Consider the following 72,089-nt stretch of genomic DNA (forward strand, 5'->3'; position numbering starts at 1 on the left):
GAAGTTAATGACTCTATGAGAAATCAAGAAATTATAAAACACAACCAAAAGAATAAAAAAAAGAAGACAATGTGAATATCTCATTGGAAAAAACCACTGACCTGGAAAATAGATCCAGGAGACATAATTTAAAAATTATTGTACTACCTGAAAGCCATGATCAAAAAAGGAACCTAGACGTCATCTTTTAAGAAATTATCTAGGAAAACTGCCCTGATATTCAAGAACCAGAGAGCAAAATAGAAATTGAAAGAATGTACTCATCACCTCCTGAAAGAGATCCCAAAAGGAAAACTCCTAGGAGTATTGTAGCCAAATTCCAGAGTTCCTAGGTCAAGGAAAAAATATTGCAAGCAGCCAGAAAGAAACTATTCAAGTTTTGTGGAAACACAATCAGGATAACACAAGATTTAGAAGCTTCTACATTAAGGGATCAAAGGGCTTGGGATATGATATTCCAGAGGTCAAAGGAACTAAGATTAAAACCAAGGATCATGTACCCAGCAAAACTGAGTATAATACTTCAGGGGAAGATGGATATTCAATGAAATAGGAGACTTTCAATCATTCTTGATGAAAAGACCTGAGCCGAATAGAAAATTTGATTTTCAGACAGAAGACTCAAGAGAAGCATGAAAAGATAAACAGAAAAGAAACATCATAAGGGACTTATTAAAGTCAAACTGTTTACATTCCTACATGGAAAGATGATATTTGTAGCTCATGAGACCTTTCTCAGTAGTAGGGTAGTTGGAGGGAATTTCACTCTCTTTCTCTCTCTCTCTCTCTCTCTGTCTCTCTCTCTCTCTCTCTCTCTCTCTCCCCTCCCATACATACATATATACATATATGCATATATATATATATATATATATATATATATATATATACACACACACACATACACACAAAGAGGGCACAGGGTAAGTTGAATATGAAGGGATGATATCTAAAAAATAAAATTAATGGGTGAGGGAGAGGAATGTACTGGAAGAAGGACAAAGAGAGAGAAAGAATGTGGTAAATTATGTCACATAAGGAGGCATGAAAAAGCTTTTACAGTGGAATGGAAGAGGGAGGTAGGTGAGAGGGAATGAGTGAACTTCACTCTCATCGGATTTGGCTTAAGGAGGGAATGACCTACATACTCAATTGGATATGGAAATCTATCTTATCCTACAGGAAAGTAAGGGGGAAGGGTATAAGAGAAGGGGGATGATTGAAGGGAGGGCAAGTGGGGAGAGGGGGTAATCAGAAGCTAGTACTTTTGAGGAAGGACAAGGTCAAAGGTGAGAATAGAATAAATGGAGGGCAGAACATGATAGAGGGAAATATACTTAGTCTTTCAGAACATGACTGTTATGGAAGTGTTTTGCATGACTATACTTGTGTAACCTATATTGAATTGTTTGCTTTCTCAATGAGGGTGGGTGGGGAGGGAAAAAGGGAAAGAATATGGAACTCAAAGTTTTAAAAAACAAACATTAAAAATTGTTTTTACATGACTGACATTGGGATATAGAAATCTATCTTGTCTTACAGGATAATATCAGGGAAAATGGATAAGAGAGGGTGTGTGATAGAAGAGATGCCAAATCATGGGAAGGGGTAATAAGAATGCACACTGTCTTAGGGTGGGGGAGGGGAGAGATGATAGGAAAATTTAGAACTCAAAATGTTGTGGAAGTGAATGTTGAAAACCAAAAATAAATTAGTTAAATTAAAAAAGCAATAGAGAAGTTTGGAAAGGGGCAATTTTGGGAGAATATCTTTTTGATGTATTGAGTTTGAGATGCCTAAGGCATATCCAGAAGCAGAATTACTATAGAAATTAAGAATGAGCTTATTTGAAGTCATACAACTCATTAATATCAAAGTTAGAAATAGGACCCAAGTCCCCAGACTCCCAGACTACTTCTCTCTCCACTACTATTCCACCTTCTATAATAAACATCCTGCAACTATTCTTGTTATAATAAACAAGTCACCAAACTTCATGAGACCTCAGTTTCCCCATCTACAAAAATGGGGATAATATTTGTTATACCGCCTGCCTCTTTACATGGTGAAGAAAATGCTTCATATAGTCTTTACAATGCCACATAAATGTGAATTACTATTATTATTGTTACCTAACTTCCACCAATGTGAAGAAAGCATTTTCTAACTTCTAAAGCTGGATGACTGATGATGATGATGATGATGAAGATGACAACGATGATGATGATGAGATATTTCAAAAATATCCCATCTTTGACCTGAGAGAAACCTAACTAGTCCAACCATATGCTATGATTGAGATGATAGTATGTCAATGAAATAAAGTTAAATGAAATAAAGTTCAGGGAATTCACATACTTAATCACAAACACAGAATTAACATCAATGTAGCTACACTGTATTACTGTAAAAGTGGTTGAATATTAGCTTTTGGTTTCATTGTTTCTGTAATTATCTCTCCATGGTTTCATTCATCCTTATTTGATTTAGGAGATAATAAAAATTAAAACTTTATAGCTATAGACATGGTGGGGGGGGGCATGTTCTCCTCCACTCACCTTTTATGTATTATTTGGACTTTTAATAACCTATTCAACATCTGAAAAGAGATTTAGTGAAGTTCATTTATTTATCTACAGAATAAATTACTGCTTTTTTAAAAAGACCCAAACGAAAGATCAATGCCCTTTTGTTTAAATTAGCTCTAGGTAGATACAATTGTGTTGTTCAACTGCACTAGTGGACTGTACTGTTCAAAGGGTTTTTCTTGGCAAAAATACTGAAGTACTTTGTCATTTCCTACTCCAAGATTGACAGGATAACTTTTATGTAAATTCCCCAGAGCCATCTAGAACTTAAAAATGAAAGCACCTAGTCCTAAGATATTTTTGTGTTTCATTTATAAGTCTAAAATTTCTCATTCTGGTGTAAGGAACAGATAAACTAACTATCTCCTAGTCATTCCCTTCAGGTTAGAGTAAATAGACCTCAGTTAGACAACTCAGTTTTGTTTTCAATTGCCCCATCTCAGTTCAGTAGCCCAAATCTTCCTTCCATCTGTTACCAAGCTCATTAAACTTGCATGTCAGATACACTTCCTTTGGCTTTAATTGATGACTGGCATTAGGTAACTGCCCCTATGGAACAAGAACAAATAGCTCACAAATGTCCTTCAATGCTGAAGATAAATAGATCTAGAAAGGTTATTCCAATTTGGTTTATTCAAAGAAAATTGTTCTAAGAAAGTTAAATTGAAAGTGAAAATCTGAGTTTTATCTGGGAGTTTTAAATGAAAACTAATTAGCGTCTCTGTGTGTAAGTACATAGTTGATAAAGCTCCTGAGAGTCAGAAAGATCTGGGATCAAATATCACCACAGACACTTAATAGATGTGTGACCCTACCAAGTCATTTAACCCATCTGAGGTTTAGTTTCCTCATCTGAAAAATGGGAATGATAACAACACCTACCTCACAGGATTTTTGTCAGCATTGGTGGGATGACGTAAATGACATCATTTACATATGATAGTGTAATATAATGAAAGCTACCATTCCTGATTTTGACGTGGTATCGGGGGAGAAGAGACTGTGCATACATAGCAAAGTCTGTTTTCAACGGTTCTTAGGCTCCTGATGATGCTAGCATCAGCTGAAGACTAATTGAAGAAACATTTACCTAATGATAGTAAGCCTCAAAATGCCCCTACCTCAATATTAGTTCCTAGAATGGAAGAAATAACTTGTTTTCAGCTGACTTCTAGCAGATAATGGACAACATTGCTAAGTAGTACAGCAATTGTGCAAAGAAAACTTCAACATAGGTTTTAGGTCTAAGCTAAAATCTTCTTAAAATGACTCATTTACTATGAACTCTGCTCAGCAAAGACCAGAGGAAAAATATAATGCAAGACTTTCTACCCACTGTACCGCTGGGCAAAGAATGATTCCAATTAAGCCATCATTCCAATTATTGGAGGCTCTCAGGAATGTATTATGCAGTTAAATGCCCACTTTTCCTTCTGAAATGATTTTAAAAGCTGGCTACAAAAAGCATGAGGTCGTCCTTACAAATGTCTGTGTGCTCAGGAAAATGTGAGGCATGTAGTAGCAATAATAGATCAGGGAAGCTGCATGGAGGGAACAAAAGGTATCCCAGCAGGAAGCATGTGCTTGGAAACAGCAATTTCCTGCTTACAGTCAGCAGCTGAGGCATTAAAATGGTACTTCCATAGCTTGGTGTGCAGCTAATCCCTTATTTGGCCATTGAAATGCATTGCACAGAAGAGGCAATTCCCCCAGTCACACTGATACATTTCTCCCATGTTCAGTCAGTTAAGGGCCGCTATCCCTGTGTAAATAGTTGGGATGATACCAATTACTCATTAATTTAAGGCTTCTGATAACTATGGTTTCTCATTTCCTCTGAATGAAGCTATTGTTTGTCAACTCTGAGAGTACAAGAGGAGCTAGGACCAATGGGGAAGAAAAGGTTCAGACTACAGACAGGCGCAGGAAATAGGTGGCAATAGAAGAGGAAATAGTTGGATGTAGAGTTGGGGAAAGCTCAGCTGGAATAGTAATTAATACAGAAAACAAATCAAAATCAAAATCAAAATAGAACTGCCCCAGAATACACTAAAATAAAGAGCAAAGTTTTGTTGCTCCATTTTGCAGAGGGACCATCATGTGGATAGATCCCTTTGTTACCCAGTAGGAAGTATAAAACTTGCACAGGGCTGATAGCTGCCAAAAAAAGGCTACAGAATCACAGCACTTATTTAGACTGGTAAGAGATGTGACAGTTAACGGAATCCAATCCTTTCATTTTTCTAGATGAGGAAGTAGGGGCCAGGTGGATTTAAGAGAATTGTCCAAGATCACATGTGCATATTCCAGTCTCTGTAGTGATGGAACACCTATTCAGCCTGTTCCAATTTTAGTCAGCTTTAATATAAGGGGAAATTTTCTTTACATTCATCTATAATTTGTCTCCCTGCAACTTCCATCCATTTTCTCATTTCTGCCCTCTGGAACCAAGCAAGATGAAGCATAATCCCTCTTCTTATATGACAGGCTATATAGCACTGGAAGAAATCTATCAGGCTTCTTCTGAATCTTCTCTTCTCCAGGTTAAACATTTCCAGGTCATTCAACAAACGCTCCTATGACATGGTCAAACATCCCTTCAACAGCCTGACTGTGTTTTTCTTTCTGGAGGTGAATGAAAAGACAAAACAATTAAGAAATGAAAATTTTAAAAAGATTAAGAGCTTACCATGTGCCAAACTATATGATAGGTGCTGGAAATATAAATACAAAAGCAAGAGACAGTACATGCTTATATTTTAATAGGGTGGCGATGGCCCCGGAAAGATATTTTGCTCTGTGGAGTCAAACCAGTGGTAAATGGAATATAATACAAGACTAGTCAATGAGGAACCAGTCCTGAGATCATGTCAAATAGATTCTGCCTGCTGTGAACTCATGTGAGTGATTTGGTAAAACTACTTACGGAAGTGCTTGATATTGTCTAATGGAGTAGCCCTGATCCTTGCTTGCACATATGCATTTATATTCTGTTGACTATTTCCTATCCATTTCTGTGCACAACTGTGTGTGTATGTGTATTTTACTTATTGAACCAATGACAGCGAGGTTCAAGCATTGTCTGTTACCCACCAATTTTCTCCATTGTAAAAGGTCTTCCTTGTATCTTTTACTTGAGAATGAAAAATCATTCCTAATTTGAATTACTAGAGGGAATAGCCCCATATAGAGTTCTCAATACTAAGAAAATCATAGGTCTAAAGAACAAAAAATATTACACTTGGGTTGAAAAAAACTACCTCACAGATATGAAACAAGAAAGGCATGACTAAATCACAATATTTTGAAAAATTCGGTGGTTTTTAGTTAACTGCCAGCTCAATATGAATCCTCAGTGTAGCATGGAAGCCACTAGAGGTTCTTTTTTCTAGTGTATGAGAGAAGTATGGTTCTCAAGACCAGCAGTGCTTTGCTGACCACTATAAATGAAGTATGCTTCTGAAGTCCAAAAATACTAATAAGTCCAGGAGGGAAATGGAAGTCAACACAAAAATCCTTCTCCCAATGAAAGATGGCACTTTCTCTGCAAGTTAGAATCTCAGAGAATTGCCTAGAAGCCTCAGAATGGAAATGACTTGCCCAGCATCACACAGTATTTGTCAGAGGTGAGATTTAAAACACAGGTATCCATGGCTAATGCTATCTAATCTCTGAGGCATGCTATCTAATATTCCATGATGTCTCTCTAATTATAATGATGACAACAAAAATGCTCATTGAATTGAATTGTAAACTAGACTGTAACATAATTTTAGTTAACTAAAAATATTTGAATATTTCCACAAACCATCCAATGAGTTATTTCTCTTTTAATGGTAGACTATAAAAGACAAATGCTTCAAGTTTTATAGAAATAAACCTCATATTTAGTGGTTGAATTTTGGGTGACGGTGGAGACACTTTGAGATCAAAGACATAAGCTGTGATGCTCTTATTATACAATGTAGGTGGCATAGCATAAAGAATATTGAAGTAGAAGTCAGAAGATCATTGGTCATAGTATCATAGAATTAGTGCTTGGAGGATACTCAGAGATCCTGTTGTTCAGTCCTCTAATTTTGCAGATGAAGAGACTTAGGTCCAGAAAAGAGTGATTATTCATCTAAGACTACATAGGAAACAGTGGCAGAAGGATTTTAACTGAGGTCTTCTGACACCTGTGCCATTCCTACATGACACTGAAAATATTGATAAAATCTAATCTTAGAAATGCAACTAATTCATCTTTAGCAATATAGTTAACCCCCCTGAGCCTCAATCTCCTTATTTATAAAATGAAAAATTGTCAGTCAGTCAATATTGGTTTGTTGGGCACCTACTCTGTTTTAGGCACTGTGCTCAGTAAGTACTGGTGATAAAAAGAAAGCTAAAAGGCAGTCCCTGCCCTGCAGGAACTCGCAATCTACTGAAGTAGAGGAAATGAAAACAGTTATGTACAAACAAGATATGCATACAGTATAAACCGGATATAAGCAATAGAGGGGATAATCAGCAATGGGAAGGCACCAACATTAAAGGGGATTAGGAAAGAAATCTCAGTGATAATGGGATTTTAGCTGGAACTTGAAGAAAGCCAGGGAAGGCAGAAGCAGGGGTGAGGGAGAGTATTCTGGAAACAAGGAACAGTGAATGAAAATACCTAGAGTTAAGAGTTGGAATGTCTTGTGAAAAGAACAGCAAAGAGGTTAAATGATCTTCAAACTTCCACTAGTTCTAAAAATTATACACTTTGTACACATCATTTTAGCCCTGCCTAATCCTAAATCTTCTTGAATGCTACTGGGGTTTTGCAAAGAATTCTTTTGATTTGGTAAGTGTAACTAATCAAAACCATATGGATGTCAGGAATCTGGCTCTCAGAATGATTGAGATGCTGTGTCACAGTACCAAATGATGCAGGAGGATGCTCTCCCCTAATTATAGACTGTCAGCCCTAATGGATGCTCAGCTCAGTGTTTCCAAGGTTCCAGGTGGTGTGCTGAAAACATAAAATGGGAGCAGGTCATTTGGGATACTTGGCTATGCCTGCACTCACTAAGTATGTAACTAGGCCATCCAAGGGAGGAGAATTCTAGTCTTGAATCAAAGACTGTATGTTCACAAGAGGAAAATTGAGTCATTAATTGGCTAATCTCATTAACATCAGGAGCTAAAGTAGATAATTCAGTTTCTAAGCAAGTTTTTGTTTGGTTTTGGTTACATTAATGATATGAGCTGGATGGTAGATGTAATTATCTAGAAATAACTTCAATTCATGTTGTGTAGACTGTCTCAACTTTGATTGCTTATTGAGGCTTCTGCTTTTAGTACTTACTTTTCTTACTTGTTACACTTGTCCCTTAGGACTGGACTCAACAAAATTGAGGAAGCAACAAAATTTACTTTTTTCAGTGTTTTTCCTCTAGTGAAGTAGGGAAGATGACTTTGAGACCAGATATAACTCCTAGCAGGCAAATAGGTGGCTCTGTGGTTAGAGTTCTGGCTCTGGAATCAGGAAGATCTGAGTTCAAAATCAACTTCTGTTTGTCTTAATCCACTAGAGAAGGAAATGGCAAACCGTTGTAGTATCCTTGCTAAGAAAACCACATGGACAGTGTGGTCCATGGGGTCACAAAGAGTTGGAAATGACCAAATGACTCAACAACAACTTCTGACTCCTAACCTAGCACTGGCTCTCGACAAGGTCAAATCTCTCTATATGTACCCCTAATCCAATTCCATCTCATCTTCTCTGGCACACTACCCTTATTATGATCCTTACGCTATCTAATCTTAAATCTTAAATCATCCCCTATTCCTTCCCTGCTACTTATAATGATGGTTATCTTTCCATTCTTAAAAAAATATGCTCACTGCATTTTACCAACTCCACTACATACCATCTTATATCTCCTTTCAAAGCCTTAGCTAAACTTCTAAAAAAAAATGGCATTTGTACTCAGTGCCCCCATTTATTCCTATCTTATACTTTTTGAATTCAATTTAGCTTATCTCATAATTCAACTGAAACTACTGTCTCCAAGCTTACCAGTGATCCCTTGGTCTTTATGTTCATGAACTCTATGCCATTTGACATTGTTGAGCAGTTTCTTCTCTTAGATAACTCTCTCCACTTTGGGCTTGTCTGAAAATTTTCTCTATTAGTTTTCTTTCTACATGTCTGGTTAGATCCTTATCTGTGTTCTGTGCTCTGTCTTGATCTATGTCACATCTATTAACCAAAAGCATCCACCAAAAGCATATCAATAAGTCAATCAATATTTATTAAGTGCCTCCTCTGTGCTAGGCATTACACTAAGCTCTAGGGATACAAAAAGAGGCAAAAGATACTCCTTGCTTTCAGTGAGCTTAAAGGGGCTTTCAAGGAGACAACATGCAAGCAAATATATATGAAGCAAGCTATGTGCAAGATAAAAAATAATTAAAGGAGAGTAAACACTGGTATTAAGAAGAGTTAAGGAAGTCTTCTTGTAGAAGGTGGGATTTTAATTGGAGTTTAAAAAAAGACAGAGAGGTTAGTATTTGAAATGGAAGAGGGAGATGTTCTAGTCTTAGGAGAAAGCTAGAGAAAATTTCTGGAGCTGAGACATGAAGTGTCTTGTTCATGGAACAGTCAGGTGGCCAGTATCACTGGATTGAAGAGTATATATTGGAGAGTAAGGCATAAGAAAACTAGAAAGGTAGGAGGGGGATACGTAATATATGCTAAATAGAGCATTTTGTATTTGCTCCTGGAGGCAATAGAAAACCAATGGTGTTTCTCAAATAGGACAGTGATGTGATCAGACCTGAACTTTAGGAAAATCATTTTATTGCCTGAATGGGGGATGGATTGGAGTGGGGAGACACAAGGCAGGTGGACCCACCAGCAAGCTATTGTAATAATTCAGCCATGAGGTGATGAGGGCCTGGACAAGTGGTGACATTGTCAGAGAAAAGAAGGCATATTCGAGGGATATTGCAAAGAAGAAATTAAAAGGCCTTAGTGACAGCTTAGATATAGGAAGTGATAGATAGCGAGAAGTTGAATGTGATTCCTAGGTTGTGAGTTTGAGGGACTTGGGAGGATGGTATAGCCCTCTACAGTAATAGGGAAGGTAGGGTTAGGCAAGAGTCAAGGGGGAAAGATAAGTATTGCTTTTGACATGTTTTGTTTAAGATTTCTATTGGACATTTTTTTTGAGATGTCTAAAAGGCAGTTGGAGATTCAGAGATTGGGGATCAGAAGAGATATTGGTTTAGAAAAGGTAGATTTGAGAATCATCAGCATAAAAATGCTAATTAAATCCATTATTGACATTGTTCAGTCCAACTCTTGTTCATGTCCAACTCTTCATGACTCACTATAGTCCATGATACTATCTATCCTACTCATGCTCTGGTATCCCCTTCTCCTTTTGCCTTCAATGTTTCATAATATCAGAATTAGGCAAAATACCAAATGTAAAGTGCTTATTTGCTTCCTTCTTTGTTCCAAGTCCAAGTACATCACTATAATACCTGTCATCACTATTTTCTTCCCCAACAAAATCTATATATCCATTTATACACGCAGAGTGTTTTAAGAGTTAATTTGATTAAACATTGATTGCTCCTACCTTTCAAAAATTTCCAAATGCAAAAGTCCTTGAAAAATTGTCAGACTTCTGAGTGTGTGTGACCAGGCAAAAAGAGATTTGATAGCTTCAATGGATGAAAAATTTCAGTTAAGTCCATACAACAGGAATTGTGGACTAATAAACCACTTTGGATTCAGTAAAGTGATTTGGCAATCATAAATTAATAACTATATATCCTTATATATGCCCTCTAGTTTGGCCACTCATATCCTTGAGTTTGGCCACTATGGTGTGTGTGTGGGTGTGTGTATGTGTATAAATTTTAGCTTAAAATTAATTTTTTAAAATTAGATTTTGATTTTGTACATTAGTCTATGAGTCAGAAAACATGAAGAATCTAAATCCTTTCATGTAAAAATACAGCTTGGGAAGCATGATTACAAGCAAAATTTTGGTAATTATGGATTTAGTGCAAATTATATGGAGAAGGGAGCCCATAAGTTAAAGTAGGAAAGAGCTATGGATATGAAGTCAAAGAACTGGTTTCAAATCTCAACTGTAACCATGGGGACACCCCTAAAGTTTTCTGGACCTCGGTGTTCCCAACTGTAAAATGAAAGACTAAGGTCTCTCCTGGCTCTAAATATATGATGATATTATGAAACTGCTCCTCAATAAAAAATTAATTGGAAGTATTTTTCTTCATCAATTGAAATTTAACTTATCAATGGCAAATAGGTATATTGAATTTCATATTTGTCTGTTTCTCTGTGATGGATTTCTGTGTGTATTCTACCATAGATTGACATATATGGTTATGTTGGGGTTCAAGATGTTGAAAAATTTGGAGCCATTACTCTGTGACATTATGGAGACATCCTAATTTATTCTGCCCCTTCACACCCCCTCCCCCATAATGGCTAGTAGAAAGGAAATTAGCATGGAGTTTTCTATCTTTCCTCTTGTTGCTTACTCTAATCTTGGCAGAGTGACTGGGTATTTTGTTCAGTTTTTGTTCTCTCTGTCTCTGTCTTGGTCTTTGTTTCTCTCTTTCTCTGTCTCTCCGCCTCAACCTCCTCTCTCTTTTTCTCTCTATCTTTCAGTGGCTTAGAAAAAGCATGGAGGACTATGGTGGCTAGAAAGCAGGGATTTGCTTAAGCTGTCCCCCAAATCCCATCAAACACCTGTAAAAATGACCCTGAACAAATTCTAGAGCTGCAGAACCCATGAAATAGCAGAGGGAAGCAGGTCTCAAGCCCAGGACAGCTGGGAGAGGTCTATTTCACCATGCTGGGAGCAGAGCCAGGGAGTGGAGTGCAGCCCAGCTGCTGCGCCAGGATAGATCAGACTGGGAGTTGGCTGGAGCAGGCCTTAGGGCCATGAATCACTGAGCTGTAGCAGTTACCAGACTTCTCAACCCAAAAATGCCAAAGACCACAGAGCAGGTTTGTGGGAAAACTTCTGGATCAGGGTGAAAGCCATTCAGCCCCAACCCTGGGGGCAGAGGAGGTGGTGTGGCAGTGGTGGCAGCAGCTGTAGGAAGCTCCTGTGGCTGCTTCCAGAGTCCCTGGCCCACAGGGTGGGAGGAATAAAGTGGAGGATCAGAGCAGGAGTGCAAGGAGTGCTTTGCTGGCACAGAGGCAGGGGTCTCTTGCTTTGCCCTGCTTGGATTTGGGTAGAGGTCCTGGTTAGCAGTTCTTGCAGGAGGAGGAGTGCTGCTGTGGCAGAGCTTGCAGTGACTGTGGAGTAGAAGTAGCTCTGAAAACAGGAGTGCAGCCCCTAAATCTTGGGACAAAGTATTCTCTACTCTACAAGCAGTCATACCCTGACAAAAAATCAAGGGTCAAGTAATTGGCTGGGAGAATGAACAGGTAGTGAAAAAAAAAGACTCAGACTACAGAATCTTTTTCTGGTGACAAAGAAGATCAAAGTCAACAAAGACATAAAGCCTACATCAAAAGCCTCCAAGAAAAACATGAATTGGTTTCAGGCCATTGAAGATCTCAAAAAAGGATTTGGAAAAACAAGTAAGAGAAGTAGATGAAAAACTGGGAAGAGATATGAGAGTGATGGAAGAAAATCATGAAAAACAAGTCAACAACTTGCTAGAAGAGACCCAAAAACATTCTAAAGAAAATAACACCTTAAAAAATAGATTAACCTAAATGGCAAAAGAGCTCCAAAAATCCAATGAGAAGAATACCATGAAAGACAGAGTTAGCCAATGGAAAAGGAGGTCCAAAAACCACTGAAGAATATACCACCTTAAAAAATAGATTGGAGCAAGTAGAGGCTGGTGACTTTATGAGAAATCAAGAAATTATAAAATAGAATCAAAGGAATGAAAAAATGGAAGACAATGTGAAATATCTCATTGGAAAAACCACTGACCTGGAGAATAGATCCAGGAGAGATAATTTAAAAATTATTGGACTACCTGAAAGCCATGATCAAAAAAAGAGCCTAGATATCATCTTTCAAGAAATTATCAAGGAGAACTGCCCTGATATTCTAGAACCAAAGGGTAAAATAGAAATTGAAAGACTCCATCAATCACCTCTTGAAAAGATCCCAAAAAGAAAACTCCTAGGAATATTGTTGCCAAATTCCAGGGTTTCCAGGTCAAGGAGAAAATACTGCAAGCAGCCAGAAAGAAATAATTTGAGTATTGTGGAAACACAATCAGGAAAACACAAGATCTAGCAACTTCTACATTAAGGGACTGAAGGGCTCAGAATATAATATTCCGGAGGTCAAAGGAGCTAGGATTAAAACCAAGAATCACCTACCCAGCAAAACTGAGTATAATGCTCCAAGGCAAAATATGGATTTTCAATAAAATAGAGGACTTTCAATCTTTCTCAATGAAAAGACCAGAGATGAATAGAAAATTTGATTTTCAAATACAAGAATCAAGAGAAGCATGAAAAGGTAAGCAAAAAAGAGAATTCATAAGCGTCTTACTAAAGTTGAACTGTTTTGTTAATATTCCCACGTGGAAAGATGATGTGTGTAATTCATGAGACCTTTCTCAGTATTAGGGTAGTTGAACGGAATACACACACACACACACACACACACATATGTGTATATATATATATATATATATATATATATATATATATATATATAGAGAGAGAGAGAGAGAGAGAGAGAGAGAGAGAGAGAGAGAATGAAATAAATTATCTTACATAAAAGTTGCAAGGAAAAGCTGTTCTGTTGGAAGGGAAGAGGGGGCTGGTGAGGGGGAATGAATGAATCTTGCTCTCATTGGATTTGACTTGAGGAGGGAATAGCATACAAACTCAGCTGGGTATACATATACATATATAGAGAGACAGAGGGCACAGGGTAAGTTGAATATGAAGGGATATATCTAAAAAAATAAAATCAAATTAAGGGATGAGAGAGGAATATATTGAGAGAGGGAGAAAGGGAGAGATAGAATGGGATAAATTATCTCACACAAAAGTGGCAAGAAAAAGCAGTTCTGTTGGAACTGTTGGAGGCAGGTGAGGGGGAATGAGTGAATCTTGCTCTAATCGGATTTGACTTGAGGAGGGAATACCATATACACTCATTTGGGTATCTTACCCCACATGAAAGTAGGGGGAAGGGGATAAGAAAAGGGGGATGATAGAAGGGAGTACATATCGGGGGAGGAGGTAATCAAAAGCACACTTTTGAAAAGGGACAGGGTCAAGGGAGAAAACTGAATAAAGGGGGATTGGATAGGAAGGAGTAAAATATAGTTAGTCTTTCACAACATGATTATTGTGGGAGTGTTTTGCATATTGATGCATGTGTGGCTGATGTTGAATTGCTTGTCTTCTTAGGAAGGGTGAGTGGGGAGGGAAGAGGGCATACAATTTGGAACTCAAAGTTCTAAAAGCGGATGCTCAAAAAAAAGTTGTTTTTGCATGCAACTGGGAATTAAGATATTCAGGCAATGTGGTATAGAAATCTATCTTGCCCTACAAGAAAGTAAGGGGAAAGGGGATTGGGGCGGGGGGTAGTGTGGTGACAGAGGGAGGGCTGACAGGGGAACAGGGCAATCAGAATATATGCCATCTTGGAGTGGGGGGGATGGTAGCAATGGCAGGAAAATTTCCAACTCAAAATCTTGTGGAAATCAATGTTGAAAACTAAAAATATTAAATAATAAAATATGAAGAATCAGTAAAAATAATTTTAAAAAAAATTTAAAAAGGAAAAGCATGGAGGATCTAGCCTTCTTTTATTTTATTTTCTCTTTCTCATACCACTTTATCACTTTCTGAGCCCTGAGCAGCTCAGAGTCTCTTTCTATTTTTTTTTTGCCTAATCAAATAAAACCAAGAATCACCTAAAATAATAGACAAATGGGACCATTAGGAATGACATTTTATTGCTTTGTCCTACCTTTTCAGAAATGCTTTAACTTCAAAGTGAAGTCTCTACTTCTGTCTGTAATATGCTACATAGTACTATCTATATGGCTCCTCCAACCAATTTCCTTCTTTGTATTTATCTTTTCTGTACAATTCATGTATGATTTTGTATTAGATGTTGTTAAAAGTTGTTTCCTATGAAAAATATTTATCTGCAAGGGTGAGCTCATATATATATATATATATATATATATATATATATATATATATATATATATATATATATATATATATATAAATTACTTGGCAAACTTTAAAATGTTATATAAACATCAGTTGCTATTGTTATGATCATTATTCTTATTAATGTAAGTATTTATTAATTACCTACTATGTTCCGGGCAATATGCTATGAATAGAGGTTACATAAACAAAAAAGAATCAGTTCTTTCCCTTAAGGAGCTTATATTTTTGGGGGGAGAATATAGTGAACTTGTGGTTATAAAGAGAGACTATTGGACTTTGAATAAAGAAGGAAGAAAACAAATATTTATGAAGTACCTACTATGTGGCAGGTAGTATGTCAAGCACTTTCCAAATATTATCTTACTTAATCCTTATAGCCCTGGGAGATAGGTGCTATTATTATCCCCATTTTATAGTTGAGGAAACTGAGGCACAAAGCACAGTTCCTGCTTAATAAATGGCAGGCAGAAATTAAGTGACCTGCTCGATTGGACCAGACCTATCTGATTCTAGGCCCAGCATACCTAGCTGCCCCAGTCCTTCTTCATACAATTATTAGCTATGGGAACCTAGACAAGTCATTTAGACTCACTGTGCCTCAGTTTCCTTATCTGTAAAAGGAGGGAGTGGGGCTTGATGGCTTCTAGCTCTGATTCTATTATCTCATAGTCTTTGGGTCCCATGTGGGAGGGTTATGGGGGAGTGTTCTCCCCAAATTAATGTGTACTCAAAGCACCCAGAATTCTTTATTCAATCAATCAATCAGAGGTAAAAACAACTTATGAATAAGTACCTAATTAGTTTGAGAGGACTGCAGTACTTGGGCATTTCTGAGTGAGTCACCCCTGTGAATTACTGGGTTTATTGCCTTGAGGGCAGTCATTGCCTACTTGACTTATTGCTGTTTTGTTAAAGAAAGTTACAGAAGTCAGTGTTTTGAGGCAATTCATTTTCCAGGAAATTCAGCTGAAAAAAAACAATAGAAAGTGTTGCCTGAATACCTGAATAATTGGCCTCTGTTCTTTGTTTCATTTTGCCCTTGGAGACCCAACACGGGATGCTCTTTTATACTACTTGTAGTATATAATATTAATTCATTCAAAGTTTGCATCACATTTATTCATACTCTTGTTTGTACATGTTTCATCATACTTCCTAATTTAAAAGTACTTAGAGAATAGGGACTATATAATTTTATCTTTGTATGTCCATCAACACCTAACACTTGGTAAGCATTTTTAAGATATGTTTCATAAACGAATAGTGTGTTGAACATCTGAAGTCCCCTCAGACTCCAAGCTTCTTTGATTCTAGAAGTCTAGGTCATAATGATGCCAGCTAGGATTGAAAACAAGTATCCTTGGCCCACTTGTTTTCCAGGGCTTGTGTTTTGAAAGGTGAAGCTTGGATTTTCAATGCTTTCCTATTGTGCCACTCTATATCATTTGTGTGCACAGTGGATTACATTATGGTATGTGCCCAGGGAATTTTATTTTATTTTTCTTCTGACAGAAGAACATTACTGAATACTCAAGTATATCAGGCATTATTTTTATTCATCAAATGAAAGAAATTAAAACAGCTACTTTTCCTTTGAAAATAAATTCATAACTAAACTTTACCTAAAAAGAAACTACAAAAATGAGACAAAATACCAGTTTTTTTCTGTAATGATGGCAAAGAGTATACAATCAGTTTTTATAATTTTTGTCTTCTACTAGATGAGCTAACCCAAACTGATTAAGGTTTCCTGGGGAATAAAACTGTACTCATGAGGTGTGTTATAGCATTGTAATTAACTCATGAGGGACTCTAGGTTTTCTTCTAGCTCTACAATATAAAATGGGGCTAATAACAGCACCTACTTCCCAAACGTTAGTGTGACAATCAAATGAGATAAAAATTGTAAAGCACTTAGCACAATGTCAGGCACGTAGTAAGTATTGGATAAATTTTAGTGATGATAAAATCTATGACTCTATAAAAGCAATTCTTCAATGTATAAAATCATTGATAATTGGAGGCACTAATAGAGCAATATAGTTCTTCATGTATTTATTTATTTTTAATATTTATTAAAAATTTTAAACTCCAAATCTTTACCCCGCTGCCACCCCTTATCTGACCATTGAGGAGGCAGGCAGTATGGTGTCAGCTGTACATGTGAAATCACAAAAAAACATATTTCCACATTAGCCATGTAAGAAAAAAAGACATTAGAAAGTAAGAAAAATATAGAAAATTTTAAAAAGTATCATTTAATTTTCACTCAGAGTTGATAGTTCTTTCTCTGTAGGTGAATAGCAATTTTCATCATAGGTCCTTTGGAATTGCCTTGGATCATTGCATTAGTCAGAATAGCTAGGTCTTTCACAGTTGATCATCCTTACAATATTTTACAATATTGCTATTACTTCATACAAATTCCTTCAGATTCTTCTAATTCACTTTGTGTCACTTCATATAAGACTTTCTAGGTTTTTCTGAAATCATACTGCTTATCATTTCTTATAGCACAATAGTGTTCTATAGCAATCAGATACCTTGGCTTGTTCAGTCATTTCCCAATTGATAGGTATTGTCTTGATTTCCAATCCTTTGCCACAACAAAAGGAGCTACTAAAAATATTTTTGTACATATACATCTTTTTCCTTTTTCTTTGATATCTTCAAGATACAGACCTAGTAGTGGTATTGCAGGGTCAAAAAGCATATGGAGTTTTAGAGTCTTTTGGGCATAATTCCAAATTGTCCTACAGAATGGTTAGAACAATTATTTTGGGGAATGGAGCTTATTTTTATAAATTTGGCTCAGTTCCCTATATTTGAGAAATGAGGCCTTTATCACAGATATTTGCTATACAATTTTCCCCCCAGTATTCTGCTTTTCTGCTAATTTTGGCTACATTAATTTTGTTTGTGCAAAGCAAAACCTTTGTATTTCATGTAATCAAAATTTTGTATTTCACTTCTTGTGGTCCTCTCTGGCTCTTGTTCATAAACTCTTCCCTTATTCAAAGATTGGACAGGTAAATTTTTCCTTGCTTCCTTGATATACTTATGATATCATCCTTTATGTGCAGATAATTTACCCATTTTGAACAGCATGAAATGTTGGTCCATGTCTAGTTTTTTTCAGACTGCTTTCCAGGTTTCCCAGCAAGTTTTTTCACCTGTTAAATTATTGCCCCTTAAGTTTGGATCTTTGGATATATCAAATACTAGATAACAATGACCATTTTCTATTGTATATTGTGTCCCTAATCTATTCCACTGATTCCGCACTGTATTTCTTAGGCTGTACCTTTTATGATTACTTTATAGTTCTACACTGTACTTACAACACAATAGTGTTCTGTCACAATTAGATACCATGACTTGTTCATCCATTTTTCAATTGATGTGTATTCCCATGATTTCTATTTCTTTGCCACAACAAAAAGAGCTACTATAAATACTTTTATACATATGTGTCCTTTACCTAGATCCTAGATTCTACCTCAGTCTCATTTTGACTTTGTTGCAGTTATAGATCATTTCATTCTCTACATACTCAGAGATGAATATGTCAGTTTATTTACTTCAAAGAGCTCAGCACAGCCCCCATCAACCATCAGAAGATCCATTTGTTCATACTTAGGTCACTAACTTGCTTTTTAAATAATTTTTAAGGTGATCAAACATAAATGTGGTTCTAAAATATATTTCTATAAAGGAAGTACAGTAAATGATTACTGCTTTGTAATACAGTTTAAAACCTGTGACAGTTTAAAATATTGGTAGCCCACCTTTCTTTACCTTTTTTCCATTAAACCTCTTGAATTTCCTGACCTTTTCTTCTTCCAGATGAATTTTATTGTTTTTTATGTCTCTAAAATAATTTTGGTAGTTTTAATGCTGTGGCACCAAATAAGCAAATTATTTTATGTAGAATTGCCATTTTATTGGATTAGCTCAACCTACTTATGAGCTATTAATATTACTCCAAGTGTATAGATCTATCTTTATTTGTATGAAAAGTGTTTTGTAATTATATTCATATAGTCCCTGTGTTTTCTACCTCCCTTGGGGGCTAGACTACCAAGTATTTTATATTGTCTGAAGTTATTTTGTTGTACCAGAATCGAGCGAGACACACCACAGAGTATAAGTTTTAAGTGGAGAATTTATTAGCCGGCGGCCATTGGGGTACTGCACCACAAATCAATGGCAAATGTGTTGGGGTGATAGCTTGGCTTATATAGGATATGTGGGGGTATAGGGCAGGGAAACAGGAACAAAGGTCCTGGCTGATCAAAAGATTCAGTCAGGTTATCCTACTAGTGGGATAATCTCATTTACATTCCTTGGTGGAGTCAGGGAGCCCCAGGGATATCTGCTAGAAAGGGTCTGCCAGGTTATCCTTCTGTGGGATGGTCCTATCTATTGACATTCCTTGGTGGAGTCATGGAGTCCCTGGGGGTTTGCTAAATGCCAGAGATATCTGAGTCCATTCTTTCTGGGGCTGCTTGTCAGTAGCTAGGGGTTACTCAGGGGTTCCTAATTTTCCTTGTATTACAATTTTAAATAGAATTTTGCTTTCTATCTATTTTCCTGGGGTTTGCTGCTAATACATAGAAATTCTCATGATTTGTGTACCTTACTTTATATTCTGTAACTTTGTTAACATTGTTTACTGTTTCAACCACTGTATTAGTTGATTCTTTAGGGTTCCTTAACATAATATTGCAAAATGCTATAGTTTTGTTTCCTCATTTCTTATTTTTATTCCTTCAATTTCCTTTTTTTTAATTGGTCTTATTGCTACAGCTAGCATTTCTAGTATAATATTGAAGAACAGTGGTGATCATGGCCATGCTTGCTTCAACTGTGATCCTATTGGGAAGACATATAGTTTATTCCCATTATAAGTAGTGTTTGCTTTTGGTTTAAGTTAGATACAATTTATCATTTTCAGAAAAGTTCCATTTATTCCTAGGCTTTCTACTGTTTTTAATAGGAATAGGTTTTGTATTTTTTTCAAAAGCTTTTTCTTTATCTATTGATATGTTCATTAGATTTTTGTTGTTGTTGTTGTCATTTTTATGGTCAATTATGCTCATAGTTTTTCAAATATTGAACCAGTCCTTAATTTCTGGAATAAATTCCACCTAGTCATAGTGTATTATCTTTGTGATATATTGCTGTAATCTACTTGCTGGTAATTTATTTTAAATTTTTGCATTAATATTCATGAGGAGACTTTGTCTAAAGTTTTCTTTCTCTGTGTTTACTTTTGTAACAACAATGCTACTTCCTGCTACTGTGGCTGTGTAAGGCCAATAACACCAGCATGCAGGAAGGCTACTAGCGCAGATTCTTGATCTGCTTTTCTAAGGAAAGAACTTTAAGGGGTTTATAATCTTACTTTTATTAAACATACATATGTCATTAACTTAGTTCAGGGGAAAAAATCAGCACCCTGAACTTCAGAGAAAACACAAATAGAAATTACAAGCAAAAATTATATAAACAGAGCAAAATAACACAAATCAGCAGAGAGGCTTCTACCTGTCTGTCCAAGACATTGCATACATAGTTACCAGAGAGAGAAGCACCAACAACTGGGTTTTTCAAAGCCAGAATTCCTTAACAGCTGTCTAGAGTCTCTTCTGGTCAAATCACATGACACTCTTCCAGTGAGTGAGCCCCAAAGCAAAATACTAACCTCCAAGTATACATAAACTTCTTCAGGGTCAGAGGGTGTCACAATCATGCGACTCAAACCCATGTGACCTAGACCTTCCCGTGACTTCAGGAGGTCATCTAAGGCTCCTAATTCAATCAAAGACTCCTGATTGAAACAAGGGCAAGACTCAAAGGATCTTAATTGCTTTAGTGCTGAGACGCACTCAAAAACAAAAGGCAACAAAAAGTCCCAAATTAGTTGTCATTACAGTTCTCTCTGGTTTAGGTATCAAAACCATTATTTATATATAAAAGGAATTTGGTTAGACTCCTTCTTTACCTATTTTTTGAGTAGTTTATATAGTATAAGGATTAATTGTTCTTGTAAAGTTTGAATCCCTTCCTCCCATTTTCCCCTCCACTGTAAAAACTCTTCCCTGAGTGCCTCTTTTATAGGATAATTCTCCCCCTTATTCCTCTCCCTTTCCCTTCTTGAAGTACATCCCTTTTTCTCACCCATCCATTTTTTTGAGATCATCCAGTCATAATCAGCTTGCACCTTCTCCCTTTGTCTACATAGACTCCTTCTAACAGTACTAATGATGATCTTAGTAGTTTCATGTATTGTATTCCCATGTAGGAATGTAAACAATTTAACCTCATAGAGTCCTTTATGATTTCTCTTTCATGTTTACCTTCTTATGCTTCTCTTGAGTCTTGAATTTGAAATATAGATTTTCTATTCATCTTTGGTCTTTTCATCAAGAATGCTGGAAAGTCATCTGTTTCTCTAAGTGTTCATTTTTCCCCATTAGTATTATACATATTTATGCTGGACAGGTTATTTTTGGCTATAATCCTCACTCAATTGTCTTGCTCAATGTGATATTCCAAGCCCTCTGCTCAACTTGGTAGCTTCTATGCTCATGACTTGGTATGATTCTGACTGTGACTCAATCATATTTGAATGGTTTCTTTCTAGCTGCTTGTTGTATTTTCTTTGATCTAGGAGGTCTGGAATTTGGCTATAATATTCCTGAGAGTTCTCATTTGTGGATTTCTTTCAGGAGGTGATCAGTGGATACTTTCAATTTCTATTTTATTCTCTAATTCTGGGATATTGGGACAGTTTTCTTTGATAATTTGTTGAAATATAATGTCTAGGCTGTTTCTTTGATCATGGCTTTCAGGTGGCCCAATATTTCTTAAACTACCTCTCCTCAATCTATTTTCCAGGTCAGTCACTGTTCCAATGAGAGATTTCATATTTTCTTCATTTTAAAAAAAATGTCTTTATTGTTTCTTGATGTCTCATGCAGTCATTAGCTTCCGTGTGGCCAATTCCATTGGTGCTATTTTCATTAGTGAAATTTGGTAACTCTTTTAGTATTTGGCCAATTCTTATTTTTAAGGAGTAATTTTCTTCAGTGTATTTGCGCCACTTTTACCAACCTGTTAATTGTCTTTCATAATTTTCTTGCATTGCTCTCATTTCTTTTTCCAACTTTTCCCTCAACCATTCTTATTTAGCTCTTCCAGGAATTCTTGTTGTACTTTGTTTAATTCACATTTTTGAAGCTTTGCTTGTAGTTGTTTTCATACCTCTCTCTTCTGAGTTTGTGTCTTGATCTTTCCTGTTGCTATAGTAACTTTTTGGAGTCAGGTTCTTTTTGCTCTTGTTGTTTGCTTATTTTTTCCTATTTCTTTTTTTTAATTTAAAAAAATGTTTCTTTATTTTTTCTTTTGTTGTTTTTATTTAATGTTTTAGTTTTCAACATTGACTTCTACAAGATTTTGAGTTACAAATTTTCTCCCCATTTCTACCCTCCTCCCCATTCCAAGATGGCATATATTCTGATTGCCTCGTTCCCCAGTCAGCCCTCCCTTCTGTCACCCCACTACCCACCATCCCCTTTCCCCTTACTTTCTTGTAGGTCAGAATAGATTTCTATGCCCCATTCCCTATATATCCTTGTTTCCCAGATGCATGCAAAAAAAAAACCCAACTCTTTTTTGAGCATCTGCTTTAAAACTTTGAGTTCCACATTCTCTCCTCTTCCCTTCCCTCCCTAGGAAGACAAGCAATTCAACATAGATCAAACATGTATCATTATGTAAAACACTTTCACAATGCTCATGTTGTGAATGGCTAACTATTTCCTTCCTTCCTATCCTGTCCCCCTTTATTCAATTTTCTCCCTTGACCCTGTCCCTTTTCAAAAGTGTTTGCTTTTGATTACCTCCTGCCCCAATACACACACCCTTCTCTCATCCCCCTTTTTTTATCCCCTTCCCCTTACTTTCCTGTGGAGTAAAATACCCAACTGAGTGTGTATGTTATTCCTTCCTCCAGCTGAATCCAATGAGAGTAAGATTCACTCATTCCCCTTCACCTGCACCTTCTTCCCTTCCAACAGAATTGTTTGTTCTTGCCACTTTTATGTGAGAGAATTTACCCCACTCTATCTCTCCCTTTCTCCCTCTCTCAATATATTCCTCTCTCACCCCTTAAATTTACTTCATTTTTTTAGATATCATCCCTTCATATTCAACTCATTCTGTGCTCTCTCTCTCTCCCTATACACACACACACACACACACACATATATATGTATATATATATATATATATATATATATATATGTAAATATATATATATATACACACACATATATGTATGTATATACCCTTCAACTACCCTAATACTGAGAAAGGTCTCATGAATTACACACATCATCTTTCCATGTAGGAATGTAAACAAAACAGTTCAATTTTAGTAAGACCCTTGTGAATTCTCTTTCTTGTTTACCTTTTCATGCTTCTCTTGATTCTTGTATTTGAAAGTCAAATTTTCTATTCAGCTATGGTCTTTTAATCAAGAATGCTTGAAAGTCCTCTATTTTATTGAAAATCTGTATTTTGCCTTGGAGCATTATACTCAGTTTTGCTGGGTAGGTGATTCTTGGTTTTAATCCTAGCTCCTTTGAATTCTGGAATATCATATTCCAAGCCCTTCAGTCCCTTAATGTAGAAGCTGCTAGATCTTGTATTATTCTGATTGTGTTTCCACAGTATTCAAATTGTTTCTTTCTGACTGCTTGCAGCATTTTCTCCTTGGCCTGGAAACTCTGGAATTTGGCAACAATGTTCCTATGCATTTTCTTTTTGTGATCTTTTACAAGAGGTGATTGGTAGATTCTTTCAATTGCTATTTTACCCTCTGGTTCTAGCATATCAGGGCAATTTTCCTTGATAATTTCTTGAAAGATCATGTCTAGGTTCTTATTTTGATCATGGCTGTCAGGTGGTCCAATAATTTTTAAATTATCTCTCCTGGATCTATTCTCCAGGTCAGTGGTTTTTCCGATGAGATATTTCACAGTCTTCCATTTTTTCATTCCTTTGGTTCTGTTTTGTAATATCTTGATTTTGTAATCATAAAGTCATAAAATCATAAAGTCACTAGCTTCTACTTGCCCCAATCTAATTTTTAAGGTAGTATTTTCTTCAGTGGTCTTTTGGACCTCCTTTTCCATTTGGCTAATTCTACCTTTCAAGGCATTCTTCTCCTCATTGGCTTTTTGGAGCTCTTTTGCCTTTTGGGTTAGTCTATTCTTTAAGGTGTTATTCTCTTCCAAATTTTTTGTGTTTCCTTTAGCAAGTCATTGACTTGTTTTTCATGGTTTTCTTGCATCACTCCCATTTCTCTTCCCAATTTTTCTTCTACTTCTCTTACTTGCTTTTCCAAATCCTTTTTGAGCTCTTCCATGCCCTGAGACCAATTCGTATTTTTCTTGGAGGCTTTTGATGTAGGCTTTTTGACTTTGTTGACTTCTTCTGGCAGTACGTTTTAATCTTCTTTGGCACAAAAAAAGGAATCTAGAGTTTTAGTCTGCATTTGAGTCTGAGTTTGTTTTCGCTGATGTTCCTAGCCAACTACTTGACATTTGAGCTTTTTGTCAGGATATGACTGCTTGTAGAGTAGAGAGTACTTTTCCCAAGCTTTAGGGTAAAAGCATTGCTGTTTTCAGAGCTACTTCTACTCCACAATCACCCCAGGCTCTGCCATTCCAGTGCTCCTCCTCCCCCAAGAACCACCAGCCAGGATCGCAATCCAGATCCAAGCAGGGCACTGCAAGAGAAGCTCCCTCTGTGCCCCAAAAGCCCTCCTTGCACTCCCGCTCTGATCTGCTGTTAGATTCCTCCCACCTTGTGAGCCAGGGACTCGGGAAGCAGCTGACACTGGAGCTCTGGAAGCAACCTCAGGAGCCTCCTGCTGCTGCCACTGCCACCATTGCACCACCTCTGCCACCCTCAGGGATGCAGCCTGACTGCTCTGAACTCAATCCCTTAGTTTCCCACTGACCTGCTCTTTGGTGTTTGTGAGTTGAGAAGTCTGGTAACTGCCACAGGTCTATGATTCATGGCCCTAAGGCCTGTTCCGGCTGGCTGACTCCTGGTATGGTCTCTCCTGGTGCAGCCCTTGCTGGGCTGCGCTTGGCTTCCAGCACCATGCGATAGACATTTCCTGGTAACCATCCAGGCTCTCCTGGGCTGGAGACCTGTTTCCCTCTGCTATTTCGTGGGTTCTGCAGCTCTAGAATTTGTTCACAGCCATTTTTTACAGGTGTTAGGAGGGATTTAGGGGAGAGTTTAAGCAAGTCCCTGCTTTCCAGCTGCCATCTTGGCTCTACCCCCCCCAGCCTATTTCTTGATTTTGAGCTCTATGTTAAAGATGTGCTTTGTTCTCATGGTGGGAGTTAAGTGAGGGGATGTCCCGAACTTTAGACTTTTTAGCCCTGCTGCTTTCAGAACTAGTTCTGGGTGTTTGGAAGTTCTTGATGCTTCTAAGGAGGTATGATCTAGGGAGAGGAGTAGTTACTGCTTTTCTGGTTAGGTCTCTGGTGTTTTAGTTAAAGGGACCCTACTACCTTGCAAACACAAGCTATAATGCTCATCAAGTCCTTGTTCTCTTGAGACCAAACATGATACTGCCTATCAGGGCCCCTGTGCCCTTGCAGCTGCAAGTTTTCTTATCCACCCTGAAACTATAACCCAGAAGTGCGTATAGGAAATGGTGTTGCCTAATCTTGTGCTCTTTGGTCATACAAGGGTCCCCTGTAATCTCTTTCTCATCATTTTCCAGATGCCCTTACATGACTTGAGCATTCTTGAAACTGCTCCTGTTACCGTCACTCCTGCATCCAAGCTCTATAGCTCGTGTTGCCACCATGTGTGCTTTGGCCAGCCCTTCCACTACAGTGTCACAGACCTCTCCTTTTTACCTCCTAATATGTCAATCTGACTTTTTGTTAATTCTTTGACTCTAGAATTTGATTCCAGGTGTTATTTTAAAGTTATTTGGGGGGGGAATGTCAGAAGAGCTTGCATATAGTGCTTCTTCTACCTGGCCACCTTGGCTCTGCCCCTACATGTGAATTAAGCATCATACTTCTAAGTGTTTATTTTCCATGTGCAAGTTCCACATATATTCCTTCAGATATGAAGCTCACTACATGTAAGACTTGAAAGCCCTGAGTACAATTGTACACCCTCTAGAGATCTTCTTCCAGGAGCCAAGATGGTGGAATACGCAGTAAATCACCATACCTCTCCCATTTTCTTCTTCAAACAACCATAAAAATAGTGCCTTAAAACAAATCCTGGAGCAGCAGAACCAACAAAAAGATGGTTGGTGGTTGGGGGATTACAAATCTTTAGCCCAAGAAACTTGGAAGAGTAGCAAGAAAGGTCTGTCTCTCTTGGGTAAAAGGGGAGCAAAGTCAAGGACAGGAAGTGTCTGAGCAAACCAGCAAGAAGCCCTACCTCAGCAAAGCAGCAGGAGATCCAGGGCCCCAGTGTGGTTGAGCAGGCAAATACCAACACCACAATATCCCACCCCCCAACCACCACATGCGCCTACTCCAGCTCTCAGAACTGCTCAGCATACCCCTGGGCAAAGAGCCAACCATGAGTGGCCAGACTCTATGTGCTTTAGTGTAGCGACAGGCAAACAGGTAACAATCAGCCGTAGGCGTGTCTCAGCAAATAGGCAGCTCCCAACACAGGGCCCCAGCCACATGCTTCAGCAGAGTCTGATGCAAAAAGGCATCCTTCAGCAGCCAGACTCTACAGGCCTCAGCATTGCCCTGGGTAAAGAGAAAACCTCCATCAGCCAGACCATTACATGCTTCAGTGTAACCCCAGGGAAACCCAGAAACGCCCCCAACAGCCTGCCAGATACCACCACAAGAACCCCAGCTCAGCACCAGTAAGCTGACAGAACCCCACCACTTCCAACAGCACCAGTCAACCCCCACTTCACCCTTTCGATGCAGCACCAGTCACTAGGTTATGGATATGATTATTAGGTGAATTTGAGGGAATGACATAAAAATAATAAAGGGATTAAAAAGAGGAGTACAATAGGTGCAGAAGGAAGAGAAAAGTAGAATGGGGTAAATTATTTCACATGAAGAGGTGCAAAAGACAAAGTTTAAATAATAATTTAATATTTTGCTATGTCTTTCTTTACATTTCCCTTAATTCCTCCAGTATATCCAGTATATCCAGAAATAGTAGATGTGCCATCAAACCTAATAGGTTTTGGGGTAGCTAGATGGTGCAGTGTGTAGAGCACTGCCCCTGGAGTCAGGTGGACCTGCGTTCAAATATGATCTCAGACACTTGACATGCTTACTAACTGTGTGACCTTGAGCAAGTCACTTAACCCCAACTGACTTGCCTTCCCCTCTCCAAAAAAAACTAATAGGTTTTGTCAACCTGTCAATTTTGAGAATGCCAAGGATATCATTTAACTGTTTTTAAAAAATAGACTATCAATTGTCAATAATCTCTGATAAGACATAGCATGCTTAACTGGAGTATAGCATTGCTTAATTCTATGCCTATTTCTGAATTTCTTGTTAGTAAATACCATATTCTGGTCAGTTACTATTTAAAGTCATTAAACATTCCATTTACTGACCCAGTAAGTGATATTCCCAAGATACATCAGCATAAATCTTCCTTTTCCAGAGGTCTTTATTTTGAGATTGAATGCATTTCCCAGAAATAAAATAGAGAATCAACAAAGAAGTGGGTCACTCCAATTAGTATGAAAAGTATAGAGGATTGGAATATAACCCCTTTCAAATATGTATCATTTTGTCTTTACCACTGTTTCTTCTCCTCTAATGATTCAGCAAACAAAGGTTATGCTGGCCCAACATTCACTAACAAGGGATTCAGAAATAGGCATAGAGCTAACCAATGTTTTAAAAAACAGTAAATACTGGGCCAGTATAACTTTTGTTTGCTGAATTATTTGGGGAGAAGAAACAGTGGTAAAAACAAAATGATACACACTTGAAAGGGTTTATATTCCAACCCTCTATATTTTTCATACTAATTGGACTGACCATAATCTTTGTTTATTCTGTATTCTATGGAATGCTTAATGACTTTGAATAGTAACTGACTAGAACTAAGAGATTAGTCTGTTTCCCTTGTTCATTATCCAGTGCACTATCTTCATGTGTATTCTAAATAAGATGTCTGAGTTATTTGCATTATGGTCAAGATATTTGTTTGCTTGTCTCATTTAAAAATTTCAATAATGGGCTAATCCATATTTTAGAATTAGAAGTAATAAAATATGATATAAATCCACAAGTAAATTTTTATGCTATTTCTGTCGTGTATATAAATCTGGCACTCCAGATGTGGCCACATATATGGGTGAAATAATTTTCTAGAATGGTAGCTATAGAGGAAAGGGAGGACTAATATTAATGTGGCTTAGTGGGGGGGATGGCCCTTATTGCATGATTAAAAAAAATCAATACTTTAAAACTAAGAGTTTATCATGACATTAAATTAAAACACAACATCCCCCTTTTGGAAAGACATTATGGTGTGTTTGAGTACACCTCATATCATCTTGTGTGCATGTCTTTTCATGTAATATGGTGGTGGGGGAATTAAAAATAAACTTCAAACTCTTCAGACAAACATTTTGTCATTATTATGAACTGGGAAGAAACAATGTGCAAAATCTTTCTGTTTTATTCCAAGACAAAGTAGGAGCTCTAGACAAGGTCAGGAGTGATATAATACTGCCAAAATTTATCTAATCAAGAGATTCTAGAAAAATACAGATCGTGTGACTTACAGACTGTGTCCTACAGAACAAGAAAAACCCAGCCAGGGTGGTGAAGCCTTAGAAGGTAAAAAACAACCCAACAACAATGGTCTGTTTGGACAGGAAGATAAATGTGTGCATGATGGCCAATTTTGGTTGCAGAGCAATGTCACACAGTAGAAAACATATATACCAAATATAGAAACTTTTAGAAGTATACAAGACATCAGCAATCCCAAATATGTTATTTTATAGATGAGGAAATTTAGGCCCAAAGGTATTAAATAATTTGTCCAAGGTCGTTAATGCTACAGTAAAAAGATCATTGGGTTTGGAGCTAGAGAACCTGAGTTCAGGTCCTGGTGCTGCCCATTTACTGTCTGTGTTTCCTCAGCTATAAAATGAGCCGGATGGGATATATGCCATTCACAATTCCATCCAGGCCTAAATGGATGGATGATTCATTTTCTAACAATGTATCTGAGGGAATTAATTAATTTTCATTGCCTTCATTTGTCTGCTTTGAGGCTGGGTGGCCAGAATTCTGGGGAAGGTGATTAACACAGGCAGACTGGGAGCAGGGGCAGTTTTGGGAGCCTGCTCTTATTTAATCTTATTATTCAACTTCATTCTGAAGTCTCACTTTTTTCCAATAAAAATAACACCTCTATCATCATTAAAAAAATCTTTCAAACACATAAACCATAGAAGTAAAGAGGTGCTATCCCGTGAAACTAGGCAGAATAGCTTTTCCTATAGCATACTCACAGAGGTCTGCTGCTAATGGTGTGATAATTATATTTCTCTTGACTCTGTTAAAAACTTACATGTATAGTTGATGACTTTAAATTTCCCTCCGGGGACCTAAGTGAGAAGCACAGCATTTTTAGGTTTAGAAAAGTGATAAATGAAAAGCATTACACTTTCAATAAACAGTTGTAGGAGGAGTCACTATCTGCTAGGCACCATCCTAATTCTGAAGCCTGTTAAGGGGGCATTTAATGAGAATGGAAAGTCTTGTATTTAAAGTAGCTACTTGTCACTGCCCTCTGATCTTGTCCACTGAGAATACTAACAGAGTTGGGAATTTATGGTAAGACTGTAATCTGAAATTATGTGCATCTACCCTTAATTCATCCAAAGCTTAAGACAATTTTATCAGCTTGACACTTATTCCTAAAGTGCTTTGGCTGATGGCACTTAGAGTGCTCTGCTGAAATCCTTCTTGAATCATAAAGATGCTTACTACAGCATTGGGGCTCTTTATTGAAGAAGTAACTTTTAATAAGGTTACCTCAAAATGGGGGGGAAAGGAAACTTTAACTGGTTTATTCTGCCTTAGGAGGCATAATTAAGTTGCAGGGGTGAAAGAATTCAGAGACCTTTTCCAAAACTGAATACAAGGGTAGTAACTAAACCAGGAGGAAGGCTTTAAAAGATTTCATGAGAAAAAATGTGACTTCAGATGATAATGTCCTATTCTTTAGATAAGAATGTGGCACTCCAGTCTGGCCATTAATAGCACGTGCGTTTGACTTGTTTCCCCACCACCTCAGCAACAGGGAGAAGTTTATATTGTTCTCTCTTGTAAGTAACCCTTGCTTATTCTCTCTTGTAATCAACTCATTTCAGTAATGTGAAGGTGATTTGACTAGAGGGTAAGACAGAATGAAGTCAAATGTACTATATAAATGGAGCCAGAGCTCGGATTCCTGCTTCTCTTACCCTCCTCCTGGGTCTGCCCTTTCCCACCCCTGTGGGAAAATGGCTATGCAGTCTCCAAAATGATACAGGAAAGAAAGTCTGCCCCTTTACTTTTACTTTATGTTACTACCTGGGAAAAAGCCCCTGTCAACACCTTAATTTTAAGCTGTATATTGGGATGAAAATCATAATTTTATTCTGTATGTGAAGAAATTTCAGTCCAGGGAAGTCAATGAATTATTCATGGCTCTAGAGGTAGGGATTAAGAGCCTAGATTCACACCCAGATCTATTCTGTCCACTTTCAAATGTTCTTGCTTTTATACCTTTTCAGCTTCCTGATGAATTACACAAGTTAAAAACATTAAATTTCTCTCCATTGATTAAAGTCCAAACTCTTTAGTCATGCTTCAAAGTCTCTACATGATCTGGCTCTGGATCAGCATTTTAGTTTCATTCTACACAATCTCCTCTCTATTTTATAGCATATGTCAGCTGCCTTATAAGCTGTTCTTGGAACTTGTTTGTCTGGGAGTATGCTGGAGTCAGCTCTATCTGGCTCAGAAGAGCCTATTGTTAAATTTTCTGTATGAGCATTTACCCTTCATAAATGGCAAATGAACCTAAATTAATTCAGTGTTATACCAATATAACTACAAAAGAATTATTTTGTAAAGATAGTAAAATAATCGTCAAATTAATCTGGAGTAACAAAAGTTCAAGAATATCAAAGGAGTCAAAGAAAAGCAAAAAAGCAAAGCAAATCAGCCTAGTGGTAAACAGATCTCAAACTATACCATAGAGTTGTAATCATAAAAATAAATCTGCTACTGAATAAGAAACATAGTGATTAATCAGTGGAATAGATTAGATACACAACATACAGAAGTAATTTATCACAGTAATCTAATGTTTAATAAACTCAAAGGTTCAAATTATTGGGGTGGGTACTTACTACTTGACAAAAACTCCTAAGAAACCTGAGTAGTCTGGCAGAAAGTAGGCATAGATTAACATCTCATACCACATATCAATATAAACTCAAAGTGATTTAGTATATGATTTAGACATAAAAGGTGACATCATAAGCAAATTGGGGGAACATAGAAAAAAGTACCTGTTAGATCTCTAGCTAAAGGAAGAGTTTATCACTAAACAGTAGATAGAGGGTATCGAGGGAGGTAAAATGAATAATTTTGATTATATGAAGTTAATTTTTTTTGCACAAACAAAACTAAGGCAGACAAGATTAGAAAGAAAGAAGAAAACTAATGATTTTTTTTACAAATTTCTCTGGTAAAGGTTTCATTTCTCAAATATCTAGAGAATCGAGCCAATTTAATAAAAAAAATGAACCATTCCCTAATTGATAAATGGTCAAAGGATATAAATAGTTTTCAGAAGAAATGAAAGCATCAATAGTCACATAAAAATGCACTAAATCACTTTAGAAATACAAGTTAAAAAAACCCTCTAAAGTACCATCTCACATTTTTCAGAATAGCTAAGATGATAGAAAAGGAGTGACAAAATTCAGGAGAGGATGTGGAAAAATAGGGACACTGATACTTCATTGGCAGTGAACTGTTCCAACCATTCTGGAGAAGAATTTAGAACTATGCCTAATACTAGGTCTTTTCCCCAAAGAGATCAAAGGATAAAGAAAAGGAGACATGCATTCAAAAATACTCAAAGCAGTTCTTTTCGTGGTGATGAAAATTAGAAACTGAAAGGGTGTCCATCATTTGAAGAATGGCTGAATAGTTTATGGTATCTGATTGTGATAGAAAACCATTGTGTTATATGTTGAAGGGAATGGTTTCAGAAAAAGCTGGAACGACTTTATGAACTGATACAAAGTGAAATGATCAGAACTAGGAGAACATTGTACACAATAGTAGCAATACTGTAACAAAATCAACTGTGAAAGACTCAGCTATGCTGATCAACAAAACGATCCAAGACAGTTCCAAAGGACTTGTGATTAAAAATGCTATCCACCTCCAGACAAAGAATTGATGAACTCTGAGTGAGAATTGAGATGTATTTCCTTCACTTTATTTTTCTTGCTTTTGTTTTTGTTTTTGCAACATGGCTAATGTGGAAGCACTCTTTGCATGACTTCATATCAGATAACAAGCATTGCATTTCTTGCTTTGTCAGTGGGTGGGGAAGGTGGAGGGAGGAAGAGAATTCAGAAGTGGAAATTAAAATTTTAAAATACAAAATTTTAAAAAATCAGCAAACACTAAAAATTAGGCATTGATTTATTGTTTTGTTGATTGATTAGACTTAAGAAAGTGTTGAAGAAATTAGACAAATATCTCTAAGATCCTACCCAACTTTAAGTCCATTGATACTATGTCAAATGCAATGATGTTTTGTATAGAAGGCCAGAGGTTGGAGACACTGATGTTGAAAAAATCAAATAGAAGGCAATTGTAAAAATTCTGGCAAGAATGAAGGCTGGAAGGAGAGTGTTAGCAGAGAGCAAAGAAAAGAGGCAATAATTTGAGAAATACTGTAGAGGTTAAATCAATAGAGTATTTTTTAAATGTGATTAATTGGACAGGACATCAGGAATGAGGACGGAGAAAAATTACCATGAATAAAGTTTCAAATGTGGGTGTCTAGGTGAGGATGATGTCCTGATTAAAAAAAAAACAAGGAAGTTAGGAGCTAGATTCAAAGATCCTAAATGTGGTTTATTGGATAGTTTTTTTTCCCTGAAATTTTTTTCTATCCTCTAACAAAGCACAAAGCATTATAAAAAGCAGAATTAAGCATATGGATAGAAAACCTTTGTGGTCTTATTGCTCAAACCATTAATGAGACTCAACCAGAAAGTTTTGCCCCTCACTGACAAGAGAATTCAAAATTTCTTCAGATTCATGACTTTGTCATATTTTGGCTGAGTAGAGGAAAGGAGCATTACATGTCAACGATGGTCCTGAGTTTCTCTAGAACCACAAAGGAGCAATTACAGAAATATCTTTAGGTACGAGATGGTGATGACTAATTCTTAGTCCCCTATATAACAGAAAAAATTATCTTAAGTTGAAATACAATAGATATAAGTTAGAAGGAAAGACAGAGTCCTTGGTCATTTTTGACATTTGTAATGAGTCCCAAAGTCATGTTATCATGCTCTGTGCTGTCTTCTGTCTTGGTGTGGCCAGTTGTATACAAAATAGTTCCACTTCCACTGACAGATAAGATTTTGTGCTGAAATATAAACTCAAATCGGGAGGGAGAAAGACCTTTTCTTCACTGATTTAGTTCCATATGTTCAATAATTCAGAATGTGTCTAGGTCAGCAGAAACCGCCTGAGAGCAAAGTGAAATTGCACAATTAAATGTGTCAAGATAATAACATATTTACCAACTTGTTTAACTGCCATTCTCTTCTTGGGAAAAATTCAGTCTAATGACATACATCACAATTTAATGGCTCAGCATTTCTTTCTTTTTTTTTGGGAAGTGGAAAAACTCAAGCTTAGAAAGTGTTGTGGTATAAAGTCCATCCTCTTCTTTGCCAGCAAGACCAGTCAAAAGTGAAAACTTCTGGAAAGTAGAGCCCAACCATATGCCCCAGTTAGGCATTGATTCTCAAATTCATTGCTAGAGCAAAATGACTGAAACTTTGAACCAGGACAGTTATATTGGGATAGGGTATTTCTTACCCATAGTATTTTGCTTTCTTTTTGTGGCAATTAAATGGTCCAGTGGATGAGTATGGGACTTACAGTCAGGAAGATTGGAGTTTAGATCTAGCCTTAGATGCTAGCTGTGTAACCCTAGGTAAGTCACTTGTCTTAGCTTTAGTTTCCTCACCAATTAAAAAAAGGCGTAGTAATAGCACCTATCTCATAATATCCTTGTGAGGACCAAATGAGAAAACATATCTTAAAGCTCTTTGAGCAATTTAAAGCACCATATAAATGATAGCTGTTGTTATTTTCACTGATTTCACAGTCAGTTCCCACCTTCAGAATCATGATAATAAGAAAAACACATTTCCTTTTCCTTCTTTTTTATGCTTACATTGCCCATCTGTTGAGAAGTTATTGTGCTATACACTATGAGGTAATCACTCAAACTCATTTTATTCACATATCAAGTTTTTAAAATTGTGGTCAATTTTTTTTGTTTTTAACTGAATTATATTTTGTTACCCAATGTTTCTTATGTGGGTTTTATTTTTTTTTCTTTATCAGTTATCTGTTGTTTATTTGGTATTTGGGTTAGTATGACCCTTGAGAAATTGGTCGCATCATTGTACATATATAGATATTTTATATAATATGGAAATTTGCAGATGTGCACACACACATACATATAATCAGGTCCTCTGGAAATACATGGAGCCATGCTGTAGAGCCCTAATGGAAGGGAACACAAAGGTAATCAATGCATCAATAAAGTTTTATTACTATATGGTGTTTTGTGTCCAGGAATGATATCTTCTGGACCTAAGGGAACCCGTAGCACCTACAAGGATGGAGTTATATACCTGTGGGTTGCTGGCTCTGCTTGACAACAACTACTTCAAGATTGTACAAGTCATATCCAGCATTATATGCAAACAACAGCAGCATTTAACAAACAGTATTCGCAGTGTACTATTCCTCATTTCTAACTTTAAGAAGAGACTAGAGTGTATTCATAGGTTTTATATTTCTGTCATCCAATTACCAGTAAGAGGAAGGCTTTGACCTACTTGAAAAGTACATTTTACATAATTTCTTAACCATTGTCATGTTCTCTAGATAATAAAATGGCAGCACATTAAGAGGCTTTACAATTGAACTCTTTATGGATTCCCCAAAGAACATTTGCACTCTTCTTTCAATGGCCCTCCTCCTCTGGATTCAAGTTTACCTTCAAAAAGTCTAAAATGCCATTCTGCCTTAAGATAAATGGGACACCAAGGAAGAAATCATCTCTAATGCCATATAGACCTTTAATCATGTTGGAAATTGGATGAACTCTGCTAATTCTTCATAATGCTTTCTACCAGATATGCCACAGACAAGTCAATGGCCCAGGAAATACATCCCTTTTGCTTGATTACCTCATATGCACTTTCAACCACCTGTTTATGAACATCTTTCCAATTCTTGAATTAGCAGCAGTTCCCAAAGTAGGATAAAGATTCTTGTGAGAGACTCTGGCAACATTCACAACACTCCACACAGGAACAATGGAGTCTTCATGTTCCTCAAGGACCTATCTATGACAACTTGAAAAATGGACACCAAGTCTCTCCTCCATTAGACAATGGAAATGGGCAGAATCCAGATTGCAACCACTTCCAGTGACACAGTTTTTAATAAAGCCACTTAGTTTCTAGGCCATGTATGTCAAAATATGTGCTATATTGGAAACAATAAGCAGTTTGCCATTAGAGCTGTATTTAACAATATTGGAAATGATGATTTTAAAGATATTCACATTATGCTGGACCAAATTAAGATGACTTTCTCACTCCTGTTGATGTGCCCCAGCTGTAATAACAACTAGCTTTGAGTTTGCAGTCACACTGTAATCTTTGCCAGAAACAATCTTTGATGTTTTGAGGAAAAAGCTGCCATGTTGGAGATTTAACATCTCTCCCTTTAGTCTGTCTTCTAAGACATTAACCAGAGCATTTCATCAGCTAAATTCTTCATTAAGATACTGATGGCTGGAGGGGGTGGAGCCAAGATGGCCGCGTGAAGGCAGCGTCTTACCGGAGCTCTCTCACAAGGTCTGTCAGATTCCCATAAAAAAGTGAATTTGAGCAGATTTGAGAGAGTCAGAAACCACGAGCAGTCTGCGTGGGGCCAGTTTCCGAGCCAGGAGAGTCTGAAAGGCTGAAGACACAATCCTGTAGGCTCGGAGAGTGCTTGGCTGCAGAGCTGCTCCAGACCAAAGCAGAAACGGCCGGTGGGGAAATCCACGTGGGAGACGGGCTGGGAGAAAGCTGGGCGCCCGAAACCGGCGGAGATCCCCAGGACTCCCAACACAGGACGGCAGTCTGTGGAAGCCACGAGAGGCAGCGCAATGCCACCGGCCGTGAAAACACCCACTCCTGACGCTTGCAAAACCCAGAAACTCGGCTTCTTGAACTTCCGGAAGACTCAATGGCCAGGTAAAAGGCTCTAATCCCTCCCCACCTCACCCAGAGAATTCCTCGGGGAAAAAAAAAAAAGAGAACTGAAACAGAGGAGAAAGTAGTGGGGCCTCACAGGACAAATACTAGAAGCTCATTAGTCCCAGAGGGGCAGAGTCGGCAGGGGTCAAGGCTAACAGCCCAGACGTGACCTTGCTCCCCCAGGAGAAGTGCCAGACATCAGCTCAAACAACAAACAGCTGAGACCATTGCTGAAAAGCAAGTGCTGGAGAGCACCCACAGGGAGTGAGACGCCAGGGAGCCAGACCCCTCCCCCACACCTCAGGAAACTGAAGGTTATAATTCTAGACTCACAACCCACAAAATAAGAAAGCTGGGACAGAAAGCCCTGAGACCCACAGATAGAAATTCGTTGTAAAGCCAGCAAAAGGCAAACCAACATGAAGAAGAACACAAAAAAACCAAGGACAATAGATTCTTTTTATGGAGACAGGCAGGATCAAAATACAAATATGGAAGAAGTAAGTAATGATACAGTAGATACATCAGATACCTCAAAAGGTAATATGAACTGGTCTCCAGCCCAAAAAGCACTGCTGGAAGAGCTAAAGGAGGATTTTAAAAACCAAATTAGGGAGCTAAAAGAAAATATGGAAAAAAAGATTGGCGAAATGGCTACGGAGATTCAGAATCTAGAGAGAGAAAATCACACCCTAAGAGGCAAAATCAACCAATTGGAAAAGGAGACTCAAAAGCAAAATGTAAACACTAACTCATTAAAAACTAGACTTGAGCAAGTGGAAGCTAATGAATCTTTGAGGCACCAAGAAGTAATAAAACAAAACGTAAAGAATGAAAAAATAGAAAAAAATGTGAAATATCTGATTGGCAAAACAACTGACCTGGAAAATAGATCCAGGAGAGACAATTTGAGAGTTATTGGTCTACCAGAAATCCACGATGAAAAAAAGAGCCTTGACAATATCTTCGAAGAAATTATCAAAGACAACTGCCCAGAGGTCCTAGAACCAGAGGGCAAAATAGTCATTGAAAGAATTCACCGATCACCGCCTGAAAGAGATCCCAAACTGAAAACACCAAGAAATATTATAGCCAAATTTCAGAGCTATAAACTGAAGGAGAAAATACTGCAAGCAGCCAAAAAGAAGCAATTCAAATATCGTGGAACTACAGTCAGGATCACGCAGGATCTCTCAGCTTCCACATTAAAAGACAGGAGAAATTGGATTATGATATTCCGAAGGGCAAAGGAGCTGGGACTACAACCAAGGATCAACTACCCAGCAAAACTAAGCATAATTTTCCAGGCAAGGCGATGGACATTCAATGAAATAAGGGAATTCCAGACCTTCCTGATGAAAAGGCCAGAACTCAATGGAAAATTTGATCTCCAAATACAAAACTCAAGAGAGACATAAAAAGGTAACCAGGGAGAAAAACCCCACAAACCTTATTAACCAATAAGGATAGGTTGTTTACATCTTTATGTGGGATGATATCATCTGATGTATGTTTTATACATATATATATATATATATATATATATATATATATATATATATATATACACACACACACATATATAAGTCATTCTTGTGAATGGTACAACTATTATGACAATTGAAAGGGATATACATAGGTTGTGAATGCCTGTATAAATTAACTGAGGTAAAGATATAAAATATAAGTAAGAGATATAAAGGGAGGGCTATGAGGGAAGCGGTAAGGAGGTAGTAGAAAAGGGTAAATTACACCAAATGAAGTGGCACAAAAACATATTATATTAGAGGGAAAGAAGGGAGGGAGAAGAGCAGTATTTGAGCTTTACTGTCATCTGATCTAGTTCAAGAAGGGAATAACATACTCTGATAAGTTTAGAAATCTAACTTGTCTTACAGGAAGTGGGAGGGTAAGGGGGGAAAAAGGGAGGAGGGTGGTCAGAAGGGGGAGGAGAAGTAGCAAGTGGGTAACAGTAAGATAAGGGAGGGGAATAAAGAGGGAGGGGTAACTGAGGAAAGCGGCGGTCAAAAGCATAACTTTGTTGAGGAGGAGAAGGGGAAAGGGAGAAATAAAAGCATAAACAGGGGGAATTAGGATGGAGAAAAAGACACAGATAGAAATCATAACCCTGAACGTGCAAGGGATGAACATTCTCACAAAACAGAAGCAGATAGCAGAATGGATTAAAAACCATAATCCTACAATATGCTGTTTACAAGAAACGCATTTGAAACAGGGGGATACGCATAGTGTAAAGGTAAAAGGCTGGAGTAAAATATATTGTGCCTCAGCTAAAGTAAAAAAAGCAGGTGTAGCAATCCTAATCTCAGACAAAGCAAAAGTAAAGATAGATTCAATTAAAAGAGATAAGGAAGGACATTATATCCTGCTAAAAGGCACCATAAACAATGAAGCAATATCATTGCTTAACATATATGCACCAAGTGGTAAGGCATACAAATTCTTAGAGGAGAGGTTAAGGGAGTTACAGGAAGAATTAGACAGCAAAACTATAATATTGGGAGACTTCAACCTCCCCCTTTCTGAACTTGATAAATCTAACCTCAAACTAAATAAGAAAAAAGTTAAGGAGGTAAACAGAATTTTAGAAAAGGCACATATGATAGACCTCTGGAGAAAACTGAATGGGGATAAAAGGGAATATACTTTCTTCTCAAAAGTACATGGCACATACTCAAAAAATGACCATATAATAGGGCATAAAAACCTCACAATCCAGTGCAGAAAATCAGAAGTAGTCAATGCATCCTTTTCAGATCATGATGCAATAAGAATCATTTTTAATAAAGTACCATGGAAAAATAAGCTAAAAACTAATTGGAAACTAAATAATTTAATTCTAAAGAATGAGTGGGCCAAAGAACAAATCAGAGAAACAATAATTTCATTCAAGAGAATGACAATAAGGAAACAACATACCAAAACTTATGGGATGCAGCAAAAGCAGTTCTTAGGGGAAGTTTTATATCCCTAAATGCCTACATGAATAAAATAGGGAAAGAGGAGATCAAGGATCTGGGCATACAGCTGAAAAAGCTAGAAAAAGAGCAAATTGAAAACCCCCAATTAAATACCAAGTTAGAAATAATGAAAATCAAAGGAGAGATGAATAAAATTGAAACCAAGAAAACTATTGAATTAATAAATAAAACAAAGAGCTGGTTTTATGAAAAAAACCAATAAAATTGATAAACCTTTGGCCAATTTGATTAAAAAAAAAGAAAGAAGAAAATCAAATTACCAGTATAAAAAATGAAAAGGGTGAGGTCACCTCTAATGAAGAGGAAATCAAAACAATAATTAGGAATTATTTTGCCCAACTGTATGCCCATAAATTTGACAACCTTAGAGATATGGATGAATATCTACAAAAACATAAACTGCCCAGGCTAACAGAGAAGGAAGTGAAATTTCTTAATAGCCCCATATCAGAAAAGGAAATTGAGCATGCCATCAATGAACTCCCTAGGAAAAAATCTCCAGGGCCAGATGGTTTTACATGTGAAGTCTATCAAACATTTAAAGAACAACTAATTCCAATACTTTGTAGACTATTTGGGAAAAAAGGGGAAGAAGGAGTCCTACCAAATTCTTTTTATGACACAAATATGGTACTAATACCCAAACCAGGTAGAGTCAAAACAGAGAAAGAAAATTATAGACCAATTTCTCTAATGAATATTGATGCAAAAATTTTAAATAAAATATTAGCAAAAAGATTGCAGCAACTCATTACGAGAATAATACACTATGACCAGGTAGGATTTATTCCAGGAATGCAAGGCTGGTTCAATATTAGGAAAACTATTAGCATAATTGACCATATCAACAACAAAACTAGCAGAAACCATATGATCATCTCAATAGATGCAGAAAAGGCCTTTGACTAAGTACAACACCCATTCCTATTAAAAACACTAGAAAGCATAGGAATAAGTGGAACCTTCCTCAAAATTATAAATAGCATCTACCTAAAACCATCGACAAGCATTATTTGTAATGGGGATAAGCTAGATGCATTCCCAATAAGATCAGGGATGAAACAAGGATGTCCATTATCACCCCTATTATTCAATTTGGTACTAGAAACGTTAGCTGTAGCAATAAGAGAAGAAAAGGAAATTGAAGGAATTAGAATAGGAAAAGAAGAAACTAAATTATCACTTTTTGCAGATGATATGATGATTTATCTAGAGAATCCTAGAGAATCAAGTAAAAAACTACTTGAAACAATAAACAACTTTAGCAAAGTTGCAGGATATAAAATAAACCCACATAAATCCTCAGCATTCCTATACATTACTGACAAAGCCCAACAGCAAGAGATAGAAAGAGAAATTCCATTCAAAGTTACTGAAGGCACTATAAAATATTTGGGAGTCTATTTGCCAAGACAAACCCAGGGCCTATATGAACATTACTATGAAACACTTTTCACGCGAATAAAATCAGATCTAAATAAATGGAAAAATATCAGCTGCTCATGGTTAGGCTGAGCTAATATAATAAAAATGACAATTTTACCTAAATTAATCTATCTATTCAGTGCCATACCAATCAAACTACCAAAAAATTATTTTACTGAGCTGGACAAAATAATAACAAAATTCATTTGGAAAAACAAGAGGTCTAGAGTATCTAGGGTATTAATGAAAAGACATGCTAGAGAAGGTGGTTTAGCCACACCAGATATTAAACTGTACTACAGAGCAGCAGTCATCAAAGCTGCCTGGTACTGGTTAAGAAATAGGGGTGTGGATCAGTGGAATAGGATAGGTACACAAGTAGGAGAAATCAACAAGTTTAGCAATCTACTCTTTGATAAACCCAAAGAGGCCAGCTTCTGGGCTAATAATTCACTATTTCACAAAAACTGTTGGGAAAATTGGAAAATGGTAGGGCAAAAACTGGGTGTAGACCAATATCTTACACCATATACCAAAATAAAGTCAAAATGGGTTCATGATTTAGGAGTAAAAGCTGATACTATAAGTAATTTGGGAAAGCAAGGAATAGTTTACTTATCAGATTTATGGAAAAGTAAAGAATTCGTGACCCAACAAGAGATAGAGAGCATTACAAAATGCAAAATGGATAATTTTGATTATGTCAAATTGAAATGTTTTTGTACAAAAAAAGCCAATGCAACAAGAATTAGGAGGGAAGCAGAAAATTGGGAGAAAATCTTTGCAACTAGTATCTCTGATAAAGGCCTCATTTCTAAAATATACAGGGAACTGAGCCAAATATATAGGAATACAAGCCATTCCCCAATGGAGAAATGGTCAAAGGATATGAACAGGCAGTTTTCAGAGGAAGAAATTAAAGTTATCTATAGGCATATGAAAAAATGCTCTGGATCACTACTGATTAGAGAAATGCAAATCAAAACAACTCTCAGATACCACATCTCTCCTGTCAGATTGGCTAAAATAACAAAACAGGAAAATGATAAATGCTGGAAAGGATGTGGGGAAATTGGAACATTGTTGCATTGCTGGTGGAGTTGTGAGCTGATCCAGCCATTTTGGAGAGCAGTTTGGAACTATGCCCAAAGGGCTATAGATATGTTCATACCCTTTGACCCAGCAATACCACTTCTAGGGTTGTATCCCAAAGAAATCACACAAGTAGGAAAAGGACCCATATGCACAAGGCTATTTATAGCAGCTCTTTTTGTGGTAGCCAAGAATTGGAAATCAAAGGGATGCCCATCAATTGGGGAATGGCTGAACAAGCTGTGGTATATGAAGGTGATGGAATACTACTGTGCCATAAGAAATGGGGATGATGCAGACTTCATAACACCCTGGAAAACCTACACGACATAATGCTGAGTGAGCGGAGCAGAGCCAGGAGAACGTTGTGCACAGCCAGATATATGGATTCCATGAGGACCAACCCTGACATACTGCACTCTTCTCAGCAACCTAAGGGGCAAGGACAACTCCAGGGGACTCATGATGGAGAATGCTATCTTCATCCAGAGAAAGAACTGTGAAGTTTGAATACAGAACGAGGCACACTACATGCTCGCCTTTTCTACTTCTCTTTTGTTTTTGTTCTTGGTTTTTTTTTTTTTTTGGTTCTGTTTCTTCTTTCTCATGATTCATTCCGTTGGTCAAAATTCTTCTCCACAACTTGACTAGTGCATAAATTAATTCAATGCGAAGTTATACAGGACAGTTATATGAGCTTCCATGCCATCTTGGGGAGGGAGCGGAGAAAATCTGGAATTCAAAACTATGTAGAACCATGTGTGGTAAACTAAAAATAAATAAATTAATTAAAAAAAATAAAAGTCAAAGAGAAAATTGAAAAAAAAAAAGATACTGATGGCTTATGCCATGCCAACTTCACCAAGCAAACAATAATGATCTTGTTATGGGGAACCTGGTCTTCCTTTAGGAAATTCACAATCAGCTAATCCTTGACAATAGTTCCCATTTTGGGGGAAATAGAGGTTGCTGACCAGGCTGTGAAAGTTCTGAGTTAGATGTGAGACTGCTGCTCCCTGACCCAAGCCACTAGGGTTTTTAATCACTTCTTTAACATATGTTGAGCTCAGGTTCTGGGTTCTCTATTTTGTTTCTTTCTTTAACTATTTCATTATTATTCAAGGACAAGTTTTTTATAATAATGGCTTTATGTTACATTTTAACAGGTACCTTCACCAGTCTTTATTTTTTTGACATTCTTGATGTTCTCTGTCCTGCCTTGATAGAGTCTTGACCTTCGAGTCACAGACCTGGTTTTAGAAACCTGGAAATGCCATTTTCTACCTTTATCAACTTTATCAACTTTGATGAGTAACTTTAGGGAAAACAATTTAAAAAAATAGTCTCTCTGTCTCTCATAGCAGTAGGCAAAAAAAAAAGTCAATTTGTGTACATACATCAAGCAATTTGACAAAATCCAACAAGCTCAAACAATATGTAAAATTTAATCATACAATTCCTCAGTATAGGATATTGGAAAGACTATTGAATTTAGAATCAGAGGAGCTGGTGAGTAAAACAGAATTAAAGGACTGAATACTTAAGTCTGCCTCTGCTATTTAGCATCTGTTTAATTATATGAAGTTGAACTTACAGACCTTGGTTTCCTTATCTATAATATGAAGAAGCTGGGTCTCTGAAATAACCATCAACTCTAAGTCTATGATCCTGAAATTATCAGTTAGATGACTGATTCACCTTGATTCACAGAATACATAAATAAATATTCCCTACACCAATAAAGACTGTAACCCATTAGTGTCTTCTTATTTGTCTAATTTTAGCTCATGTTCATCTATCAAAATTATATAGAGGAGCTATAGACTTTCCTTGGGGTCTTGTAATATTTCATAAATATCAGTATAACAGTTTGGTTTTCTACTTGTTTATCCCTGGTTTTTGTTATGTGACCAGCCCACATCCTTTTTCATGTATTCATGCCATAGATAATGCATTCTGAGCCATATTTTCCTTGCAAGTCATTAGTGGTAATTTGCTGAGAATGGTTTATTTCCAACATAAATTTTTCCATTGTCAAATGGTTCATCCACGGTTTCTATTCCTAAGATTTTGTGATGTTCCATGAGTCACTATCATACAACTCTAAGGAAGAATATTAGTATCTTTTTTAAAAAAAGTTGTGTGTGGGGGGGGGGGAGAGGGACAGAGAGCAACCTGAGATAATTGAAAGTATTGAGCAGTTCCCTAAATTCATTCTACTCCTGGTCCTTCTACTCACTTATGGGCACAGGTTATTATACATCTGCAGTGTCTGTCAGATACGTAGATACAGATATCAAGATAAATATAGGTGTAGACATACATATTGATGGACTATTAATTAACAATTAATTGCATGCAATCAATTAACTAACAATCTAATTGTATGTCATTTTCTAACTACTATCCATTAGTCTTTCCTGTAGATTACTAGGCCATTCTACTTTGAATGGCCATAAATCTCACAGAGAAGTCTCTGAAGTATTGCAAAGGTTGAAAGAATCAGCACAATATTACTAAGAAACAGAGGTCTATACTGAATTCTCCTTTCATCCTTCTTGGTCCAGGATTTTCTTTATGACAGTGACCATATGTCATTGCTGTATTACATCTTGACTGATATTGTTAGAAATTTGCTGAATAAATCTGTCTCTGTGGTTGCATTTAGCAAGCGATATTATCACATTCTAATAGATTCATACCTTAATGTAGAAGAGCATTTTAGTCTGCATTTTTGTACTGCCTTTTTTGTAATTGACAACCATTTGAGAGATTTTATATTCTCTATAATTTTCAGTTCATCATGTTAATTGCCTGTTGTCTCCTCCATTAGATTGCAATCATCTGAGCATAGGTACTGTTTTTTACATTTCTTTATATTCCCACTGCTTAGCACTGGGTCATAGCAAGTGCTTAATAAATACCTTGTTCACTGACCAACATTAGGTAATTATTAGAAAAAACCTGACTGTTCCTTTCCCATATTGTCATTAAGACTATCTAAATACATGCATTCTTGTTCAGATACTTTATAAAGGAAAGAAAATAGGAATATAGGCCAGCAATTACATATTTTTTTTTAAAATTAGATTTTATTGATATTTTCTGTTTCTTATATCATTACAGTTGTCAAATATTCCTCCCCACCTTGTGCCATCCTCTATGACAAATAATATTTTTATGAGAGAAAACAAGTCAGCACAACTGATTAATACACTGAAAAATCTGAAAACACACAATATATAACACCTGTGCACCATCCACATCCACAAAGGCATAGGTCAAGGATGTCTTTTCATGTCTGTTCTTTTGAATATTGCCTGATCTTTGTAATTTTGTTACATTTATTTTTTATCTTTTTCTGTATAGTTCTTTCCTTTTACATTTTTGTAACTACTGTGTATATTGTTTTCTTGGCTCTGCTCTCTGCATCAGTTCATATAGATCTTTCCATTTTTTTCTGTGCTCCTCACACACATGATATTTTGCAGCACAGTAATAATTCATGTACCACAATTTGTTTAGTTATTCACCAATTGATCACCATCAACTTTGCTCCCAATTCTTAGCTATCACAAAAATAGCTGCTATAAAGATTTTGGAATATATGAAGACTTTCTTCTTATTGTTTCTTTGTGGTATAACCCTGTTAATGGAGTCTCTGGTTCAAAAGGTATGGACATTTTAGTGACTTTATTTGCATAATTCCAAATTGCTTTCCCAAATTGTTGTACAATTTCACAACTTTACCAACAATATATTAGTATGCTTATTCTTCCATATGCCTCCAACATTGACTACTGCTACTTTTTGTCATTTTCCCCAATTTGCAGGGTATGAGACAAAACCTTGGGACTCTTTTGATTTGCATTTCTCCCATTAATGGAGATTAGAACAATATTGAGTTATTCAATCCTCTCTTCTTCTAGTTTGCTAATGTGTTTCTAAGAGTATGACTTCCCTCCTGAATATTACTTTAACTGCATCCAAGAAATTTTGGTATGCTATTTCATCTATACAATTTTATCTTACATAGTTATTAATTATTTTATAATTTTTTGACACAGTCATTATTTAAGATTTCTTTTTTAACTCTGCATTTGGTCCTATATGTTTTGCATTCCCTGAATCATTTTTTATTGCATTATAGTCTATAAAGTATGCATTAACTATTTCTGCCTTTTTACATTTGTTTGCAATTTTGTGCACTAACAAAATAGAAGCAAACATTAACAAAATAGAAAGAAAGACTGATGGACTGAATATACTTTTAAAAAAATAGAAAATCAACAAGCCAACAAGCCTATAGCAAGTCAAAGAGAGGAGGCTAAAAAAAATAGAGAGGAAATAGATAAATTAGAAGCAAAATACATAATGATATGTAGTAAAAATAATGATAATAAAAAATATAATGATAAATAAAACCAAAAACTGCTTCTTTGAAAAGACTAACAAAATTGATAAACCCTTAGCAGGAGACTTGCTCTACCACACAGTCAATTTTTTCCCCTTTTGTTGTAAACATAGTATAATTTTCTTTCATTTACTTAACTGTAATCTGTTCCCACTGGCATTCTTCCTCCAATCTCTGATCCCCTCATCTTGTTTGTTGTACTTTTCCGTTTTTTAATATTTCCTTTTGTTCTCCTACTTTTATCTGGTTATACAATTTCCCCCATCCTTTTTTTTCTCCTCTTCATTCGTCAAGTAGATTCTTCCTTCCTCTGCCCCTTCACTTAGTCCTGTTCATCATTTTTTTTTAAATTTCAGTTTTTTTCTTCAAAAAAAGTTTTCTCTCACTCTCTTTATTACACATCCTCTCTTTCCCCCCATTTTTATTATTATTATTTATTTGTTTGTTATTTAGTATTTTCTAAAGTGTCCATAAGTCAGGAGGCAGTAGTCCTAATGAATTCTGTGATTACTGGCCCATATCTTTATTTTTTTCCTTAATTCTTTCATTATTTAATATTTTTAGTTTTCAACACTGACTTCCACAAGGTTTTTGAATTACAAATTTTCTCCCCATTGCTACCCTCCCCCACCACAAGATGGCATATATTCCAATTGCACCATTCCCCAGTCAGCCCTCCCTTCTGTCACCACACTCCCTCCATCCCTTTTCCCCACACTTTGTGTAGGGAACAATAGATTTCTATACCCCATTGCTGAATATCTTATTTCACAGTTGCATGTAAAAACAACTGTTTTTGAGCATTTGTTTTTAGAACTTTGAGTTTCAAATTCTCTCCCTTCTTCCCTCCCCACCCACCCTCCCTGAGAGTGCACAATTCAGTATAGGCCACACATGTATCATTATGCAAAACACTTCCATAATAGTCATATTGTGAAGGACTAACTATATTTCCCTCCATTCTATTCCTGTCCCCCTTTATTCAATTTTCTCCTTGACCCTGTCCATTTTCAAAAGTGTTTGCTTTTGATCACCTCCTCCCCCTATCTGCCCTCCCTTCTGTCATCCCCCCTCTCTTATCCTCTTACCCCCTACTTACCCCCTTTAGGGTAAGATACCCAAATCAGTGTGTATGTTATTCCCTCCTTTACTCAAATCCAATGAGAGCAAGATTCATTCATTCTTTTTCTCATGCCCCCTCTTCCCTTCCAAAAGAACTTTTTCTTGCCACTTTTATGTGAGATAATTTACCCCATTCTATCTGTACCTTTCTTCTTCTCCCAATATATCCCTCTCACATCCCTTAATTTTATTTTTTTTAGATATCATCCCTTCATATTCAACTTACCCTATGTCCTCTGTCTATATATATATATATATATATATATATATATATATATATATATATATATATATATATATATTTCTCTCAACTCCCCTAGTACTGAGAAAGGTCTCATGAATTACAAACATCATCTTACCTAAATGTAAACAAAATGGTCCCACTTTAGCAAGTCCCTTATGATTTCTTTTTCTTGTTTACATTTTCATGCTTCTCTTGATTTTTGTATTTGAAAGTCAAATTTTCTATTCTGGTCTGGTCTTTTCATCAACAATGCTTGAAAGTCCTCTATTTCATTGAACGTCTATTTTTTCCCCTAAAGTATTATACTCAGTTTTGCAGGTAGGTGATTCTTGATTTTAATCCTAGCTCCTTTGACGTCTGGAATATCATATTCCAAGCCCTTCAATACCTTAATGTAGAAGCTGCTAGATCTTGTGTTATCCTGATTGTGTTTCCACAATACTCGAATTGTTTCTTTTTGGCTGCTTGCAGTATTTTCTCTTTGACCTGGAAACTCTGGAATTTGATGACAATATTCCTAGGAGTTTTCTTTTTGGGATCTTTTCAAGAGGTGATTGGTGGATTCTTTCAATTTTTATTTTACCCTCTGTTTCTAGAATATCAGGGCAGTTTCCCTTGATAATTTCTTGAAAGATGATGTCTAGATTCTTTTTTTGATCATGGCTTTCAGGTAGTCTAATAATTTTTAAATTATTTCTCCTGGATATATTCTCCAGTTCAGTGGTTTTTACACTGAGATATTTCACATCATCTTCCATTTTTTCATTCTTTTGTTCTCTTCTATACTTTCTTGGTTTCTACTTGCTCCAATCTAATTTTTAAGGTAGTATTTTCTTCAGTGGTCTTTTGGACCTCCTTTTCCATTTGGCTAATTCTACCTTTCAAGGCATTCTTCTCCTCATTGGCTTTTTGGAGCTCTTTCGGCATTTGGGATAGTCTGGATTTTTTTATTTTTTAAGGGGTTATTTTCTTCAGTATTTTTTGGGATCTCCTTTAGCAAGTCATTAACTTGTTTTTCATGATTTTCTTGTATCACTCTCTTTTCTCTTTATAATTTTTCCTCTACTTCTCTTACTTGCTTTTCCAAATCCTTTTTGAGTTCTTCTATGGCCTGAGACCAATCCGTATTTTCCTTGGAGGCTTTTGATGTGGGCTCTTTGACTTTGTTGTCTTCTTCTGGCTGTATGCTTTGATCTTCTTTGTCACAAAAAAAAAATTCTGTCATCTGAGCATGAGTCCTTTTATGCTGCTTGCTCATCTTCCCAGCCAGTTATTTGACTTTTGAGCTTTTGGTCAGGGTACGACTGCCTTCAAAGTAGAAAGTGCTTTGTCCCAAGCTTCAGGGCTTTTGCACTGCTGTTTTCAGAGCTACTTCTATTCTGTGGTGGTATGATATTCCTCTCCTGGCCTTTGCTGTCATCTGTGAGTGCAAGTACTCCTTTCTGCTGTGTAGCCACCAGGAGGACACCCTCTCCACAGTCATCGAAAGCTCTGCCACACCAGTACTCCTCCTCCTCCAAGAACTGCCAACCTGGACCATAACCCAAATCTACGCAGGACAAACCAAGAGAACCCTGTCTCTTGGCCACCAAAGCACTCCCTGCACTCCTGCTCTGATCTGCTGCTTGAGTCTTCCCACCACGTAGGCCTCAGTACCTTCCACTGGAGCTTCCTGCTGCTGCCACTGTGCCACCTCTACCACCCCTGGGACTGAGGCAGGACCACACACTTCTCTCACCCCGATCCAGCAGTTTCCCCCCAATCTGCTCCATTGACTTTGGCATTTGTGGGTTGAGAAGTCTTGTAAATGCCATGGCTCAGTGATTCAGGGCCCTTAGGCCTGCTCTGCCCAATCTCCCTTGCCCTGTTCTGTCCTGGCATGGCCCACACTGGGCTGCACTCTGCTCCCAGTATGGTGCCATAGACCCTTCCCAGCAACCATCCAGGCTGTCCTGGACTAGAGACCTGCTTCCCCCTGTTATTTCGTGGGTTCTATAGATCTAGAATTTGTTCAGAGCCATTTTTTACAGGTGTTTGGAAGGATTTGGGGGAGAGTCCCTGTTTTTCAGCATCCATCTTGGCTCTCCCCCACCCCCAACCATCCTCTCTTTCTGATATAAATACAGTGTTATTTTCCTTCAGTTAACTTTAATATTTTTTTAAGGTGGCCCTGTTCTCACTGGTTCTTTTTCTCTCATCTCTAATCTCCTCTTTGTGTTTGTTACACTTTCCTCTTTGGGGTTTTGTTTATTATTTCCACATTCTCCTCAAATTTCATAGGGCACTCTATCTCATCAAATGCCGCATCATTTTCCTTTGTTTGTTTTGCATTATTTATTCATAGATTCCTGCACTCACTTATTAGATCTGGAGGCCATATTACCTTCTGTTGTTACTATTTTTCCTGTTGATTTATATGTTTACATTCAAGGTCTATGAGTTTTATTATTCCTGGCATTTTTGGTAATTTATCTTGCCACCCTTATTTTCTTTATCACTCACTTTCTGACTCCCTCCTGTTTGATTATGGTTTCCTTGAGGGCTGGATATCAAAATGTCTCAACTTCCTTCTACACTGGGCAATTCATGGCTCACCAGCCTAGGTTTTTGCCCCAACTAACCTTTGCATGGTCAGAACTGGCTCCATTTGAGTTCTGTGCTCTTTCCCTTAGGCTTGCCAGAATGTTGCACAGCATTGCCAAACCCTCTACCTCCACCCTGACCTGAGTGTCATGTTATAATACCTATAATGCCTGCTCTTTTTTCCATAGTTATTTGTCCTGGGTATGAGCAATTCAGAAGTTTGCAATGTTGGTGCTGCAGGGTTGTATCTCTCAGCAGGCTTTTGCTTTTGAGGTGCTGTGGTCTCTTGGCTGTCACAGACAGTGAAAATTTCAGCAGCCTGGAGCCAGCTTTTCCACAGCAGTGGAAAGAGAAAGGGGGGTGAATGGAGTGTGCATGCGTGTGTGTGCGCGCGCGCGTGTGTGTATTTATTGTAAGGCTATGTTATGTTATTAAGTCTGCTAGTGGAGCTGCACTGCTCCCACTGTGCAGGACAGGGAGGAGTGCTGAGTGAGCTTAGGGTCAGTGAGTTTCAGTTCAGCATTTTTCCTTTTTTTTTGGTGGGGGGGGTGGATTCTGGATATTTTAGATGAGGGGAACAGCTGAAATTGTTTTATCTTTGGTGCAAATTTTCTGTTTTGGAGAGGTTTGGAAGATTGTGTAGATCAGAAAAAATGACTAGTCCCCCATCTTGTTGTTCACCTAACATGGAAATTGCTTATATCTTCTTAATTTTATTTTTGCTTTTATTTTTCCTATTAATATCACATATGATTCGTTCTATCTTTTTAAAATCTTTCCCTCTTTGAAAGTAAATTCCTAAGTGCATTTTATTTTATGTTACCTTCAGCAAAAAAAAAAATTTCTGAATATCATCATTTCTTGAAGTAATTTTACCAGTGTAAAAAAAATAATTGATACAACATAGAGGTTAAAAGAACTCAGAAATGTGCTTTGTACATAATGGTTGCTTGATCATTTTGCTTTAATTCAACTGAATTTCATGGAGGAGGACATATTTCTCTTTTTGTTATATTGATTATTTTACACTGATTAAATATTCCTGAGAAATGGCGATCATCAGAGTCAAGGTCTTTACTTTTATTCATTTTGTATTTTCCAAGTCCATAGACAAATTCATAATATATCTTTTTAGATATTTAGATGAGTTTAATCTTTTTTGCTCAGCTTTATTTTCTGAATTTCATTTTAATATCTTCTTATATCACATTGAGTAGTGAAGTTTAATAGTTCAAATATGATGGTTCCACTGTCATTGACAACAAAGGAGAGCTTGTTATTGAAACTGGCAGATCTGTTCAATTTTACTTTAGTTGAGTTTCCTCCTAACTCTTTGATCCATAAGTATTCTTAGGATAATGTGTCTAATTGGGGTTTTACTGTAATCTGTCCACAGGATTGTTTTCCTCTCCATTGTTTTTTGACATTTTTGTGATGATAGCTTACCACTTTCATTCCTATCATCCTAGTTCAGTGCATGTATAAGAAATACCCTCCTCCTGCTTCCACTTTTCTCTCATTGCTAGGCCTTCTTGGACATAACTTTAGTACTATTTCAGTTCAGAACTAATAAACTTCATCCACCAGTCCCAGCCTCCCCAGCAGCAGGTACTAAAGGCCCCTGTGGTATATACTCTATCCTGTTGGAATAAGTTATGCCCTTCCATGGTTATATTGAAGTCACAGATGTCATGTAATTAATTCTCAGCAATATCTAAGATGTCAAATCCGTCTCTTTGATTTAAGATTTATAGTTCTTGAATACTTAGATGTGTCTGTGATCTCATCAGTGTGGATACTCCTTCTAACAGTGTGACCCATTCATTCCTTCTCATTCTCTGGGGCTCTTGTTGATGTCATTCTGCTCCTCTTTCCACTCGATATGCTAGAGGACTTTCTTTAGATCTCTTCATATTATATGGATACTAGTGAAACCCATTAATTATCCATTGTTTATTGTTAAATTTCATCATTTGGCTAGTTCACCTACTTTTCTGGTCAGGCATCATTTTCAGGACACCGTTTTTGTTGTCTACGTGCACTTGTTTATTCAGAATGTGTTGTGGCCCATTCACAAAAATATGTGTCTTTCCATTGCACCCTGGATGGAGAGTCATACCCTTACAAATGAGTTGTCTGTTCAAATGAATATAATTTTGGTAGCTTGTATTTTATAAGATATCTTGGGGCTGGGGGGACAGATTTCTTTAAATTTCCTATTTATTCATTTTATCTCTTCTTTTATCAAGTTGGAACTATTAACTCTTGTCTTGTTCAGTTTTAATTTATGATTTCTTGAAATATAGCTCTGAAAAAAACAGACTTTGAAAAAGCCCATTGTGATTCAAATAGAGCTACTTGCCTATGCCTTTAAACCTAAATTGCTCTGGCTTTCACTGAATGGCCAATAATAGGCTCCTGCCCAAAACTCTCTTTTTTGGGTTTTGATGGCTCAGAGTGAGTAGAAATGACAATTGTTTTCTCTTCTGTCCGGAAACTCTAAGGGTCTTCCCCTCCCACGTTGATTTTTTTGTGATGATTAACTAGGGCATCTTTTGTCTTAATTCTTACCAAGCCCTTAATTCTTGAACCGGTGTTGCCATAGACGAATTGAGATCTGGAAAAGACCTTAGTTTAAAAAGGCTGAGGTCACCCACTGCATCTGGTGCCATCACCAGTTGTCTTGACCCTTGTCTTGCAACTGAACTTTGATGACTCTGGAGGAGAGAGCGAAGCTGGCAACTTTGTTCAGCTCTGCCTCACTTAAATTCAATTTGTGTGCCAGTCAAGACAACACCCTTGTGATGGCATAGGTCTTCTTTGAAGATTAAGGACAAAAACCAAGAATCTGCTTTCCCAGTACATACCTGCCAGTCAGCACATAGTGTTAATTAGTCTTTTGTGAGAGGTGCACTTTGATCTCATTTTCCTGTCTTTTTTCTGTTGTTGTTTTTCAGTCCTTTCAGTTGTGTCTGACTCTTCATGACCCCATTTGGTTTTGTTTGTTTCTTTGGTCTTTGTTGTTGTTGTAGTTTTTTGGCACAGATAGTAGAGTGGTTTGCCATTTTCTTCTCCAGTTCATTTTATAGATGAGGAACTTAGGTAAATGGGGTTAAGTGACTTGCCCAGGGTCACACAGCTAGAAAGTATCTGGGACCATATTTGAACTCAGGAAGATAAGTCTTTCTGACTCCAGGTCTGGCATTGTATCCACTGTGCCACCTAGCTACCTCTTTATTTTGTGTTACCTCTTATTCAGCATTTGGTCACATGGGCTTTCATCCCATCCCTCTCACCTCTAATCTCATTTCCCCAAGATGTGGCAATAGGGGTGGAGGTGAGATGCAATGGCCCATCTCCTTTTATAGATGTGACAAGATTGTTTTGCTCCTATTACAAAAAATTATTTTAAAAAGACACTGGTGGTTTGAATCTCATGTTGATTTCTCATGGTCATCCCAACAACACATTTGAGCGTCGGTACTTTTTAATAAAGTCCTTTTAGTTTTCTCTTCCTGAATTTTGCCTTTTTTATCATGGTGAAGACCTGAACATAGAATTTTCCTTTTAACAATAACAATAATACCATACTTTAAAACTTTAATTCCTTAAACATTATGATCTTTCTTGCTTTGCCACCACACAGTATGGATGAAATAACATTGTTAAAAAACATCAACCTTTATTTCAGGTACAAGTCACTGAAAGCACTGAGCAATGGCCTAAAAGTAATTCAGTCCAGTTTTCTCACATTCAATTCTGGGCTATCTCATTCATTGTTTGCAATGTTTGTCCAGAATATGTTTAATATTCTATAGTTAGCCACATCTTTATAGTCATGCTATTGACTGAAAGGTGTAAAATATAAGTTCCTTTGGTTCAAAGACCAGTTTTCTGTGTTCTTTTCTATGCTCAGAAGATGACACAACACTGGCATACATTTGGCACTTAATAAAATGCAAATTGGTTTAGATTGGATTGGAAGGTACAGAGGATATAAGATCTTGGTGTGCTTAACTATAGATTTAAAATGACTACATTTGCTTAATGACAGAAAAATACTGACTTAACATTATGCTTAACAAGGAATGTTTCATATTTATGGAAAAAATAGTACAAACTAGTATCTAACAGAGGTAAGACCTAAGCCTGGCCTTTCAGACTCTGAGATTGTCTCTTACCTGGTCTATATTGCTTTTCACATAAGGCTGTGCATAAATTCACATGTAAAATAACTGAAATTCCACAGTGTTCAAAGGAAGAGGAATTCTCTGTAGATGGTGAGCTCTCTAGGTATTACAGTTTGTAGATGATATTGTGTTGATCTTTAGCATATTCTGTTGGTGGAAGCATACTTTGTACAGTTGTATAGAAATATGAAGCAATATTTCTATCTCTTACCTGAAATATTGTCTCCCACGAATTACCATTTTCTAATGTTATTAAGCATCTAAGTGGTACAAGTTATAGAATATGGGAATTGGAATCAGGAAGATTTAAATTCAAATCCTGCCTGAGACATTTACCAGATATGTGACCCCAACCAGGAAAGTCATTTAACTACTCTGCACCTTAATTTCCTCTTTTTTGTGAAATGAGGAAAATATTAGTACTGATTCCCCCAGCATCGTCTTGAGTATCAAATGATTTAACATATTAAAATATTCCGCAAACCTTAAAGTGTTATGTAAGTATTAACTATTATTATTATTTATCATTCTTTCAATATGGCTAGTCTTTCTTTCTATGGCATCTGACTTGGCAGATACATGTAGGTAATTTTCTCCTTCCCCTTAAATTTTCACTTTAAATAACTTCAGGTCCATATATTTTCATGAGGCGTAATTACATAAAATGTATTCCATTTCTTTTGAAGAACCCATAATACTTTAAACCATGGTCTGGAAATCCAAATCACATTCTCATCCTGTTCGTGTCTTAAATCTGCCCTTTACTTTTGAAGTCTGTGGCTTCAAAGGGAAATAGTAATAATATATGCCGTAAAATTACATATATAGAGGGGGCGGAGCCAAGATGGTGGCTGGTAAGCACGGACTAGAGTGAGCTCCGTACTCGAGTCCCTCCAAAAACCTATAAAAATGGCTCTGAACCAATTCTAGAACGGCAGAACCCACAGAACAGCAGAGGGAAGCAGGGCTCCAGCCCAGGACAGCCTGGATGGTCTCTGGGTGAGGTCTATTCCACACGGAGCTGGGAGCTGGGAACGGAGTGGAGCAGAGCCCAGCCTGAGCGGCGTGGACGATCCAGACCAGAAGCCGGGCGCAGGGGGCCCTAGCGCCCTGAATATGTGAGCTGCGGCAGTTACCAGACCCCTCGACCCACAAACACCAAAGACTGCGGAGAAGGTTAGTGGGAAAAGCTGCCGGAGTGGAAGGAGTTCGCGGTTCGGCTTCCAGCCCCTGGGGCAGCGGAGGTGGGGCAGCTACAGCTGTTGTTACTTCCGGCTCCAGGCCCACCTGGTGGGAGGAATTAAGTGGCGGATCAGAGCAGGAGCTCAACAGCCTGCTGAAGATCTAAGCCCAGCCTAGACTGGGGGTCCTTGGGGAAGGAGGAGTGCGGCTCTGACAGAGCTGGCACATCCCCCCCAAACGTAAAACATAGAACTCGTTAGTCTACAAGCAGTCATACCCCACTGAAAAACTCAAGGGTCAAGTTAGTTGGTTGGGAATATGGCCAGGCAGCGAAAACGTGCCCAGATTCAGTCTCAGACTTTGGATTCTTTCTTTGGTGACAAAGAAGACCAAAACATACAGCCTAAAGAAGACAACAAAGTCATAGAGCCCACAACCAAAGCCTCCAAGAAAAACATGAACTGGCCCCAGGCCATAGAAGAACTCAAAAAGGATTTGGAAAAGCAAGTTAGAGAAGTAGAGGAAAAATTGGGAAGAGAAATGAGAAGGATGCGAGAAAACCATGAAAAACAAGTCAATGACTTGCTAAAGGAGACCCAAAAAAATACTGAAAAATACACTGAAGAAAACAACACCTTAAAAAATAGACTAACTCAAATGGCAAAAGAGCTCCAAAAAGCCAATGAGGAGAAGAATGCCTTGAAAGGCAGAATTAGCCAAATGGAAAAGGAGGTCCAAAAGACCACTGAAGAAAATACTACTTTAAAAATTAGATTGGAGCAAGTGGAAGCTAGTGACTTTATGAGAAATCAGGATATTATAAAACAGAACCAGAGGAATGAAAAAATGGAAGACAATGTGAAATATCTCCTTGGAAAAACCACTGACCTGGAAAATAGATCCAGGAGAGATAATTTAAAAATTATTGGACTACCTGAAAGCCATGATCAAAAAAAGAGCCTAGATACCATCTTTCAGGAAATTATCAAGGAGAACTGCCCTGATATTCTAGAGCCACAGGGCAAAATAGAAATTGAAAGAATCCATCGATCGCCTCCTCAAATAGATCCCAAAAAGAAATCTCCTAGGAATATTGTTGCCAAATTCCAGAGCTCCCAGATGAAGGAGAAAATACTGCAAGCAGCCAGAAAGAAACAATTTGAGTATTGTGGAAACCCAATCAGAATAACCCAAGATCTGGCAGCGTTTACATTAAGAGATCGAAGGTTTGGAATGCGATATTCCGGAGGTCAATGGAGCTAGGATTAAAACCTAGAATCACCTACCCAGCAAAACTGAGTATCATGTTCCAAGGCAAAATATGGAGTTTCAATAAAATAGAGGACTTTCAAGCTTTCTCAGTGAAAAGACCAGAACTGAATAGAAAATTTGACTTTCAAACACAGGAATCAAGAGAAGCATGAAAAGGATCATGAATTGTGGTTTGTCCTTCGTTCTGGAAGAGGGCTATGACATCAGGAAGATGATGCCAGGATGTGCAAGTGAATTGGATTTAAATAAGGGAGGGCTGTGGAAAGTCACCAGCCTCACTTTCTCCTCCAGAGCCACCTGAGTCCTGTGGCCAGATATAGATCAGGATGACTAGAGATAGCCCAGCTCCTTTTTTAGGAGAATAGGTCTTGCTCTCTCACCTAGTCTGGAAGTTGAATGGCCACTCAAGGACTGAATCCTACTGCTAATTGTCATGGAAGCTTTAAACTGTTCATTTTCCCAACCTGGGCCAATTTCCTCCTCCTCAGGTAGCTTGGTGGTTCTGCATGCCTTGGGATCTACCGTATTAGAACCAGACTGTGCAGACTAGCTTAGTCTACTACAGCTCAGGACTCCCAAGCTCAAGAAATCCACCAGCCTCAGCCTCCACAGTAGCTGGGATTAGAGGCGTATGCCATCATCCCCTACTAGATGACACACCCTCAAACATTTCCTCTACCTGTATTTTGTTAAGTCGTCAACTTTGCTAGCTTAGAAATGGATTTCCTGATTTACACTTCATATAAATCAGGTAGGCAGAACAGTGGAGAGAGTGCTGGGCTTGGAACAAGAAAGATCCAAATTTAAATTCAGCCTCAGATACTTAATAGCTGCATAACCCTAGATACTTAAACTCTCAGCCTCAGCTGCCTCAATTGTAAAATGAGGATAATAATAGCATCTAACTCACAGGATTCTTGCGAGAATCAAATGAAATAATCTTAATATACTTTATAAATGCTAGCCATCATTAATAATATGTTTAATTTATATTAAACATAATTCAATGTTTACCTGTTTCTTTCCCCACCCCAACTCCTTTTCTGTTCCCTTTCTCCCTCAAGTTATAATGTCCTGAAATGTACAGCAAGAACATGTATGTTCACTCATCCACACACAGCCCAGAAAGAACCAAGGAGAGCCATACAAGAGAGGGCTTTCTAAACTCTCTTTTGGTCACAGGTTCAGCAACAAGGAGCTATTCCCTGCAGGGCTAACCTTGAGTGTGATCATAGACAGTATCTTTTTGTGAGCTCTGTATCCTGGCCCTACAAGGACTTCTTTGTTCCTGCCTCTCGGTTCCACTCTCCTCTGTGCCTTACCTGGGATAATATGCTGTGTAGTTCATGAAAAGTTGTGTGCCAGCTGGGTAGTAGGCTGTGGAGGGCTGCAGTGTCCGGGGACTCAGCAGGACAGAAGGCTGATAAAGGGCAGCTTCCGTTGGAATCACTGCAGGGGCTGGAAACGTGTAGGAGGGAGGAGACAAACCTAAATAGCAAAAAGGGGAGAGTTACAGCACACACAGCATCTTTACTAACGAAAGGGCCACAGAGTTATCATTTTTAGATATAAGCTGTACAGATGGGAATCTTCCCAGATGGGAAGATTCGACCTTCCTAGCCCCGTCTTTTTGGTGTTAATGTGGTAACTACATATATCCCAACGACCTGGAAGTTAGAGCTTCTCCCTTGAAATTTGAGAAATGTTATGCCTTGGTACCAGCCTAACCTCTGCCTCTCTATTAGCATGATATGAAATATTTTCCGAGTAGTCTGAATGATCTCAACTATGCATTAGCTCTGGGACGGAGAACTTACATACTTGCACAAATATTGAATAAAGCACAGTACAACAACAACAAAAAAAAAATTACATATATATATGTGTGTGTGTGTATCATATATATCATACATATCATATATGTGTGTATCTATACATTATATGTAGCATATTCACATACATATATACAATATATACACACATATGATATGTGCATACGTGTATAGGTTAATATTATAACAACAATGTTGCTAGCAGCTGATGTGGAGTTGAAAGATCAACCACAAGAGTACACAGGAGGGCTACTAACATAGATTCTTTAATTTGCTTTCCTAAGTAAAGCAACTTTAAAGGGTTAATAATCTCACTTTAATTAGTTCAGGGGAAAAGTCAGCACCTCAGAGCAAATACAAACAGATAATATAAACAGATCAACAGACAGGCTTTTGTCTGATCAAAACATCACATACATAGTTACCAGAGAGAGAAACATCAACATCTGGGTTTTTCAAAGTGCAGAAGCAGGGGTGCTCCTGGATGGCTACCAAGAGTCTCCTCACCAGCACTCTTCCAATGAGTGTGCCCCCATAAGCAAAAAGCCAACCTCAGAGCTCATATACCCTGTTCAGGGCCCTAAGGGCTCACACCCTATTTTGCAAAATGGATGTAGCAAAGATCTTTAATCATTAGCGCCACATCATATACATTGTTTCCAATCAATGACTTGATTCAAACAAAGATAAGACTCAAAGACACCTGCCTGAGTGCTGAGAAGAACTCCAAAACAAAAACAAAAGTTATTACTTTATCTGCCTGATTCAAAGAAAGGCAAGACTCATTAAAGGCACTTGATTGCCTTATCATTCCAAAAGAGAAAACACTAAAAAAGTCTCACCTGTCTTACCATTACAATTGTACCAGCTAGTTTCCTTACTAGGATTTACTAATCCCTGAAAATGCTTCATAAGTTTCCCTCCCCACCCAGGGAATTAACTGAATTCTGTGAATCACTAAAAGTCAGTAGTGGTCATTAGGTTTGCCCTTATGTGGTGGAACATTTATGTCAGACTCTGGGCCATATGCTACTCTACAACTTTTCCCTGCAAAGGCAATGAACATTTCTATTATTTATGTCAGATTGACAAACATGCACCTTTTTCCTTTCAGCAGGAATTTTCTAACCATTACTCATAGTATTCTGCAAGGTACAAGAAGCAGCTTCCTTCTAAGAGGGTCAAGCTCTTCTATCCATAGGAAAAATTTCACAATTATTGCTTGGTTGAAATTCAGTTGTCCATCCTTTTCTCTCCTTTCTCTATATCACAACCTTCCACTCTCCAGACCTCCCACATAGGTCAACATTCATTCAGAGCCTTTTAAAATTTTTCCTTCCTTTCTTTCTTATCCTTGAGATACTACTTTCATACAAGGAACACTTCATTTTCTCATGTAATCTAGAGAGTAGAGAAACATTTTTTTTCCTAGCATTTTCAAATTCTCCCCTAGAAGGGGCACCAGTCTTCAATTAAAGGATATATATTTACTCAGGACTATCATTAGTACTATTTAAATAGCTAGCAGTTACATATTGTTTTAATGTTTGTAAAATATCTGTATTATCTCATTTAATTCTCACAACAATCTAGCAAGATAAGAGCTATGATTATCCTTAGTTTATGGTTGAAGAAACTGTATCAGGCAGAAGTTAAGTGATTTGCCCAGAGGAATCACACAACTTATAAATATGTGATATAATATTTGAATGCAAGTCTCTCTGATTCCAAATCCAGAATTTAGCCAATATGCAAATAAGTCTGACTAAAAAGAAACACAAAGACACTGTGCAAAAATCCCCATTAGGATCCATACTTTTTTTTCCAAGTGAAAAAATTTTAAATTTCATTTTAAATTATACATGATAACAATGTTTAATACACAATTTTCAAAATTTTGAGTTCCAAATTCTCTCCCTCCCTCTCTTCTCCCCTCCTTGAGAAGGCAAGTAATTTGCTAGATTATACATGTGAAATCATTAAAAACTTATTTACATATTAGCCATGTTGTGAAAGCAAACACAGAACCCTTTCCAAAAAGAAAAAAAAAAAACAATAAAAATAAAGGAATAAAAATAAATGTATGTTTCAATCTTTATGTATGCTCCATGAGTTCTTTCTCTGTAAGTGGCTAGTATTTTGCATCATAAGTCCTTCGGAATTGTATTGCTAAGAATAGCTAAGCCATTCAAAGCTGATTGTCATACAATATTGCTATTACTGTGGTGTACAATGTTCTCTTGGTTCTGCTCACATCATTTTGCATCAGTTCATATAAGTCTTCTTAGGTTTTTCAGAAACCATCTCACTCATCATTTCTTATAGCACAACAGTATTTTATCACAATTATATATGACCAGTTGTTCAGCCATTCCTCAATTGATGGGTATCCGCTCAACTTCCAATTCTTTGCGAATGCAAAAAGGGGTGCTAAAAATACTTTTGTACCTATAGGTCATTTTCTTTTTTTGAAAAAAAATTCTTTAGGACACACATCTAGTGTGTTCTAGTGTTCTCGTTCAAAAGGTATGCATAATTTTATAGCCTTTAGGTGTAGACCAAATTGTTCTCCATAGTGCTTGGCTCGGTTCACAACACCACCAACAGTGCATTAATTTCTCAGTTTTTCCATTTCCCCCTCCAACATTTGCCATTTCCTTTGCTGTCACGTTAGCCAATCCGATAGGTGTGAGATGGGAACTCAGAATTGTCTTAATTTGCATTTCTTTTTCTGATTTAGAGCATTTTTATATGACTATTGATAGTCACATATAGACATCACTGGATGATGTCTCTTGATTCATGAATAAGTTGGGTACAAGTGAGGAAGAGTTGCACAAGGTCATTGACCTCACTGTTCCATAGTCATTGAAGTCCAGTAGCAAGACTAAAGTCAAGATGGTTGGTGATGGCTCTGGATGCAGTGAATGACTGGCATCTTTGATATTTGACCAGTCTCTAAGTGCTCCAAAGTTCCTGCTTTAGCGACCTTCATGGTCATTGGGACAAATTGTTCTCCTTCACCCATTCCACTGGGGGAAGTCTTCACATGTTTATGATAGACACCCCCCTAATTCGCCAATGGGTTTTAGACCCCTTGATTACCCTCAACCTGATTTAGCCTGTCCTGTCTGCCAAAATGGTTTTCTAAGTTGTGCCTGCTGTGCATGCTATAGCTTCTTGGAGCCACAGGTGAAAGCTGGGTGACTGCTTGAATACCAAAAGTAGAGAGCAGCCCACATACCAAAAGTGCTAGTCTTTGGTAAATACCCATGCACCAAACCCTCTATGTGTACTCTTTCTAAATGCCAGAATAATGATAAAGACCTTAAGATTTAAAAGTATCATCTTCCTATATAGGGCTGTAAATAGTTTAAACTTATTTAATCCTTTATATTTATCCTCCCTGTTTACCTTTTTATGCTTCTCTTGATTGTTATATTTGAAAGTCAAATTTTCTATTCAGCTGTCATCTTTTCATCATGAATGCTTGAACGTTCTCTGTTTCATTAAATATCTATTTTTTCCCCTGAAGGATTATACTTAGTTTTTCTGGGTAAGTTATTCTTTATTGTAATCCTAGTTCCTTCACCTTCTATACTGTCATATTCCAAGCCCTCTGATCCTTTGATGAGGAAGCTGTTAAATCTTCTGTTACCTGATTGTGGCTTCACAGTACTTGAGTTGTTTCTTTTTGGCTGCTTCCAGTATTTTTTCCTTGACCTGGGAGTTCTGGAATTTGACTCCAATATTCCTCGGAGTTTTCATTTTGGGATATCTATCAGGAGGCAATCAAAAGATTCTTTTGATCTCTATTTTACCCACTGGTTCTATGGGATCAGGGCAGCTTTCCCTGATAATTCTTGAAATATGTATCCAGGTCCTTTTTTTGATCATGGTTTTCAGTAGTACAATAATTCTCCAACTATCTCTCCTTGATCTATTTTCCAGGTCAGTTGTTTTTCTGATGAGGTATGCCATATTTCACATTTTCTTTTATTTTTTCATTCTTTTGATTTTTAAAAAATCTTGATGTTTTATGAAATCATTAGCTTCTGCTTGCTTAATTCTAATTTTTGAGGAAAGTTTTGCTTCAGTGAGCTTTTGTACCTCATTTTATATTTGGCCAATTCTGCTTTTTAAGGAGTTCTCTTCATTAGATTTTTGTGCCTCTTTTTACCATTTGGCCACTTCTGCTTTTTAAGTTGTTTTCTCAATTTGGCTCAGGGGTAGGGAGGGCTTTCTTTAGCAAGCCATTGATTTTTTTTTCATGGTTTTCTTGCCTCACTCTCATTTCTTTTCCTAATATTTTCTCCATCTCTCTTTCATCAATTTCAAAATGCTTTTTGAGCTCTTTCAGGAATTCTTTTTTTGGACCTGTGACCAATTCACATTTTTCTTGGAAGCTTTGCATGCAGGTTTTTGTACTCTATTGTCTTTTTCTGAGTTTACATCTTGATCTTCCCTGTCACCATAGTAACTTTCCATGGTGACTTTTTTTTAATTGCTTCCTCATTTTTAAAGCTTATTTCTTGACATAACTTTATGTTAAATTTGGGCTCTGCTCCCTGGGTAGAAGGGGAAGTGTTCCAAATGACAGACTTTTCATGCTGTTGTTCTCAGAGCTATTTCTGGGGGTATGTAAGCTTTTGGTTGTTTCAACATGGAATGATGTAAGGAGAGGTATGGTCCCTGCTTTCCTGGCATGTGTTCTGGTCTGTGAGCAACCACAAGCACTCTTCTCAGCATCTGTAACTGTGACCTTGGGACCACATATGCCCTTGATCCCCATGAACCTGAAATTATGACTGAGGCTCCTGCTCTCCTGAGGTTGCAAACAACAATGCTCCCACTGCTTAGATCTGAGACATGACCCTTTCTCCCCCCTCTGAAAGACAATAAGCACTCTTCTCTGCCCTGGAACTGTGACCAAGGTCCTTGTTACCTTATATCCACAAATACTTGCATGTTAGTGTTCCTCTTGCCCTAGGATTGTGACCCAGAACAGTGTATGGGAAACGCACAGGGTCCTATATCCATTGTTAACAGAGTCCCTTGTAATCTCGCTCTGGCCAGTTGTATGATCTCCCTCCATTCCTGTTTGTGGACTGAGAGCTCCAGAAGCCACCTTCTTGGCCAATACAGCCACCCAAAGGTTATTGAAGCATCATTTAAAATTTTTTGAAGGGGAATTTTGGAGAGTTCAGGTGAATCCCTGCCTTTACTCTGTCATCTTATTTCCTTGTAGATTTTCTTATTCTTGTTGGTAGCAGGCATGTCCATTTCTCTTGATGAACTGCTTCTTTGGCATGTATTTTGCTTTTTTACTCTGATGTCTCAGTTGCCAAGTTAAAAACAAACAAAGAAATAATCCTTTTTGGTGTCTTCCTTTTCTCTCAAGATGATATTAGTTTGGCTAGTTGCCTTTTATTACAAGTCAGCAATTTCCTGACAAATCCCCAGCACAAACAAGAGAAGCTCCTTACAGTTGCTATGAAGAGGGTGAGAAGTGGGTGGGGGGAAGTTCAAGCAGAATTAATTTACCACTTTGTTCCTTTTATGTCTTGTATAAAATTTAAGAGGCATCCTTATATAAAAACAATCTTGTTTCTTCTCTGCTGCTCCTCCGAGATCTTATTTATGAACACATATGCACATACACACATATGCATATAGACATGGATTGGTAAATAATAAATAAAAGTTACCACTCATTTGCAGAAGTGTAGGTCTATGGGTATAGAATACTGCATCAGGAATTTTGGCAAATTGATTTAGTTTTGCTGATTTCTTTTTCTTTTTTGTTATAAGTGATGACTCTTTGGGAGTTTGAAAGGGGAGGGAAAATATCGGAAATGTAGTTGGCGTGAAAGTATAAGATAAAATTAAAGATAGATAAAAATAATAAAAACATATGTACAATAAAACTTCTAAGTTACAAAACTGAGATACTAATAAAGTGAAATATAATAAAAAAGAATGTTTCTATGGATGTAGTTAAGTGCTTCAAAGCACCTGTCATTGGACAGAGAGGTCAGGTTTAGAGTAATAAGAGTCAGGTTAACATTTTATGTGGTCTCTAACTCACACAATTCTTACTCCCATTTGCTCCCCTTTCCTGATACTTCTCTATTGTCACTAGAAAAATGGAAGGAACTTAAGGATATTATAGGTTTTATTTTCTGTTTCATGGCTCAATATAAACAAAAAAAATCATTACCTAGTCATCAATCTGCTGGTGATGATCATAGCCATGCTTAGCTAGGCTATCCTTGGACAACAAATAATTTGTTGCTGAGACTTTATTGAAAGCTTTTCCAGGTCATAGAAAATACCAGTACTTATAGTTCAGTCACATTTCAAGAAGCCAGGATTACTTACATGCCATGAATCAGAGTAGGACTGAAAGAAAGCTTTATTTCTTGATTTTAACAAAACCATCCATAGCAATTTGTGAAGATATAGTGAAAATTCTGCTACCATAAGGAAGGGATAATAACAATACTTTTAAATGACCACCTTATAGAGAAGTAGATAGCTCTTAAGGAAGAATTACTTTACCTTCCCTGGAGACCCTGATTTTTACTTTCTCAAAAGTCTTATTCCCATCATTCTATTCTTAGAGAATAAAATTCTGGTGTATAGCAATGTAGCACACTCTCTGGGGTATAACCTCCACTTATAGTCATGTTGGTTAGAGAGTTCCCAGAGGGCAGTTGTTACCAGTGATTCCAGAGAGAATTCTGTGATATTATACTCTAAAGCTTCTCATAAGTTACCACCAATATAGTTCCCATTCAATGATTGTTGTTGTTTTCAGTCATGTATGACCCTCCGTAATCCCATTTGTGGTTTTCTTGGCCAAGATACTGGAAAGGTTTACCATTTCCTTTTCTAGCTCATTCTATAAATCAGGAAACTGATCCAAATAGGCTTTAAATGACTTGCTAAGCATCACATAGCTAGTAAGTGTCTGTGGTCAGGTTTGGACTCAGGAAGATGAGACTTCCTTACTTCAGACCTGGCACTCTATCCATTGCACCATCTAGCTGCCCGTTACACATGATTACCTCTTACAAATACATTTTTTTCTAAAATTAACTCTAAAAATCTCCTTTGTCTCTCCCAAATATGTGAGAAACTCTCTCATGAATACACATAGTATCTATGTAATGAGAGAATACAAAATTAGGGTATAGTCAATGATAATAAAGCATATGTGAAGGGCCATGGCAATTCATAGATCTTAAATTACATGAACTAGGTTTCCTATCTTTCTTCATAGGGTCCTCATGAAGCTGCCATTGAATACAGACTCTCTTCTCCACTGCCAGGAGAAATATCCATGGTAACCACTTCTTCCATTTAATGATTACCTTTCTGTGTCAATGTCTGCCTGGAATGTATGTCTCTACCCCATAAATTCCACATCTAGCTGTCTCAAACCAATGTTCTCTTAAACTGTTGTATGGTGTATCTCCTCTGAGCAAGTTGCTGCTAGACACCATGGCCGATGTTGAGGAAAATAGAGAGAAGTTCTCCCCTCCCCCAGATGGGATCTCTTTGACAAAGCTTCCCAAAGACTTTATTCCCTTCAACTCCCTAGGACTTAGCTGTTTATGGCCCTCAGGATCAGGGATCATTTCATTATTGAGCAAATTGTGTCATTCTCCGATTCTGACAATTTTGCAATTAGTTGAAGACCTTGTTACAACATTAAAACATCATCAGTGACTAAATCTTATGACTATATCAAATAAGTTGGACATAGAAGGGAGATCATATTCTAACCCCCTTATAGCAACATGGAACTGATATGTATGATGAGGTATATATCCTATGCTACGTTTGTCCCAGAATGCAATTTTCCCTCCCTAAGAGAATAACAACAATAATGATGATGATGACCATAATAATAATAACATTTACATAGTGCTTACTATGTGCCAGGCACTGAGCTAAGCAATTTCCAATTATTTTCTCATTTGATCCTCACAACAATCATGGGAGGTATGTGCTATTATTATCCCCATTTTACAGATAAAGAAACTGAGGCAAATATAGGTTAACCAAATTGCCCAGGGTCACACAACTATTAAATGTCTGAGGCTTAATTTGAACTCACGTCTTCCTGACCCCAGACCTGGTGCTCTATCCACTTTGACATGTAGCTATCTCTATACAAGTAGAGTTCAGAGTACAGAGGTAAAGAGGGAAGTCAGCAGACATTCTTGCAGATAGATATGGACAGCTAAAAAAAAAAAAAGGTCAAGATTTTATATTATAGTCAATCAGGTAACAAATCAAGTAATTCAAAGGGCTCTATTTCCAGTCTAAAAGAATTCATTAGTCAATGATTCAGGCAATATCTATCATCATGAAACACAATATTCAGTCTGGATGGTGATACTATTTTTGAAAGAACAAAGTACTTGGAATCAGAATATTCTGCATGTGAACCTGGGTCTTTCACTTGCTATTTGTGTTATATTGGCCAAAACAGGTTCTCTTAACCTCAGGTTCTTTTAAGAAAGTGAAAAATGCATTCTGGGAAGATTACAAAGCAGGTCAGAAATTTCCAGGTTCTCCTGATTTTCTTTACAAACGGATAGAAAATCACCATGAAGTGAACATAAAGCAGAAAAAATAAAAGGGTAAAGCAATTGTCCTCCTAAGACATCTTTAGAGGACCTCAGAGAAGACCTCCAGGGAAGGCCAAACCACAAATTTGGTCTGAGTGAAGTGTAAATGCCTCCAGGCCAACTCCACTAAATCAACAAACCATAGTCCCTGAGGGAAGCATAGTAGGCCTTAAGAAATTTCACTGCAACTTTCACATTATTCAGGGCCTGAAGCAATTTCATCCCAGGATCTTTTCCTCAAAGCATCTGGAGCTTTTACCTAATGAACTATTTATCTCACAAACTTTTATCTAAGGAACATAGACAGCTGAGTGGGGAAAGATTGAAGGACCTCCCCCCCACCCCCAACTATTTCCAGAGATTTAGCCACTGAGGAGACTTGATCCTGGGCTGTGGCTCAGGGCCAGTGGGAGCAAGCACATGCTTGGTTAGTGTGGGATGGCAGAGAGAAAGAACGTTTTTGGGACAGCATGACTGAGGCTTAGTGAAAGAGAAGAGGAGTTCCCAGAATTTGAGCCCCTAGATAGAACTGAGAAAACAACAGTAAGAAGAATGTAATGCCTAGGGCAACATTATGCAAATCTTCAGATTAAAACTAGATAATAATATTAAGCTGCTAAAAAATAACATAAGGCAAATTAAAAATAAAAATGAGGAAGCAAAGGGAAAAGAACCTGACCATTGGTAGCTACTTTGGTGTAATAGAAGATCTGGGTATATATTCAGATGAAGAGAGTAAGGTAAAATAAAGACACTCCTATATTGAAGAATAATGTTATGTTGTCACAAGACTAAAAAGAAATTTTGGAAGAATTAAAAGAAGGAATTATAAAATCAAAAAAGAGAGAACAAGGAAAACTTAAAAAAAAATAAAAGCAAGAAAATTATGAAAAGGTAGTTAACCAATTCGAAAAAGAGAAACAAAATCTTAAGGAAGAAAATAAAAAGGACTTCAAAAACAGAAATGAAAATGAGGAAAAATTAGAAACAAAATAAATAATCCAAGAAAATTATGAAAAAAAAAATTGACCAATTAGAAAAAGAGAAATAAAGACTTTTTTGGATTATCTATATATTTATCTATCATTGATTTTCACAAGAGTTTGAATTACAAATTTTCTCCCCATTTCTACCCTCCCCCCCACTCCAAGATGGCAAATATTTGGGTTGCCCCATTCCCCAGGAAGCCCTCCCTTCTGTCACCCCACTCCCCCCCATCCCCTTTTCCCTTACTTTCTTGTAGGGCAAAATGGATTTCTATGCCCCATTGCCTGTATATCTTATTTCCTAGTTGCATGCAAAATCTTTTTTTTGAATGTCTGTTTTTACAACTTTGAGTTCCAAATTCTCTCCACTCTTCCCTCCCAACCCACCCTCCCTAAGAAGGCAAGCAATTCCACATAGGCCACATGTGTATGATTGTGTAAAACCCTTCCACAATACTCATGCTGTGACAGACTATATTTTGCTCCTTCCTATCCAATCCCCCTTTATTCAATTTTCTCCCTTGACCCTGTCCCTTTTCAAAAGTGTTTGTTTTTGATTACCTCCTCCCCCATCTGCCCTCCCTTCTATCATCCCCCATTTTTTTAATCTCCTTCTTCTTGCTTTCCTGAGGGGTAAAATACCCAACTGAGTGTTTATGTTATTCCCTCTTCAAGTCAATTCTGATGAGAGCAAGATTCACTCATTTCCCCCTCACCTGCCCCCTCTTCCCTTCCTACAGAACTGATTTTTCTTTCCAATTTTATGCGAGATAATTCACCCCATTCTATCTCTCCCTTTTTCCCTCTCTGAATATATCCCTCTCTCATCCCTTAATTTGATTTTATTTCTTTTAGATATCATCCCTTCATATTCAACTCAAACTGTACCCTCTGTCTCTCTATATATGTATATTCCCTTCAGCTACCCTAATACTTAGGTCTCATAAATTATGCACATCATCTTTCCATGTAGGAATGTAAACAAAACAGTTCCGCTTTAGTAAGTCCCTTATGATTTCTCTTTCTTGTTTGCCTTTTCATGCTTCTCTTGATTCTTGTGTTTGAAAGTCAAATTTTCTATTCAGCTCTGGCCTTTTCACTGAAAAAGCTTGCAAGTCTCCTATTTTGTTGAAAATCCATATTTTGCCTTAGAGCATAATACTCAGTTTTGCTGGGTAGGTGATTCTTGGTTTTAATCCTATCTCCATTGACCTCCAGAATATCATATTCCAAGCCCTTTGATCCCTTAATGTAGAAGCTGCTATATCTTGTATTATCCTGATTGTGTTTCCACAATACTCAAATTGTTTCTTTCTTGCTGCTTGCAGTATTTTACCCTTGATCTGGGAGCTCTGGAATTTGGTGACAATGTTCCTAGGAGTTTTCTTTTTGGGATCTTTTTCAGGAGGCAATTGGTGGATTCTTTCAATTTCTATTTTGCCCTGTGGCTCTAGAATATCAGGGCAGTTCTTCTTGATAATTTCTTGAAAGTTGATATCTAGGCTCTTTTTTTGATCATGGCTTTCAGGTAGTCCATTAATTTTTAAAACATCTCTCCTGCATCTATTTTCTAGGTCATGGGTTTTTCCATTAAGATAGTTCACATTGTCTTCCATTTTTTCATTCCTTTTTCTCTGTTTTGTAATATCTTGATTTCTCATAAAGTCACTAGCTTCTGCTTGCTCCAATCTAATTTTTAAGGTAGTATTTTCCTCAGTGGTCTTTTGGACCTCCTTTTCCATTTGACTAATTCTGCCTTTTAAAGCATTCTTCTCCTCATTAGCTTTTTGGATCTCTTTTGCCATTTGAGTTAGTCTATTTTTTAATGTATTGCTTTCTTCAGTATTTTTGGGTCTCCTTTAGCAAGTCCTTGACTTGTTTTTCATGATTTTTTTTTGCATCGCTCTCATTTCTCTTCCCAATTTTTCCTCTACTTCTCTAACTTGCTTTTCCAAATACTTTTTGAGCTCTTCCATGGGCTGAGATCAGTTCATGTTTTTCTTGGAGGCTTTTGATGTAGGCTCTTTGACTTCTTCTGGCTATATATTTTGGTCTTCTTTGTCACCAAAGAATGAATCCAAATCTGAGACTGAATCTGGGTGCATTTTTGCTGCCTGGCCATATTCCCAACCAACTAACTTGACCCTTGAGTTTTTCAGTGGGGTATGACTGCTTGTAGAGTTTAGAGAACTATGTTCCACACCTGGGGGGGTGTGCCAGCTCTGCCACACCAGCACTCCTCCTTCCCCAAGAACCCCCAAATGGGACTGGACTTAGATCTTCAGCTGGCTCTGTACTCCTGCTCTGATCTGCCACTTAATTCCTCCCACCAGGTGGGCCTGGGGCTGGAAGCAAGTGGAGCTGTACTTCTGTAGCTGCCCCACCTCCGCTGCCCTGGGGATGGTGTCCGAACTGCAAACTCCTTCCACTTCCGCAGCTTTTCCCACTAACCTTCTCTGCTGTCTTTGGTGTTTGTGGGTTGAGAAGTCTGGTAATTGCCGCAGCTCACTGATTCAGGGTGCTAGGGCACATTCCACCCAGCTCCTGGTCTGGTTGGTCTGTGCCACTCATGCTGGACTCTGCTCCGCTCTGCTCCCAGCTCCATGGGGGATAGACCTCACCCAGAGACCATCCAGGCTGTCCTGGGCTGGAGCCCTGCTTCCCTCTGCTCTTTTGTGGGTTCTGCAGTTCTAAAATTGGTTTAGAGCCATTTTTTATAGCTTTTTGGAGGGACTTGGTGGGGAGCTCATGCTAGGCCATGCTTTCCAGCCGCCATCTTGGCTCCGTCCCCCTGGTAATAGCAATATTGTTTTAATTTTGAGCAAATAAGTTATTTTGTCTATTATAAATACCCAAATTAACTAAAAAAGACATATGAAGAAAAATACTATCTTGATCTAGAGAAAGAAGTGATAAATAGATATATTTATAGAATAATTTCATATGTAGTATACACACATACTTATGTACACACATGTGGATGTATGTATAAGCATATATATGTGTATATATGTATATTTGTGTCTTATAGTAGCCATCTCCAGGCAAGAGGGGAAAGGAAGAAAAAAAGAATTAAAAACATGATAATTTTATGGTATATTTGAAACTAATAGCAAGTTGTGCCTAGTAGATTTGTTATTTCATGTGCAATGTTCTTTGTTATTGTACTGTCATTGAAATGCTTATTTATTTAATAAATTAAAAATAAAAGAAAAAAATAAAGGGAAGAATGACACTTTTATTACCTATTTCATAGGGCTGTTTTAGGATCCAATGAGGTAACCTAACCATCCAATGATACTGGGAATCACTTTCCTCATCCCCATGGGTGGGGTGTTGGGGAAGGTATGCAATGTCCATTGTTTTCATAAAACATAGGGACAATCTTAACCTTATTTATCTCTGAGTGACCACACCATTTTTGCTAGTCTGAGCATATGTGTCTAGGGAAGGTTTATACGTTCAGAATTTTCTCTTGAAGAACTTGATTTCCTCCACAAACATGCCATATTTCAATAAATTTTAGACATATGATTTTGGCATAATGAAGTTAGTTTCCCTTGGAAATCAAGAACTATGTTTGGAGACCATAACCAGTATACTATTCTTTGTATTTAATTAATGGAAAGGAATAATAATATACAGTAAAATATGTGCCATGTGACTATGT

The 72,089-nt window shown here is 37.3% G+C and overlaps 1 pseudogene; it reads right to left on the reverse strand.

Annotated features, from left to right (window-relative positions):
• Positions 1 to 35,085: 35,085 nt before the first annotated feature.
• Positions 35,086 to 42,901, reverse strand: LOC118842391 (annotated as a pseudogene).
• Between the last annotated feature and the right edge of the window lie 29,188 nt (positions 42,902 to 72,089).

The sequence above is a fragment of the Trichosurus vulpecula genome, chromosome 3, assembly GCF_011100635.1.
Source record: "Trichosurus vulpecula isolate mTriVul1 chromosome 3, mTriVul1.pri, whole genome shotgun sequence".
NCBI classification, from domain to species: Eukaryota; Metazoa; Chordata; class Mammalia; order Diprotodontia; family Phalangeridae; genus Trichosurus; species Trichosurus vulpecula.